The 71,761-nt window shown below is 43.5% G+C and overlaps 3 protein-coding genes across 3 annotated transcripts in view; 2 read left to right on the top strand and 1 right to left on the bottom strand.

The window, feature by feature from the left end:
* Window positions 1-28,431: 28,431 nt before the first annotated feature.
* On the top strand, window positions 28,432-37,570 carry LOC114111507 (trichohyalin-like). The gene is made up of 7 exons (XM_060408021.1): window positions 28,432-28,766; window positions 29,216-29,330; window positions 29,683-29,778; window positions 31,304-31,353; window positions 33,558-33,696; window positions 34,584-36,932; window positions 37,389-37,570. Exons 1-6 carry the CDS (start codon window positions 28,701-28,703, stop codon window positions 36,926-36,928), a joined length of 2,811 nt encoding a protein of 936 aa, XP_060264004.1. The 5' UTR covers window positions 28,432-28,700; the 3' UTR covers window positions 36,929-36,932; window positions 37,389-37,570.
* Window positions 37,571-39,874: 2,304 nt separating this feature from the next.
* On the bottom strand, window positions 39,875-50,695 carry ZNF630 (zinc finger protein 630). Its single transcript, XM_027963430.2, is given in 7 exon segments — window positions 39,875-40,048; window positions 47,766-48,113; window positions 48,613-49,012; window positions 49,014-49,488; window positions 49,491-50,006; window positions 50,190-50,285; window positions 50,536-50,695. Coding segments are annotated over 7 exon segments (2,169 nt in total).
* Window positions 50,696-65,248: 14,553 nt separating this feature from the next.
* LOC114111595 (protein SSX1-like) overlaps window positions 65,249-71,761 on the top strand; it is a 9,524-nt gene continuing 3,011 nt past the window's right edge. Inside the window, exons 1-5 of the mRNA XM_060407983.1 lie at window positions 65,249-65,278; window positions 69,028-69,149; window positions 69,599-69,713; window positions 70,066-70,161; window positions 71,664-71,713. Of these exons, the coding sequence (XP_060263966.1) occupies window positions 69,084-69,149; window positions 69,599-69,713; window positions 70,066-70,161; window positions 71,664-71,713 (327 nt within the window). The 5' untranslated portion in view covers window positions 65,249-65,278; window positions 69,028-69,083. The remainder of the gene's footprint in view (window positions 65,279-69,027; window positions 69,150-69,598; window positions 69,714-70,065; window positions 70,162-71,663; window positions 71,714-71,761) is intronic.

Here is a 71,761-nt window from a genome sequence, read left to right as displayed (position 1 = left end):
ATTATTGAGAGTGAAGCTGCCCCCCTCCTAAGTCAACAAACCTACAGCTTGGCCTCTGCTAAAGCGTGAACTCTGAGAAAACAAAGGTTATATATTAGTCAGAACTCTCCAGTGAAGCAGAACCAACAGGATGTATATATAAAAAGAGATGTTTTTTTTGTAAGGAGTTGGTTCACAGGGCTATCCTGGCAGTCCTCAAGCTGGAGCCCCAGGAGAGATCATGATGTAGTTTCAGTCCAAAGACTCGCTGGCTTGGGGTCTAGGAAGAGACAGTGTGTCAATCCCAAAGCAGGAAAAAAACAAAATACCAACTCAGGGCAGTCAGGCAGGAGGAACCAACTTCTTGTGACCCCATGGACTTTAGCCCACCAGGTTCCTCTGTCCATGGGATTCTCCAGGCAAGAATACTGGATTGGGTTGCCATGCCCTCCTCCAGGGGATCTTCCCAACCCAGGGATTGAACCTATGTCTCTCACATCCCTGCATTAGCAGATGAGTTCTTTACCACTAATGTCACCTGGGAAGCCCTCCCTTTATGGGAGGGTCATCTTCTTGTTCTACTCAGGTCTTCACTGCTTGGATGAGACCCACCCACACAGGGGAGGGGGGATCTGTTTTATTCAGCCTACCAATTCAAATATTAATCTCATCTCGAACCTCACAGACATGCCCATAATAATGTTTGACCTAAAGTCTTGGCACTCTTGACCCAGTCAGACTGACACATAAACTTAACTATCACAGGTTATATTGAACCCTAAAGGACAAGAGAGTCCCACATCAGAGGTTCTCTGATAAATCAGTGCAGCAATAGTACTACTTACTAGGGTTAGAGGACAAGCTGTGGCAGACTTCCCTTCCAGAGGTAGCCTCCTCTCCAGTACTTACATCTGGTCTCTGCCACTGGCCAGGACAGCCCCCACGCAGGGGTCCAACAGTCACAGAAGTGGGGCCTCGCCTGAAGACAGTTGCCCTTGTATCATATTAACTGTAGTTTGGGCTCCAGAACCCAAACACACTGGCTGGCTCTGTTGGACATAGGTGCTCAAACCTTCCTAATCCCAGGGAGCATCCATGCTTTAAAGGGCCCCCCTCCCACAAAAGAGGTGACTGGCTTGAGAGGACAATTAATTAAAAGAAAAATTACCCACTAATACGGATCTTTATAGTCAAAGCTATGGTTTTTCTAGTAGTCACCACTGGGGCTAATTCACCCAAACCCCAGAAATGCCTCTACCCCTTGCTCAATGGGGACAAGAGGGAAGACAGTCAGCACCCTCAAAACGAGAAAAGCAATTATCTTCCTTTACTGATGGAGTGAGCATGGGGTGTTAAGGGACCAAACAGATAGCCACAGCCTATCACCACAAAATCCATACAGGGCACAGACCAAAGCATCCAATGGGCTGAGCAGCATGTAATAGTCCTAGCAATAGAGTATGCCTTTGACAAACATTTCCCCAACGTTCATATTCTACTGACTCCTGGTCAGTATTCATGAGCTCACTTCTTGATCAGCACATTGGCAAAATCAGGTATTTGGGATAAAAAGCTATGGGACTAATTGCCACACTAGCTCCCACTCTGCCCATCTGGGTGCACCATACCTCGGCTTATACCAAACAAGACACAGAGGAGATACCTTAAGATGCCAAACCTGATGGACTAACTGAACCACCAGAGCAGCTAGGGCTCTGGAAGGAGGGGGAGTCTCCTGACCTTTTGAAAGGAGCCACCCCCACTTCTATCAGGGGGCACATGAGAGGTCAGGGCTTTGGGGCATCATGGGGTTATGAAAATGGATTGTTAGAGGAGTCAGATCAGCAGTGAGACAAACCATCAGGGACTGTAGCAGAAACCAGAAATCTAGACATTGGGCATGTCTCACTGGAGGGAAAATTCACAGAGAAGGAGGGCCACATCAGAGATGGCAAAGTGATTTCACTGGGCCTCCCCAAGCAGCAACAGGAACATATATGTTAACATATGCTTAATAGTGGTGGATACCCACACAGGCCTTCCATCGCTCTCCCTTTGGGGGCCCCAACCTCTGTTAACATTACTGAAGGGTTAACACAGCAGCCTGACAACTCTTGGGAGTGCTGCTAGTTACACAAATACATCAAGGTTCCCACTGCAAAGCAACAGTGAGTAGTACAAAATCATATTGTGTCAGTTTTCACCTACCCCACTGTCGGATATAATGGTATTTAAAAACAAGGGCTGCTGAGAGAACCTGGAGTAAAATGGTCCCATAAGTTCAAAGGTGCAGTCCTAAGATATGACTGCACTGTATCAAAATTCACAACAAATGAAGTGACCACCCAAGGAGACGTTGTGACCTCTCCTGGTGGGCATGTCCACACCGCACACAACCCAATTACTAGTTTTCATGGACCTGGGAGCTTTGCATGCTGCCTGCAACAAAGGAACATCCACTCGATGCTTTCACCCTTTTCCCTTCTTCCTCGTAGAAAATTAAGAGCCTAGCAACCACTTCCCCTTTGATCCCGACCGGGACCTGCCATGGACCAACTTTGGGACCATAATCAAATGGGAGCTTCTACTCCTCATCCTATGTAAGCTGAGCAAACTACTCACCACTATCTGGAGAGAAAAGCATCCTCATCTGCTGCCCAAATACTCCACTAAATCTCCATAGAACAACCTTGGACCAGCTCTCAACACCCAGGAGGTAGATTAGTTACCCCTGGACTGGGTAATACCATTTGGATGATATCCAAGGGACAACTGAGCTTCCCCTGCCTACAATGCAGGAGCTGCAGGAGAGGTGGGTTCGATCCCTGGGTGGGAAAGATCCCCTGGAGGAGGACATGGCAACCCACTCCAGTATTCTTGTGTGGAGAATCCCAAGGACAGAGGAGCCTGGTGGGCTACAGTCCATAGGGTCACAAAGAGTTAGGCATGACTGAAGCGAGGTAGCACAGCATTGCATGGCATGGCAAGGGACAACCAGAGGTCCTACTGCTGCCCACAGATAATCTCTGACCTTTACTCTTACTCTCTTGCTGTGCCCCTTCCATATTTGAGGTGTTCCTCCTTTACTAGTGTTGATTACACACCACTGATGGATCACCCTCCCTTGGCAAACTATACTCTAGTGCTGACAATGTCTGGAAACAACATGTCCCCTTACACAAAACAGGGAAACATACAACATGGGTCAGGACTGGAATCATGGGAAGCATGCTACTGGCCATTCAGGTCAGGCAGTCCTACTAACACGACCACAGACACCATCACTAAGGCTAGCATTCCTCCTCGCATCTCTGCTACTATCTGCAACACCCAATCTTGCTAAGCCAGGCTCTAAGATTTGACTTGTGACTCACAGTACAGGTGTCTGTGGGTCAACTCTTACTTCAAATATGTGGCCAATCATGGGCTGAGCCCATAACAAGTTGAGCTGACTCAGATGCTGAGTATGAGGTGGATAATATGCAGGTTTGCTTGGCTAGAAATTGTAAAGTGCTATTAACATCACCTTGAACTGATCTAAGCTGCGCAACTTGCCTTCACAGGAACACAAAATACAGGCAGCAGTGAGAGTCTTGGTGGGCCTGTAAGGGAATCCCTGGTAAAGGGCCTGCCCTATGACAAGCTTCCCCTTGTCCAACACTGGATACTGGGTTTGACTCAAAACTGCAGTAGATATATACTCAGCAGCAGAACCTCACAAGGACTTGCCCTTACCAACCACACTAGCCACAACTCTCCAATGCCACAATCTTTCCAAATATTGTCCTGATACTAACCACTTTAGGATTGCTAATTTGTGGGTGGAGGGGCAGGAGAAACAGAGTATGTGCAGGACACCACAGCAGTGAAAAGAAATACAGCCAGTCATGCCATATCCACACAACTTAAAGTATCCCAGGAGAAACTGAGAAGGGAGTTAAAATTCACCTTTTTTGTGCTTTCTCAGGCTTGGGGGCAAGCAGAGTTCAGGAGCCTATAGGAAGGAAGAAGGCTGACTAAAATGTGGTCAAGACAAAGCAGAGGGTAAGCAATAGGTAATTGTGAACACCTAGTGTCCTCCTCATTAAGTCAGACAAAATCTGTCCTTATGGAATAAGAGTTCCTGGGAAGTTGCTGCTCCTGCTGCTGCTTTAGCCACTTTAGTCATGTCCAACTCAGTGCAGCCCTATGGACTGAAGCCTGCCAGGCTCCTCTGTCCATGCGATTCTCTAGGCAAGAGTACCAGAGTACTGACCCAGGGATTGAACCTGAGTATCCTGCTTTGCAGGCAGATTCTTAACCACTGAGCCACCAGGGAAGCCCCATTAGGAAGTTGAGTTAGGTCCAGATAGTTTTCAAGGGGGTGCTGGCCTTCATCTTCCTGTTGTTCTTGAAGGACTGTGTGTTATCTGTTGATTGTTCTCTTAGGCTGACAGTTGTTGAAGAATCTTGGGCTTCCCAGGTGGCACTAGTGGCAAAGAACCCACCTGCCAATGCAGGAGACATGAGACATTAGAGACACAGTTTCAATCCCTGGGTCGGGAAGATCCCCTGGAGGAGGGCATGGCAACCCACTCTAGTGTTCTTGCCTGGAGACTCCCACGGACAGAGGAGCCTGGTGGGCTACAGTCCATAGGGTCACAAAGAGTCGGACACAACTGAAGTGACTTAGCATGCATGCATACTTAGGAATAAAATAAAATAATAGCTATTAAAGGTTTAATAAGGGGGTAAATCTAAGATTTGATGTTCAGAGACAATGAGTTGAGAAGATTCCTAGACATTGGGCCTGAAGGGTATTCAGAGAGTGAAGATGACAGTGAGAATCTGAAGAATTTTCTGGAATATCTGAATGTTTTTGGTGATGGCATAGACATCAAAGAGGTTTCAGGGAACACACACACAGCAATGGCTTCCAGTCACAAGTGCCCCACACCAGGATGGTGTCCAATGCCAGATAATTATGAAGATCCACTCACTGGAGCTCCTGTAGTTCTCAGGCAGTGATATTAGTGGTTTTGGTAAGATTATTCACAGTCATGGTTATTTCCTGTAGCAGAGCACAGAAGATGCAGGTGGCCAGATGAACTTCTAAGCAGCCCACACAACAGCAGCTCTAGGCATGCAGGTAGCCCATACTTGACTTGCTGCAGCAAGTGTTTTTAGATTTACTCTCAGTCTCTTGGCCTCTTGTTTTAAGTCTTCTTAAGAACGTGATGAGACAAGAGCACAGCCTCCTTCTGGGGCTTGGATTTTGCCTAAGCTTGTAGTTGTAACATGTTTCATAGACTTTTGGCTCATCTAGTGTCTGGAAAACTTAAATCAGAGGTAATAGAGTAGTTACGGTGAGAAAAAAAAAGGCAGTCTGGTTAAGCATGGATTGCCCTTTTTGAAAAGTATTGAGTTTGAAGGAGAATCCTTTCCAAGTGTAGAGAAAAACGCTGAGTGACCCTGCTTTTTTCCCTACACTAGAGAAAAGACTCTGAGTGAGAGCACAAAGGATGCCCTTAAATATGAGATGGCATAGGGGTTTAAGGGAAACTGGAAGTTTCTGAAGAAGAGGGCGAACCTAACCTGCATTCTAAAGTGAGGTTGTGAGACTGTACTATGAGTTGGGTGAAGGAAGGCTATGGATTCTGGGGTCCTTGCAGGGGTGGTGGAATTGTTAAAGGGGAGAATACCTTGGGTGAAGGGGGAAATGAAATAATACAAATGAAGACTCATTATGAAGAAACGAATTGCCAGTCTAGGTTCGATGCAGGATACAGGATGCTTGGGGCTGGTGCACTGGGATGACCCAGAGAGATGGTATGGGGAGGGAGGTGGGAGGGGGTTCAGGATTGGGAACACGTGTACACCCATGGAGGATTCAGGTTGATGTATGGCAAAACCAATACAGTATTGTAAAGTAAAATTTAAAAATTAAAAATAAATAAATAAATCACATTAAAAAAAAAAAAAGAAGGCTCATTATGGAAGTCTTTAGTTGTAAGGGAGGGGGAATTATGTGGATAGTAACGGTGATGCTGGAGTGGATAGAGAAAAAACATGATTTTGCAAGAACAGTAAAAATGGTGAGATTAGGAAGTACACAAGAGCATCCTACAGGGTCTTGTTTAGCATCTTTGGCAGAAGCTGACCACCTCATGGTGTCATCTCCTTGGTCTGAAGTTCTTATGAAAGCAGTATCCCTTGTGGCAATGTCTGCTTCCAGGGGTTCTCAAGGGACTCTCAATTTATTTTTTTTTTTACAAGTTTAAATCATATATTTAAAATACAATTTATAACATGCTTAATCTGCCAATTCAGGAGCCCATGGTGTGGGGTGGGGTAGGGTGGGCATTTGCCCACTAGACCAGCAGAGCAGGACGGCAGGGGTGTAGCCCTCTGTCCCATGCCCCTGTGTTCAGATACCCAAGAGGCTCATGTGCACCCATGAAATCACATGACCAAAAACAGGGCCCCAGAAGTTTCTAGAGTCTCTGCCTACCAGGGAGGCTGGGGCAGCCCTGCCACCCCACCCCCAAGCAGAGCATCCCCAGATGGGGCCAAGCAGTGTATGGCTAGGCTAGCCAGGGCTGGGCAGGGCAGTGGGCTCTGGAAGGGGCTGATGGTAGCAGATGGGGTGCTGCCTCCTGCCTGCAAGTGGGGAGCACCCTGACTGAGTGGGTGAAGAAGGGTTGGTCCCAGGCCCAGCCCCCCAGCTCCTTTGTTCACAGGCCAACATCAGAGTAATGGCTTATGGGAAGTGGTTAGCTGGAAGGGCTGAGGCTTGGCTCCTGGGGTCATGGAGGAGCTGGGAGAAGGGGATAGTACTGTAAAGGCAGATAAAGGAGCAGCAGCCTCAGGTTTCTGTCCCCACTCCCCTGAGGTTTTCCAAGCTAAAGCCTACAATTTACTTTAAAACTTATTTAAAAAATAAAAGGAAAAGTACTTAAGAAGAGTTATAGACAACTATGATAAAACAAAAACACCCCCCCACACACACACACATGTGCAAAATCCAAACCATTCTCACATCTCCCCTCCTACCTCCCCCCAACACAATAGTTTCCTGTTTTCTTTTTTCTTTTTAAAATTTTGCCTGTCACCTCTCCATCTGGGAAGCCAGGATATGACTGCTGGTGTGATGACAAGCTCCCAGCAGACAAAGTCCCATCTTTGGCCAGAGGGAGGTGAGAGCATCAGTCCCTACTACATTCTTGATTCACAGACACTCATCAGTCAGCCTTCCCTTGGTTCCCACTAGAGGAGGTGAGCAAGAACAGGTGGTCCCAACAGCTGAGCAACAAGCACTTCCAGTCTTCCCACCTGGCCTACCTCTGTACCTCCTCCAATGGAAAAGCATAGTCTCACCTGAGCCAGAAACCACTATTATAGGAGAGATGGATGCTAACCGTTTAAAATGCGGAAACTTGGTCAGGGCAGTGGAACCATAAAGACAGTAGCAATCTTTTCCTGTACCTATTCCTGGAGGTCATTTCCCCTCAGAACAGCCTGTGGGCACCATTTAACTTCCTGCGGGTTCTTACTGAGTGAAGCTTTATTTCAGCTCTTCTCACAAACAATTGCCTGCCTTCACACAGTTGTAAGCCTGTGCTATGGACTAGTTGGAGATCCAGCTGAGAGCCGACCTTTCCTCCTAAAAGGAAGATGTAGTGGGCCAAGGCTTGCTGGGCCCGATTGACATCCCCACAGAACAGGCTGAGAGCCAGGCAATGCAAAGGTGGAGTGAGCCTGCAAGACCTGGCTTGCCACCTTAGCCAGAGCAAGCTGCACTAATCACAAATGTCACAACAGCCACTCCAAAACTCATCTGCTGAGTGAGGAGGTTGTCTGACTGGCTGAGGGACATAAGGCAATGGAAAAGATCAGAAAGCCTGAGAGAAGACAGATTTATATACACACTGCTGCCCTGGGCAGGGCCCCCTACATCTCTTCCACCTCAAAGAACCAAAGCAAATCTCCAGGATCCAAGGACAGAGGGGAAACTGCCTTCATTCCATGCCCTTTCTCTGGTCGAGGATAGACTAAGACTATGGGGAACCAGTCTGTCATTACCCATCTTTACAATGCACAGCTTGTCTTTTCCCAAGTGTGTTCAGAATGGTTTGCTCATAAGGTAGTGATTTCACAAGGGAAATATACTGGATAGAGTTACCGAGCTGATGCCATCAACAGAGGCGGCACTCCACAGACCCTTAGGTGTTCTAAGCCTTGCTGGAGTGGGAAGATCCACCTACCTTCTGACCACACTTGGCAGGAGGCTCAGAGTCCTGGAGTCAGACTGTCTCCTGGCTTTCCCTGTGCTGACAAAAAACACTGAGCAAGTCTTGCAGCCCTTACTCCTAAAGCCCAGGAGAGCAGCCTCACTCCCCGCCCTCTTCTAGAAGTAGCAAGCCTGGCTGGTGGGGAACCACCCTGAGGGGTTTTGGAAGAGGAAGTCTGTTCACTTTATCTATCACCCAAAATACTAGACTAGGTGAGTGGTTGACACCCTCCCCAGGCTCTCTGAGCCCATAGAGCTAGTCCAGTCTCCAGGCAGGGCCCAGATGCCCTGGGACATAGCTGGGGGTAGGGAGGTATAGTTTTGGGGTCTGTCCTGGGGACTACAGAGCCCTGCCCTTTTTCTGGGCTTCAGTAGGAATACAGAAGCTAAGCTCACCAAAATCCTGTTGGTTAATGCTTCTAGTGAATTGCCCAGAAACATTTTTTTAACACTATGCTACTCCTTTATTGAAACAACATCACTGGAAAAGCCATTTTAATACAAATGGAAGATGAGTTGAAAAATGGATTTTTTAAATTAATTTTTTATTGAAGGATAATTGCTTTACAGAATTTTGTTGTTTTCTGTCAAACCTCAGCATGAATCAGCCATAGGTATACATAGATCCCCTCGCTTTTGAATCTCCCTCCCATCTCCCTCCCCATTCCATCCTCTAGGTTGATATGGTTGATATTTGAGTTTCCTGAGCCATACAGCAAATTCCTATTGGCTATTTTACATATGGTAATATAAGTTTCCATGTTCCTCTTTCCATACATCTCACCCTCTCCTCCCGTCTCCCCATGTCCATAAGTCTATTCTCTTTGTTTCTCCATTGTTGCTCTGTAAGTAAATTCTTCGGTACCATTTTTCTAGATTCCATATATATGTGTTAGAATACAGTATTTATCTGCCGGGGTCCAGCCCCGGTGGAACCAGGGTGATTCGAAGGGGAGACAGATAGGCGAGGGAAAAACTTATTTATTTAATTAGAAATATTAAGAGATTAAGAGGAAATAGTATAGTAGGAAATTTTAGTGGAGAAAGAAGGCTGAATAACTTGGCTTACAGGGAAGACCAATAAAATCTCAGAGACAAGAGATCTGCACCATCTACGTTAGGCCACCAGCGCCCGCTTGAATATCGAAGGGTGCCCCGCCTTGGGCTCCCTTTCGCACGGGTCTTAGAAGCCAGGACAAGTAAGTAGACGTGGAGAGCCGCCCCGCTCCAGATGGGAATTCAGCCTGAAATTAGAGTAAAGAGGAGAGAGAGGGAGAGGGAGAAAAAGAGAGAGAGAGACATGGGGGGAGCCAGATTCCCAAGAAACTAGGCCAAGAGACTAGTCCGAGAAACTGGTCCATCCTATATTGTTCAGAAGGCTTTTTATACTTTTGATAATACATGGAGATCAATGGGTAACACAAAGTTATGCAGCGTTAGCAGCCCAGATTCTTATCAAAACCAGGCTTTTCTCTCTGCATACCTAGTTGTATCCACAAATCTTAGGTGATTTACATCATCTTCCAGCCAAAAGGGCCAATTAACATTTTACAGCCTTTTTTCTGATAAATGTTTGTCAACTAGAAGACTTATTTGTGTTGTTCTTCTCAAAGTCTGGTGCCACTCTCAGAAAACACTAAATAAAGTTACATTCTTACATAGCAAAGATACAGCAATTTATAACAAGTAAAAGGAGTACAGTGATTTATAACAAAAGAAAAGTAATTAACTCAAAAGTCTAGTGTTGCTAACATCAAAACTACTATATATCTTCTTCCATATCCCGTTTACATTGATTAACATCCTCCCAGGTGCCTAAAAGATAAAGACTATGGAGGCCTGGCAGCAATCATTGAGTCAACAATGAAAACCCGTCACCAATATGATTTTTAGCTCTTTAGAAAAGGCTCTGTATCTTTAAGATGCTTTTTTAAGCTTAGCGCCTCTCGCAGTTGGGGGGCTGTAAGCAATTCACAAGCTGTAAGAGGTCCAGGGCAACCTGTTAGGCAAGCTAGAGAGCTATCAGAGGGGTTTAACTGAAACATCCCTTTCAAATGCAGAAGACTAAAGCCCTGATTTGACTTTTTCCAGAGAGTGTCAGAAAAGTGAAAAAGCAGAGTAAAAAGGCTGGCAGATTTTTGGTTTTGGGGGTACATGCCTGGGAAATACCAGAGGGACACCCTGAGATTTGACTTGCCTTGCCCATCAAATCTCTGCTACATGACCTTGTCACGGGTGGGATTCCTCACGCTGGCTTCTGGCATTTATCTTTCTCTTTCTGACTCACTTCACTTTGTACAATAGTTTCTAAGTTCATCCACCTCATAGAACTGACTCAAAAGCATTCCTTTTTATGGCTGAGTAGTATTCCATTGTGTATGTATACCACAACTTCTTTATCCATTCATCTGTTGATGGACATCTAAGTTGCTTCCATGTTCTAGCTATTGTAAATAGTGCTGCAATGAGCAACGGGATACATGTGTCTCTTTTGATTTTGGTTTCCTTAGAGTATATGCCTAGCCCAGAAACATTTTTAAGGAGTCTACCAAACTATTCATTGGTTAATGTTTCTAGCGAATTGCCCAGAAACATTTTTAAGTAGGCTATCAAACTATTCTTTCTCAATTAAAAATTCATTAAACTGCTAAAAAAAAAACCCAGTCACTTTTTTTTGGTAAATCAAATATTAGTATAAACAGGGACTTCCCTGGTGGTCCAGGGATTAAGACTCTGTCTTGCAATGCAGGGGACATGGGTTTGATCCATGGTCAGGAAGATCCCACATGCCACAGAGCAACTAAGCCCAAGCGCCACAAACTGAGTCAGTGCACCACAGCTACTGAAGCCCTTGGGCCTTAGAGCCTGTGCTTCACAACAGTAGAAACCACCACAGTGGGAAGCTCATGTACCACTACTAGAGAGTAGCCCCACTCACCCCAACTAGAGAAAGCTTCGAAGGCCCAGCACAGCCAATAAATAAATAATAATAAATAAAATTTATTTTTTAAAAATTTGTGTAAAGAAACAAAATTAGGAAGAAAAGAAAAAAAGGATATTTTCAAATGGAACTTGGTTTTTGAATGATGAAGACGTGCACTTGAGGGTGTGTGGATGGGAGTTCTCAGTTGTGTTTTGAAATCTCAAGTTAATGAGCATGATGAACTATTATTGCTGGCACTGACTTTACCCCAAGTAGCCAAGTGGTACTGTCTGACTCTCTACTCAAGTCCTTGGTGGATCCCCCAACCCTCCTCTAACTCCCCACCCTTTCCCTTCCCATTGAGTTGGGAAGCCCTTGTAGCTGCACCAGTCACAGTAGGAAGAGGGGGGAGGGAAGCCACAGCATATGGGGTTCATGGTCACAGTGGGTAGAGCAAAGGGGATCAGAGTGCAAGTAAGCCAGGTCGTTCCCTCTATTCAAATCCAGCTGTCTGCCACAGCAGTGTGACCCGCAGCCGATGGTCCACTCAGGAAGTGATGACAGCAATATCCATTCCTGCCTGCCTTTATCTGTGCTGTTTGAAGCTTTGTGACCCATCAGGACCCAAACGCTGTCTGATCACATTGCTGAGATACCTGCTGTCTTTGGGTTGGGAGATCCTGATTGGCCTGTCAAGTAGATTTCTCTTGATCCTCTTCAGGGCTGGTGCTGCCCAGGCTCTGCTACCTCCTGCTGCACTAGGGACTTGACTCTAGGGCTGGCCTGCTGGTGGAGTTGGGGCTGCTGATCACACCAGTTGGGCCTCTTGAGGATGCTAATCTGTAGAGGGGGCTCCTGGGAAGGCTGTCATCCTGAATCACAATAGGCACTCTGGAAGAAGATTTGGACTTCCCCACCATCTGCCATCTCCTTCCAGCTCTCAGCAATTTCCTCATCTTCCATCTTACTGGCCACTTTCCAAGACCTTCAGTTTAGAGTCTGCAGTTGGGATGCACTTCCATTTAGAGTAGATTTTAATATCTTTTCAGTTGAGAAACACCAATCCAGGATTTGACCCCCTGGGGTTTGGTGGTAGAGTTAATGATGTAGAGAGAATGATGAAAGAGCCCTGTTAATAAGACTCAAGGGGCTTCCTAAGTGGCACTAGTGGTAAAGAACCCACCTGCTAATGCAGGAGACATCAGAGACATGGGTTTGTTCCCTGGGTAAGGGAGATCCCCTGGAGAAGGGCATGGCACCCCACTCCAGTATTCTTGCCTGGAGAATCCCCATGGACAGAGGAGCCTGGCAGGCTACAGTCCATAGAGTTGCAAAGAGCTGGACACAACTGAAGTGACTTAGCACACACACACACACACACACACACACACAATAAGACTCAAGATTAGTCTTCTGGTTGCCTTGAGAGAATTAAGTCTCCAGTTTCTAGGTTATATAGTGGTATACATGGGAGAAATGGAGAAAAAGCAGCTTCAACTTGCTGAAGAGAAGTTTGGGAATAATGAACAAATTTCTTGCCAAATTTTAGAATGTCTGAATTGACCTAGTTAGAGTCTTCAAGAGCCCAACAGAATAGAGAATTCTAAGGGCTAGCCAATAATTTTATAAGAGAACAGTTGGTATCACCCATCAGAAATGACCAGAGAGCAATCAGGGATAAGGGTGAAACCCTTAGGCCATGGGAGATTGACTTCTTCCATCAGGTTAGCAAGTTTTTATTTTAATAGTCCATTAGCTCTATCATTCCAAATGAGTAAGAAGATGACAAAGACAGTGTAATTTTTGTGATAAATGAAGAACTCATTCTTGGATGACTTTATTCATGAAATGGGCCCTTCAGTCACTTGAAAGAGCCAGTCTGGAACACTTGTCCTAATAAAAGTTTAGCAACCACAGTGGCAGCAGCCCTTTTACAAGGGGAAGTTTTAAGCCAGAGAGAAAACATATATGATAGTAAGAACATATTTATTTTATAATCATGAGATTTAGGAGCTGAAGAAAAGGTCCTACATATCTACCTATTAAGAAAACTCAAAAGGTGAATGATGCAAACTTCCAAATGAAATTTGAAATCCCCAGTTAGCCTATAATATCACAGATTTTGAAGAGTAAAATTGTGACCAAGTTAATGTTTTTCAAATAATTGAAAGTATTATTTATAAAATTGTATTGTTGCTACCTGAAATTAGGTAAGGGGCTTCCCCAGGTGCCAGTGCAGGAGATCCAAGAGATGTGGGTTTGATCCCTGGGTCGGGAAGATCCCCTGGAGTAGGAGATGGCACCCCACTCCAGTCTTCTTGCCTGAAAAATCCCATGGACAGAGGACCTTGGAGGGCTGTAGTCCATGGGGTTGCAAAGAGTCAGACATGACTGAGTGACTGAACATGTACACACACACAACATAAGGTAAAGCAGCATGATGACACAAATAGAAATATATCAGACAGTGAGCACAATGACAAATCTCGAGGAAACTTAAATAATTTTTGAGATATTTATATTAATAATATTTTACCCAAACAACTTTAATCTAGGGAAGGCTAAGTATTTTTTGACAACACTTCCCACATAATTTATATAATCATTTATATAATATTAAATAAAGCTAATCATTTTTAGCCCCTCTTTTTACAAGATGAAAGAACAAATCCTTTGTGATTTTCCAGTGGCCCTCTGGGAAACCCCAAAGTCAATTTTATAAAGGATAAAAAAGTATATAAAAGATATATAAAAGTATATAAAAGATATCAAGTATATAAAACATAAAAGATATCAAGTATATAAAAGATATCAATTTGGATAGGGGCAAGATGTCAAAAGTTGTCAGGATATTTGAATGACTTGGTAACACTATCTGAAAGTCAGAAAAATATTACATAACATATATACATATATAAACATACAGACAGATACAAATAAGGATCTTATAGCTATCATTCTAAAATTTTAGTTGAGTCATATATAAACATAGAAATATAGAACTCCTTGGTTAATATAACACAGTTATGGTCCTTGTCTTTGCCCCCCTTTATATTTTTATCAGGATTATTCTGACAGAACAAGTGAGGTTATCTGTTTAATATGAGAGCTTAGAGTTCCCACCATCTACTTTGACCTGATGTGTAATACTTATGGAGTTGTGTGCGTGCTCAGTCCAACTCTTTGCAACCCCATGGACTGTAATCTGCAGGCTCCTCTGTCAATGGGACTTTTCCAAGCAAGAATACTGAAGTGGGTTGCCATTTTCTACTCCAGGGGATCTTCCCAACCCAGGGATCGAACCTGCGTCTCTTGTGTCTCCTGCATTGGCAGGCAGATTCTTTACCACTGTGCCACTTGGGAAGCCCCAATCTTATGGAGGCTGTGGGAGGGATAAATATGGGAAGACAGGCCAAAGAGATACCCAGAAGCCACCTGAATGTCTCCAAAAATATCTGAGTGGATAAAATAGCCAGTCTGTTTCCAGTTAGCTTTCTCAGCTTTAGGTGGTTGCCTTTGGAGTCAGGAGTAACTATAGTCTAGTGATTACAGGAAGCTGAGGGGCTGGAGGAGGAAGAGAAAGATCAGGCAGGGATGTTGAGGGAGACAGATCAAAGGACTTAAGGCAACTTCAGGGAAGAACAAAGGCAGTAAGAGGAGGAAGAAGGAATGGAAGTGATGAGAAGAGGCAGGCCTTGGATGTGCCAGTTTGGGAAGGCCTCAAGTTTTCCAAAGAAGTCTCTGAAGTACCAAATTGCCTTTGGTAAATTTTTGCCATTTATGAATTTATTAAACTAAGTAAGTGCAGTAATGGCAAAACATATAATTAGCAGAGAAGAAGAGTAGGGAAGACACATGACAGAATGAGATTTGTTGTTGTTATTGTTCAGTTGCTTAGTTGTGTCTGGCTTTCTGCAGCCCCACGGACTACAGCATGCCAGGCTTCTCTCAAGCCCATGTCCATTGAGTTAATGATGCCATCCAACCATCTCAACATCTGTTGGCCCCTTCTCCTCCTGCCCTCAATCTTTTCCAGCATCAGGCTCTTTTCCAATGAGTTGGCTCTTTGCATCAAGTGGCCAAAATATTGGAGCTTCAGCATCAGTCCTTCCAATGGAATAATCAGGGTTGATTTCCTTTATGATTAACTGGTTTGATATCCTTGCTGTCCAAAAGACTCTCAAGAGTCTTCTCTAACACCACAGTTCAAAAGCATCAGTTATGAGATTAACAAATAGTTAAACCAAGATTAGAGAGCTGAGGGAACCCTTTATGCAATCTCTGGGGAAGAAAGCCGAAGGAACACCCATGTGCAATTTCCGGAGTAAAGAGCCATGTGAACCTCCCCCCCGCGCAACACACACACACACACACACACACACACACACACGCTGTCTTTAGGGACTGGGGAGCTAATGAAAGATCCATACCAATCCCTGGGTTTGGGGAGCTGAAATAACTCCCATGCACAATCCCCAGTTTAGGGGAGCCAAGGAAATGCAGAAGAAGCCTTACAGAGGGGCAAAGAAACATCTCTTTACCAGAAAGAAAAGTAAATCCTTACTACCATGCTACAGCAAACAAATGTCCAGAACACTGGACTAAATCAGGAGGTGTGACTCACCATTGTAGATTCCTATTTTTCAAGCAGAAAAGGACACAAAGGGTCCAAGAAACCATCATGAATACCTGGGTGGAGATAGTTGAATCTCAGTTAATACAGCTCAATTACTTACTGGTCAAAGTAGCCCACTAGTTCTTTATCTATGTAACACTACCTGTATGAATGGGAATAGACTGAGGGAGGATGCATTGCTAGACTGGTATTGCTGTCAGCAATCTGGACCAGCACAGCAACTGCCCTTAACATCCCCTCCACAGGTAGAAAAATCAATTGGGTTAAAATCAAGGATGAATGGAGAAAAGGAGAAATGGTAACTGAAGGAAAAGGAATGAATAAATGGTTTATGCAATGAAGGAAATCCACTATTATACTGGTGCCTTGAGAGAGGCTCAGAGCAAAAGCCTTGTCTCTTAGCACAAGTATGCTGCTGCTGCTGCTGCTGCTGCTGCTGCTGCTGCTGCTGCTGCTGCTAAGTCGCTTCAGTCGTGTCCGACTCTGTGTGACCCCATAGACAGCAGCCCACCAGGCTCCCCGTCCCTGGGATTCTCCAGGCAAGAACACTGGAGTGGGTTGCCATTTCCTTCTCTAATGCATGAAAGTGAAAAGTGAAAGTGAAGTCGCTCAGTCGTGTCCGACTCTTAGCAGCCCCATGGACTGCAGCCTACCAGGCTCCTCCGTCCATGGGATTTTCCAGGCAAGAGTACTGGAGTGGGTTGCCATTGCCTTCTCTGAGCACAAGTATACCAGGTGCTTAAAATAGTGAAGCCATATGCTTGCCGAGACAATCCCTGCTTTTGGAACCTGACAAATTTGAATAGAAGCCGGCAACTTGAATGGCACTTTGGGTGACATTTTGTTGATGCCATATGATGATGAATTGGACCAATTGTTGATGATTGAATGGAACTCTATATTCCAGTATCTGTTTTATTCTTGTTTTTCAGGATACATATACTATAAAGTATACCATTTAAGAAGGAATTTCTGGGAACGACTCCCTACCAGGCCATCAGACTGTATGGTCTACAACTCTCAGCAGACCAATTTATATGTCATTATAAACCTTGATGATAGAATGCTTGAGCGAGTGAGTGAAGATTGTTCAGTAGTGTCTGACTCTGTGACCCCATGGGCTATACAGTCCATGGAATTCTCCAGGCCAGATTACTGGAGTGGGTAGCCTTTCCCTTCTCCAGGGGATCTTCCCAACCCAGGGATCAAACCCAGATCTCCCAAATTGCAGGCAGATTCTTTACCAGCTGAGCCACATAGAATGATTAGTCCCTCGTTGTAATAAACAAAATATAACAGCAGCATGCCTGACATGGCACAGTGTGTTATACACAGTTATATATTTCCCTTGTTTTTGTGGATGGAAAGCTATTAAACAGGATAAAAAAGTAATGTTTAAAATTCTCTAAGCCAGGCTTCAGCAATACGTGAACCATGAACTTCCAGATGTTCAAGCTGGTTTTAGAAAAGGCAGAGGAACCAGAGATCAAATTGCCAACATCATTCGATCCCCAATGGATCATCAAAAAAGCAAGAGAGTTCCAGAGAAACATCTGTTTCTGCTTTATTGACTATGCCAAAGCCTTTGACTGTGTGGATCACAATAAACTGTGGAAATTCTTAAAGAGATGGGAATACCAGACAAGCTTACCTGCCTCATGAGAAATCTGTATGCAGGTCAAGAAGCAACAGTCAGAACTGGACATGGAACAACAGACTGGTTCCAAACTGGGAAAGGAGTACGTCAAGGTGTATACTGTCACCCCGCTTATTTAACTTATATGCAGAGTACGTCATGCAAAATGTTGGGCTGGATGAGGCACAAGCTAGAATCAAGATTGCTGGGAGAAATACCAATAACCTCACACATGCAGATGACACCACCCTCATGGCAGAAAGTGAAGAGGAACTAAAGAGCCTCTTGATAAGGGTGAAAGAGGAGAGTGAAAAAGCTGGCTTAAAACCCAACATTCAAAAAACTAAGATCATGGCATCCAGTCCCATCACTTCACAGCAAACTGATGGGGGGGAGGATGGAAACAGTGACAGACTATATTTTCTTGGGGTCCAAAATCACTGTGGACCATGACTGTAGCCATGAAATTAAAAGACGCTTACTCCTTGGAAGAAAAGCTATGACAAACCTAGATAGCATTTTGAGAAGCAGAGACATCACTTTGCCGACAACGGTCCATCTAGTCAAAGCTATTGCTTTCCCAGTAGTCATACATGGATGTGAGATTTGGACCATAAAGAGAGCTGAATGCCAAACCATTGATGCTTTTAAACTTTGGTGCTGGAGAAGACTCTTAGAGTCCCTTGGACAGCAAGGAGATCAAACCAGTCAATCCTAAAGGAAATCAACTCTGAATATTCACTGGAAAGAATACTTTGGCCACCTGATGCAAAAAGTTGACTCTGCGGACAAGATCCTGATGCTGGGAAAGATTGAAGACAGGAGGAGAAGGGGATGACAGAGGATGAGATGGTTGGATGGCGTCACAGACTCAAACAGAGTGCACTCGGGGAGATGGTGAGGGACAGGGAAGCCTGGCTTGCTGCAGTCCATGGGGTCACAAAGAGTCAGACACTGTTGACTGAGGGACTCAACAACAGAACAGTAAGTAAAAGCACAGGCTTTGGACTCAATTCAACTCGGGGTGAACTCCAGCCCTGCTACCTACTGATAATGTAACCAAGTTGCTTAACTCTCTGCACCTCAGTCTTAGCATCTGCACAAAAGGAATGATAACAGTACTTAACTCAAGCGGATGAAAATTAAATGGGATGATGCACATAAATGGCTTTGTGTTTAGCACATGGGTTACTGCCCTGTTCTCCTTGCCCTAAGAAGGAGGAGGAACTTAGATCAGAGATGTAATGGAAAGCCCAAGGGGTATTGGTGACCTATTGGGGGGAGGGGTGTGTAGGAAAATCTTTCTAGAAAAAGTGACTTCTGAGCCCCCTGAGGGACAGAGCAAGCCCTAATTACACGGATTTTCTTTTTAATACTACTGCTGCAAATATTAGTATTGGGTAAAGCATGTTTCTGGTTATTGGACCTTCTAGAGAAAGCACATATTTAAAAGTTTTTTTTTTAAGTTTAAAATTCTTGAGTTATTAGAAAGGCCACATGATGCCCTCAGAAAGACCCCATATCTAAGGAAGTTGGAGACTGATGGGAAGAATTTGAGATGGCAGCCTGCCTCGGATATACCATTTCAAAATGAAAGTGTTAGTTGCTCAGTCGTGTCTGACTCTTTGCGACCCCGTGGTGGGTCCATGGGATTCTCTAGGCAAGAATACTGGAATGGGTTGCCATTCCCTTCTCCAGGGGAGCTTCCCGACCCAGGGATCAAACCCAGGTCTCCTGCATTGCAGGCAGATTCTTTACCATATGAGCTACCAGAGAAGCTAGATGTACCATCTATGAAAACCAAACACAGCCAAGGGTAGAAAGAGGTAAGCCGAATGGAAAGGTAACATCTGAGCATGCGTGCTAATGGACCTATGGAAGCTGCAGTGGCCAACATCTGAGCATGCGTGCTAATGGACCTACGTAACTGGGAGTGGCCAGTTTTGGCGGGTGATGGACAGGGAGGCCTGGCCTGCTGTGATTCTTGTGGTCGCAGAGTCGGACACGACTGAGCGACTGAACTGAACTGAACTGAACTGAATCCTGCTTCAAGCAGGAAACTTCAAGTTTCCATCCACTTTGAAAAGGCACCCCTGTCCCTGGAGAGGTGACTCCATTTCTGCCTCTCTTACCCCGCCCACTCTCCTGATCTCTGATTGGCCAGATCAAGTTTGCTAACTGTTCTGAAAGTTGATTGTCCTTGCTCGGTTGAACTGTGGGATTTCGTCCCGACGTCACATGGCGTTTCGTCTTGACGTCGCGTGAGATTTCGTCCCGACGTCACATGGGATTTCGTACCAACTTCGTGTGGGGTTTCGTCCCAACGTCGAGCGGCACTTCGGCGCCGCTTCACCTCTGAGGTAAGCTCTCTCTGAGGATCTCTCTAGACAGGTTAAGGGGACCAAGTAAAAAAACGGGGAGCTACTGTTGATAAGTCAAGCAACTGAATATTTTCTGTACCTCCTAACATCCTCAAAATCGTTATGACTGAGAGAGGACTTAAAGCCTTTTGGGGTGATTCCCCGTCAGGCAGACATAAAACTAAAATTATCTTCGGTCTGTGAGACTCCCTAATTGCTCTCCCTGAGGGAAGCAAAACTCCCCTGTGTCCGAGACACTCACAAATGAGCCAGAAGCCCCTATATTTCCTCAACCTGAGAGGTTGCCTAAGGGACTCTTTTATTGCCTCGTCTGGTATGGCAACCCACTCCAGTGTTCTTGCCTGGAGAATCCCAGGGACGGGGGAGCCTGGTGGGCTGCCGTCTATGGGGTCGCACAGAGTCGGACACGACTGAAGCGACTCAGCAGCAGCAGCAGCTGGTATAAAGAATCAATGTTCTTGGCCTCAGACTCTCCCTTCCCCGAGAGAAACTCCCAAAGCTCTCCCCTCCTGAGAGAAACTCCCAATGCCACATTCTCAGCCTGAGTGGTGGGTGATCCTGTAGTGTCAGAGATGCCAGCTCTCTTCACTTTGATAATTTTCAAAAAGGTACTAATAGTCTTTTTAAAATCAAGATATAGTTGATTTACAATACATTAATTTCATGCATACAACAAATTGATTCAATGTATTTATAGATTAAGTGAGTGAAGTCGCTCAGTCGTGTCCAACTCTTTGCGAGCCCATGGACTGTAGCCCACCAGGCTTCTCTGTCCATGGGATTCTCCAGGCTAGAATCCTGGAGTGGGTTGCCATTTCCTTCTTCAGCACATGAAAGTGAAAAGTGAAAGTGAAGTCGCTCAGTCGAGTACAACTCTTTGGGACCCCATGGTCTGTAGCCTACCAGGCACCTCTGTCCATGGGATTTCCCAAGTAAGTGTACTGGAGTGGGTTGCCATTTCCTTCTCCAGGGGATCTTCCCGACCCAGGGATCGAACCTGGGTCTCCCGTATTGCAGGCAGACACTGTAACCTCTGAGCCACCAGGGAAGCCCATTTATAGATTATACTTCCTTTAATGTTATTACAAAATAATGACTGTTTTTTGTATTGTACAGTATGTCCTTAGTGCTTATTTATTTTATACATAGCAGTTTGTATCTCTTAATCTCCTATCCCTATCTTTCCCCTCCTGTCTTCTCTCTCCTCACTGACAAGCACTAGTTTGTTCTGTTTATCTGTGAATCTGTTTCTTTTTTGTTATGCTCATTTCTTTGTTGGTTTCTTTAAGATTCTGCGTATAAGTGATAACATATGGTATGTGTCTTCTGTCTGATTTATTTCACTAGCATAATACACATCTTGCAAATGACAAAATTTTATTCTTTTTATGACTGAGTAGTATTCCCTTGTATGTCACTCACACACATGCATATATATATATATATATATATATATATATACACCACAGCTTTGTCCATTATCTGTTAATAGATACTTAAGTTGCTTTCTATATCTTGGCTAGTAAAAATAATGGTGCCGTGCATATTAGGCTATGTGTATCTTTTCAAATTAATGCTTTTGTTTTGTTTTGGATATATACCCAGGAATGGAATTTCTGAGTCTATTGTAATTCTATTTTTAGTTTTTTTATGTACCTTCACACTGTTTTCCACAGTCACTATACCAATTTACATTCCCACCAACAATATACAAAAGTACCCTTTTTCCACATCCTCCCCCAATGTTGATGATTTTCCCAGGTGGCTCAGATGGTAAAGCGTCTGCCTACAACGCCTACCATGTGGGAGACCCGGGTTCAATCCCTGGGTCGGGAAGATCTCCTGGAGAAGGAAATGGCAACCCACTCCAGTATCCTTGCCTGGAAAACCCCATGGATGGTGGAACCTGGGAGGCTACAGTCCATGGGGTCACAAAGAGTTGGGCACGACTGAGCGACTTCACTTCACTTCCCCCAGTGTTTATGGTTTGTGGTCTTTTTGATGATAGCCATTCTGGGAGGTGTGAGGCGATATCTCATAGTGTTGGGTTTTTTTTAATATTTATTTATTTGGCTGCACTGGGTCTTAGTTGTGGTACATGGGATCTTCAATCTTCATTGCTACACGCAGAATCTTTAGTTAAGGCATGCAAAATCTTTTTAGTTGCCATATGTGTACTCTTAGTTGTGGCATGTGAACTCTTAATTGAGGCATGTGAACTCTTAGTTGCAGCATGTGGGATCTAGTTCCCTGACTAGGAACTGAACCCAGGCCCCCTGCATTGGGCGCATGGAGTCTTAGCTGTTGGACCACCAGGGAAGTCCCTCTCATTGTGGTTTTGATTTGCATTTCTACGATGGTTAGCAATATTGGGCATCTTTTCATTGACTTGGCTGTTTGCATGTCTTCTTCAGAAAAATGCCTTTTCAGTTATTCTGCCCATTTTTAAATAAGGTTGTTTGCTTTTTAAATATTCTTACAAGCTATTTATATAATTTAGAAATTAACCCTTTATCAGTCATGTCATTTGCAAATATTTCTCTCTTTCAGTAGGTTGTCTTTTTGTTTCGTCAATGGTTTCCTTTGCTGTGCAAAAGCTTTCAAGTTTAATTAGGTACCATTTTTTGTTTTTGTTTAGTTTGCTGTAAGAGACAGGTCCAAAAAATATTGCTACAATATATGTCAAAGAGTGTTCTGTCTGTGTTTTCTTCTAGGAGTTTTATGGTCTTATTTTAGGTCTTTAATCCATTTTGAGTTTATTTTTTATATGGTATAAGAAAGTGCTCTAATTTCATTATTTGCAGGCAGCTGTCCAATGTTCCTAGGACCACTTATTGAAGAGAATTGTCTTTTCTGCCTTGTATATTTTTGCCTCCTTTGTCACTGATTAATTGACCATATGTGCATGGGTTTGTTTCTGGACTTTATAATCTGTTCCATCTATCTATGTGTCTGGTTTTGTGCCAGTACTATATTGTTTTGATTACTGTAGCTTTGTAGTATAGTCTGAAGACGACTTCAGCTACTAGTTTGTGAGTGTGATACCTCCAGCTCTGTTCTTGTTTCTCAAGATTATTTTGGCTATTTGGGGTCTTTTGGGTTTCCACACAAAATTTAAAATTATTTGTTCTAGTTCTGTGAAAAATGCCACCTCTAGATAATCTCTCATGATCCTTTGTATTTATGTGGTGTTGGTTGTAACTTCTTCATTTCTGATTTTATTGATTTAGGCCTAGTAATACACTTTATTTTTTAAATTTATTTATTTTAATTGGAGGTTAATTGCTTTACAATATTGTATTGGTTTTGCCATACATTAACATGAATCTGCCACGGATGTACACGTGTTCCCCATCCTGAACCCCCCTTCCACCTCCCTCCCCGTACCATCCCTCTGAGTCTTCCCAGTGCACCAGCCCCAAGCATCCTGTATCCTGCATCGAACCTAGACTGGCAATTCATTTCTTATATGATATTATACATGTTTCAATGCCTTTCTCCCAAAACATCCCACCTTCTCCCTCTCCCACAGAGTCCAAAAGACTTCTATACATCTGTGTCTCATTTGCTGTCTCGCATACAGGGTTATCATTACCATCTTTCTAAATTCCATATATATGCGTTAGTATACTGTATTGGTATTTTTCTTTCTGGCATACTTCACTCTGTAAAATAGGCTCCAGTTTCATCCACCTCATTAGAACTGATTCAAATGTATTCTTTTTAATGTCTGAGTAATACTCCATTATGTATATGTACCACTGCTTTCTTATCCATTCATCTGCTGATGGACATCTAGCTTGCTTCCATGTCCTGGCTATTAAACAGTGCTATGATGAACATTGGGGTACACGTGTCTCTTTCTATTCTGGTTTCCTCAGTGTGTATGCCCAGCAGTGGGATTGCTGGGTCATAAGGCAGTTCTATTTCTAGTTTTTTAAGGAATCTCCACACTGTCCTCCACAGTAGCTGTACTAGTTTGCATTCCCACCAACAGTGTAAGAGGGTTCCCTTTTCTCCACACCCTCTCCAGCATTTATTGCTTGTAGACTTTTGGATCGCAGCCATTCTGACTGGGGTGAAATGGTACCTCATTGTGGTTTTGATTTGCATTTCTCTGATAATGAGTGATGTTGAGCATCTTTTCATGTGTTTGTTAGCCATCTGTATGTCTTCTTTGTTGAAATGTCTATTTAGTTCTTTGGCCCATTTTTTGATTGGGTCGTTTATTTTCTGGAGTTGAGCTGCAGGAGTTCCTTGTATATTTTTGAGATTAGTTGTTTGTCAGTTGCTTCATTTGTTATTATTTTCTCCCATTCTGAAGGCTGTCTTTTCACCTTGCTTATAGTTCCCTTTGTTGTGCAGAAGCTTTTTAGTTTAATTAGGTCTCATTTGTTTATTTTGGGTTTTATTTCCAATATTCTTGGAGGTGGATCATAGAGGATCCTGCTGTGATTTATGTCGGAGAGTGTTTTGCCTATGTTCTCCTCTAGGAGTTTTATAGTTTCTGGTCTTACGTTTAGATCTTTAATCCATTTTGAGTTTATTTTTGTGTATGGTGTTAGGAGGTGTTCTAGTTTCATTCTTTTACAAGTGGTTGACCAGTTTTCCCAGCACCACTTGTTAAAGAGATTGTCTTTTCTCAATTGTATATTCTTGCCTCCTTTGTCAAAGATAAGGTGTCCATAGGTGCGTGGATTTACCTCTGGGCTTTCTATTTTGTTCCATTGTTCTATATTTCTTTGTGCCAGTACCATACTGTCTTGATGACTGTGGCTTTGTAGTAGAGCCTGAAGTCAGGCAGGTTGATTCCTCCCGTTCCATTCTTCTTTCTCAAGATTGCTTTGGCTATTCGAGGTTTTTTGTATTTCCATACAAATTGTGAAATTATTTGTTCTACTTCTCTGAAAAATACCATTGGAAGGCAATGGCAACCCACTCCAGTACTCTTGCCTGGAAAATCCCATGGACAGAGGAGCCTGGTAGGCTGCAGTCCATGGGGTCGCTAAGAGTCAGGCACAACTGAGCGACCTCACTTTCGCTTTTTACTTGCATGCATTGGAGAAGGAAATGGCAACCCACTCCAGTATTCTTGCCTGGAGAATCCCAGGGACAGAAGAGCCTAGTGGGCTGCTGTCTGTGGGGTAACACAGAGTCAGACATGACTGAAGCGACTTAGCAGCAGCAGTAGCAGCAGCAGCTTGATAGGGATTGCATTGAATCAATAGATTGCTTTGGGTAATATACTCATTTTCACTGTATTGATTCTTCTGATCCATGAACATGGTATATTTCTCCATCTATTAGTATCCTCTTTGATTTCTTTCACCAGTGTTTTATAGTTTTCTATATATAGGTCTTTAGTTTCTTTAGGTAGATATATTCCTAAGTATTTTATTCTTTTCATTGCAATGGTGAATGGGATTGTTTCCTTAATTTCTCTTTCTATTTTCTCATTATTAGTGTATAGGAATGCAAGGGATTTCTGTGTGTTGATTTTATATCCTGCAACTTTACTATATTCATTGATTAGCTCTAGTAATTTTCTGGTGGAGTCTTTAGGGTTTTCTTTGTAGAGGATCATGTCATCTGCAAACAGTGAGAGTTTTACTTCTTCTTTTCCAATTTGGATTCCTTTTATTTCTTTTTCTTCTCTGATTGCTGTGGCCTAAACTTCCAGAACTATGTTGAATAGTAGTGGTGAAAGTGGGCACCCTTGTCTGGTTCCTGAGTTTAGGGGAAATGCTTTCATTTTTTCACCATTGAGGATAATGTTTGCTGTGGGTTTGTCATATATAGCTTTTATTATGTTGAGGTATGTTCCTTCTATTCCTGTTTTCTGGAGAGTTTTTATCATAAATGGATGTTGAATTTTGTCAAAGGCTTTCTCTGCATCTATTGAGATAATCATATGGCTTTTATTTTTCAATTTGTTAATGTGGTGTATTACATTGATTGATTTGCGGATATTGAAGAATCCTTGCATCACTAGGATAAAGCTCACTTGGTCATGGTGTATGATATTTTTAATGTGTTGTTGGATTCTGATTGCTAGAATTTTGTTAAGGATTTTTGCACCTATTTTCATCAGTGATATTGGCCTGTAGTTTTCTTTTTTTGTGGCATCTTTGTCAGGTTTTGGTATTAGGGTGATGGTGGCCTCATAGAATGAGTTTGGAAGTTTACCTTCCTCTGCAATTTTCTGGAAGAGTTTGAGTAGGATAGGTGTTAGCTCGTCTCTAAATTTTTGGTAGAATTCAGCTGTGAAGCTGTCTGGACCTGGGCTTTTGTTTGCTGGAAGACTTCTGATTACAGTTTCAATTTCCATGCTTGTGATGTGTCTGTTAAGATTTTCTGTTTCTTCCTGGTTCAGTTTTGGAAAGTTGTATTTTTCTAAGAATTTGTCCATTTCTTCCACATTGTCCATTTTATTGGCATGTAATTGCTGATAGTAGTCTCTTATGAGCCTTTGTATTTCTGTGTTGTCTGTTGTGATCTCTCCATTTTCATTTCTAATCTCATTGCTTTGATTTTTCTCTCTTTGTTTCTTGATGAGTCTGGCTAATGGTTTGTCAATTTTATTTATCCTTTCAAAGAACCAGCTTTTGGCTTTATTGATGTTTGCTATGGTCTCTTTTGTTTCTTTTGCATTTATTTCTGCCCTAATTTTTAAGATTTCTTTCCTTCTACTAACCCTGGGGTTCTCCATTTCTTCCTTTTCTAGTTGCTTTAGGGGTAGAGTTAGGTTATTTATTTGACCTTTTTCTTGTTTCTTGAGGTATGCCTGTATTGCTATGAACTTTCCCCTTAGCACTGCTTTTACAGTGTCCCACAGGTTTGGGGTTGTTGTGTTTTCACTTTCATTCGTTTCTATGCATATTTTGATTTCTTTTTTGATTTCTTCTGTGATTTGTTGGTTATTCAGAAGCATGTTTAGCCTCCATATATTGGAATTTTTAATAGTTTTCTCCTGTAATTGAGATCTAATCTTACTGCATTGTGGTCAGAAAAGATGCTTGGAATGATTTCAATTTTTTTGAATTTACCAAGGCTAGATTTATGGCCCAGGATGTGATCTTTCCTGGAGAAGGTTCCATGTGTGCTTGAGAAAAGGTGAAATTCATTGTTTTGGGGTGAAATGTCTTATAGATATCAATTAGGTCTAACTGATTTATTGTATCATTTAAAGTTTCTGTTTCCTTGTCAATTTTCTGTTTAGTTGATCTACCCATAGGTGAGAGTGAGGTATTAAAGTCTCCCACTATTATTGTGTTATTGTTAATTTCCCCTTTCATACTTGTTAGCATTTGCCTTAAATATTGCAGTGTTCCTATGTTGGGGGCATATATATTTATAACTGCTATATCTTCTTCTTGGATTGATCCTTTGATCATTATGTAGTGTCCTTCTTTGTCTCTTTTCACAGCCTTTGTTTTAAAGTCTATTTTATCTGATATGAGTATTGCTACTCCTGCTTTCTTTTGGTCTCTATTTGCATGGAATATCTTTTTCCAGCCCTTCACTTTCAGTGAAGTGTTTCTATTGAAAGATCAGCTGTTATCCTTATGGGAATCACCTTGTGTGTTATTTGTTGTTTTTCCCTTGTTGCTTTTAATATTTGTTCTTTGTGTTTGATCTTTGTTAATTTGATTAATACGTGTCTTGGGGTGTTTTGCCTTGGGTTTATCCTGTTTGGGACTCCCTGGGTTTCTTGGCCCTTTGTGATTATTTCCTTCCCCATTTTAGGGAAGTTTTCAACTATTATCTCCTCAAGTATTTTCTCATGGTCTTTCTTTTTGTCTTCTTCTTCTGGGACTCCTATGACTCCAATGTTGGGATGTTTAATATTGTCCTGGAGGTCTCTGAGATTGTCCTCATTTCTTTTAATTCGTTTTTCTGATTCATTTGTTTCTACCATTCTATCTTCTACTTCACTAATCCTATCTTCTGCCTCCATTATTCTACTATTTGTTGCCTCCAGAGTGTTTTTGATCTCATTTATTGCATTATTCATTATATATTGACTCTTTTTTATTACTTCTAGGTCCTTGTTAAACCTTTCTTGCATCTTCTCAATCCTTGTCTCCAGGCTATTTATCTGTGATTCAATTTTGATTTCAAGATTTTGGATCATTTTCACTATCATTATTTGGAATTCTTTATCAGGTAGATTCCCTATCTCTTCTTCTTTTGTTTCATTTGGTGGGCATTTATCCTGTTCCTTTACCTGCTGGGTATTCCTCTGTCTCTTCATCTTGTTTATATTGCTGAGTTTGGGATGGCCTTTCTGTATTCTGGCAGTTTGTGGAGTTCTCTTTATTGTGGCGTTTCCTCGCTGTGAGTGGGGTTGTAATTCACTCATACTAGTGCTCTTCATTTCTTTTCAACAGAGCAAAATCCCACATCCCTCTGCCTGAAAACTGAAACCTTTCAATCACAGACACCATATGATCTCTGGGACTTTCCTCCCCTCCCCTCCTTTGCCTCAAAACAGCCCCCCTCAATAATACTATACATTCACTTCACTACTTCCCCAACAAGTGTCTGATATCTTTCCTTCAAAATAAGCCAAACCAGGCAAGCTACTAACAACAGTAACCAACCTCCCTCAAAGACTCAATGCTACTTTGATCATAACAGAAAACATGTCATCCCTAATCACTACTTCTCTCAGAGACCTCCAGCTTCCTGTTCTCATCTGATTTCCCCACCCTCATGTCCTTGCTCAGGGACAGATAAGCCAAGGATGGAGAAAAGTAGAACCTTAATACAGGGGACTAACTGAGTGTGGACTTCCTTCAACACTTTCTCGCCTGACAGAACCTTTGGCCTTGTGACTGGAGAGACCCAGGCTGTGTTCCTTCTAGATAAGCACCATGAACAGAGGCAGCTTCTACGAAACCCCCAGGGAAGATAGGAAGAAATTAGAGAAGAAATCCAAAGTGAGTTGATCTGGAGAGGGCAGAGGAATGGCCCAGGGGACAATGTATGGTGACTAGATATCTGGGCATTGGGGGTTGGGGGAGGGTCAGAGGCACTGGGGACAAGGAGCAGCATGTCAGGGGGAGATCCAGAGCTTCTGACCCTCGTTTTGTCCTTGCCTGGTATCCTTGGGTACAAGATCTGTGATCTTGCACTGGATTGGATGGTTCTCAATCTATTCTGGAAGGTGAGAGAAGAGCATGCCACCAGCATTAAGCACCTACTACATGCCAGACGAGAGCCTAGGCAATGTTACCCATTTTCTCTGTTAGCCATGACTAGAGAGGGATTATCAGCTCCACTTTATAGATCTAACATGGAGGCCCTGCAGCCAAGGGAGACTTCCTGGCTGAAAGTCAGACATGTTTGGCTGAGTCATTGCTGGGATTTATTTTTCTTTCTTTTTTAGAGTTTCAAGAATATTTCCAAATACTTCTCTAAGAAAGAGTGGGCACGTCTGGGATACTCGGAGAAAGTCACCTATGTGAATCTGAAGAGAAACTATGAAACCATGACTAGACTAGGTAATAGGAAGTTCTGGGTCCAGAAAAGGCTGGGAATAAATGACGATTCCTCGTTGCCAGCCATAGTTTATTCTTCTTAGGCTATGCCAAATGTCCCACATTTGTCCTTTTCTGTGTGAAGAAACCCCAGGGCAGGTTTCAAGCCTTCTGCTCTCTTAAGTCCTGTGCAGGGCTGTGGACTGAGAGTGGCCACAGAGATGCTCAGACCTGGATTCTATGCATTTCTCTCTCACTGGCTATGGTTCAGATTCCCCCTGCCCAGCTGAGGAGCTTTACTGTTGGTGCTGTGTCCTAGCATTTCCCCCTCCTTTCAGGTTGTCTGTTAAGAAACAAATATTTTGCATCATTCTAGGTCTCAAGTGTACCCTACCAGCTTTCATGTGTCCTAAAAATGGAGCCACAGAATCCAAGCGTTGTGATTCTAAAATTAAGAACCCCAGGGAAAAGGGTAAGTGACAGGAAATGAGTCTCCTGAAGCCCATTTATGCTGGGTTCCAGATGGAGAAAGATTCTCAGGACTTTGTTCCCTCAAAAGCATCATGGTTAAGTGAAAAAAAAATTGAATGCAGAAGGTTAAGCACAGTCAGAGGCCATTCATATGTAATCCTAAAACATGCCAAACTAGAATATATATATATATATAGATAGATAGATAGATAGATAGAAAATATTTGGTAAATGTATAAAAACATGAATGAGAATAAAACCCATCAAACTCTGGAGTGAAGAAGTAGAAAAGGAAGGAGGGTAGGGATCAGTGAGGGCCACACAGATGGCTTCAGCTGTGACTTGTTCATAGTGTTTTGTTATATTTTGAATAAAGAGTTCAGAGCGATCTGAAGTAGTTGTGAGATAATGTTGAAATCCAACTAGACCCAAGGGTAGATGCACATTTCAGATATAATTGTCCATAATTTTGTGCATGTTTGAAGCATTTCTTTTTTAAAGGAGTTAGTTCTTGCTAAGCACCATTAATGAATCACAGGACAATTAAGGAAAACTTAAAGTGTAAATCCAAAAAAAGAAATGAAGTGTAAATCCTCCCAAAACTTCCAAAATAATAGTGCATAGGTATTGGATAACTATCTTAAGAAAGTGATTAACATATTACGTAATGACATATGGCTGTTTGCTTGTGTTTTATCAAAACCAAATAGTTGTTTCACTCCTAATCGAACCTGCTTCTATGTGTTGAGTTTGGAAGAGAGTTTAAGAGAGTAATCTTCCACACATTAACCTTTCCTACTGGTCAATGATCAGAGGCATTGTAAGGTTTAAAAAAGTGACAGATTCTAGAAATCTTTGTGCATCTGAGCAGTGTATGTACTCACTTAAAAAGGGGATGGGATGTGTTCATTTGCTCTTTTGCTCTGAAAGCACAGTTGTGAGAAGACAGGGTGAGAATGCTCAAAATGTCTCCAGTAACCCTTTGTTTGACTCTCTAGTTTAACAGGCCAGATTCCGCAAGCTCCCAAAATTACTATAAGAGGGCTAAAAAGCCAGTACTTGAGTACCTACAAAGTTTTTGATATTAAAGAGGTATCTTTATACTGGAAACATTCCATAACCACTGGAGTAAATCATCCATGGTTCATTTCACACTTAACAGTTTCATTAAGGTATAACTGACATACTGTGAAATTCACCATTTTAAGTATAGAGTGATTTTTGGCTAAAGACCAATCAATTTACTTCTTTGGGGAAAAAAGTAAGAAATACATAATAGGATAGGATAAGGCAGTGATGGGGTTTAGTTTGCATTTTATAAACCATCAGAAGAAAAATTCTGAATTGATGCTGCAAATAAATACCAAAATCGTTGTTATTCAGAGGCTGGTCTCAGAGTAACTCTTTGATAATGAGTGGACTTGTCACCCTCTGCTGCAGAAATTCCTGATACTACAGGAGTCTCTGCAGTTTGAGAATATTTACCAACAACAAAAATAAATTTCTGACTTGTCACCTCCTTTTAGATGAACCTGCTGAAGGGACTTCCAACATGCAAGGGAGAAAACGCCAGAAGGTGAGTGCCGCCCAAATCCGAAGGACCAGAGACTGTTTATGTCTCTGGAGATGTGAATATTGGGATAACAGTGGGAAAGTAGCCTGGCCCACACTGCCTCCCTTTCCTGATCTCTTTATCACAATTCCTGAGGTAGTTCAGTTCACTCACTCAGTCGTGTCCGACTCTTTGCGACCCCATGAATCGCAGCACACCAGGCCTCCATGTCCATTGCCATCTCTGGGAGTTCACTCAAACTCACGTCCATTGAGTTGATGATGCCATCCAGCCATCTCATCCTCTGTCGTCCCCTTCTCCTCCTGCCCCCAATCCCTCCCAGTATCAGTATTTTCCAATGAGTCAGCTCTTCGCAGGAGGTGGCCAAAGTACTGGAGTTTCAGCTTTAGCATCATTCCTTCCAAAGAACATCCAGGGCTGATCTCTTTAGAATGGACTGGTTGGATCTCCTCGCATTCCAAGGGACTCCCAAGAGTTTTCTCCAACACCACAGTTCAAAAGCATCAATTCTTTGGTGCTCAGCTTTCTTCACAGTCCAACTCTCACATCCATACACGACCACAGGAAAAACCATACCCTTGACTAGACGGACCCTTCTTGGCAAAGTAATTTCTCTGCTTTTCAATATGCTATCTAGGTTGGCCATAACTTCCCTTCCAAATAGTAAGCGTCTTTTAATTTTGTGGCTGCAGTCCTGATGTAGTACCAAGAGCTAAATAATAATTAACAACAATTGTGATAGCTGTTACTTCCTTGATTTCTTAGTGATGACAGATACTATTTTAGGCAGTTCACATGGATTAGTGTATTTAGCCCTTAAAACCTCTCTGATGTTCCTGCTATTATTATCCCCAAATAATAATGAGGTTAGTATTAGTATTATTAAATACTACTACTCATAATAATGCAGATACTGTGGTACAGAGATGTTAAATAATCTGCTTGAGACCACAGTGGCTGTTCTTTTCTCCAGAGGATCTTACTGACCCAGGGATCAAACCTGGGTCTCCTGCATTGCAGGCAGATTCTTTACCATCTGAGCCACCAGGGAAGCCCAACAGTGGCAGTGGTAGTAGTCTAATCCAAAGCCCCAAACCATTTCCAAATTTGTAGGCTGTTTCACGTTTCTGAAGCTCAGGCGTTTCCCCTAAATTTTGCAGATGCTGCTGACACTTCTGTTAAGACACCCACTCTCACAACAGGGCCCCTTTCGTGTTGCTTGAGAATCACTTGAACTGTCAGCCCCTCTCTTCTGTGAGCTCCTTAGGGACCTTGTCTGCCGCTGAGGCATCCCTGAAGCCCCAGTTCCAGCCCAGAAAGACTGTTAGAGGTTTATTGAATGAGTTCTTCTGCAATTGCAGATTAAACTGTAGTTTAGAGGGTAAAGGGATCTGGTGGTTCGGCTACCAGTACCAGTGTGGACACGGTTGAAGAGAGAATTCAAAGAGGGATCATAAAAGTGTTTGTTTTTATTATTATCACATTTAAACTGCATTTATAGCCTTAGAAAGTTCTTTTACTTAGCTTGTTTTACAGTTCACAGTTTTATAAACAAGAGCTGAATGAAGGTTAGCTTTAAGATCGGTGGTCAGTGACACACCTTGACACAAGTAGAATTGGTACAGGAGCCACCTCACCTAATTCCACATGAAATGTTCTTGCCGAGGTAGGACAGGATGTCACATCTGGCACCACTTTCTTGGCTGGCCGCGTGAATTTATGTGAACCATTCTCTCTTCTCCTTTCCCTGTATTCATCTCTCCCACACCATTTGCCAGCAGTGTTTTGTCCCCTCTGCACATCATTCCATTTGCTCTCCCCGCAGCTGTCAACTAGCTTATCTTCAATCCCTTAGATTTTATAGAAGCCCCTCCTCATTTTCACAGACCTCATGGATTGTTAGAATACTCTACTTTCCAAATCTTCCGTGTACCACACTCCTGCTCACTTGGAGATTTCTCTTGGTGAGGGTGTCAGTCTGGAAAAAGCATGAAAACAAGCATTCTAATCGTGGAAACACCCTTCATTTAGACCATTCCATTTCCTTCTAACTTCCTAGATTCTTTGTAATTGAGGTACAGGTAATATAATGATCCCCCAGACTTGTTGAGAACGTTAATTAAGGTACTGCACAAGAAAACACTTTGTAAGCTCTAAAAGCACTTGAGAAATGGATACTGATTGTATGTGACTTTCACGTTAAGAAGGTGATGTCCAAGAAGCCTGTAAAGGGAAAAAAACGTTCAAAGATAGTACCAGGAACATCAGGCCCAGAGCAGGCTCAGAGACAGCTGCGCTCCCAGACAAAAGCAAGTATCTCTGCTCAGGAGAGTAAGAAAACATCAGGTAAGAGAAACAACTTTTCTTACTTGTTTGGGAACAAGTCCTCTGTCTTCCCTGGCCATGTTCAAGTGAATGGGTTAGTCATGGGAGATGGATCCTGGACAGGCCTAGGGCCAGGCTGGGCTGAGAGCTTGCTCAGCCCCAGCTGAAACATTTGAGTTGACTTCCAGGGTCCTCACTGCTGGGGCCTGGGTTGATCCCTGATCAAGGAACTAAGATCCCACAAACCAGTTGGCGTGGCCACAGTTTTTTAAAAAGCTAACTTACAGAATCACAGATCTGAGTTGTCATCGATATGAAAGCCATGTAATTGGGGGCAAGCCTTTCAAATTCTCTGAGCTCCAGATTCCTAGTCCATAAAATGGAAATAAAGAATCCAAGTTCACAGTCTGTTCAAAGGTGTTCGATTCAACGGACTTCCCTGGCAGTCCAGTGGTTAAGACTGCACCTACTCTGCATGGAGCATGGGTTCAATCCCTGGTGGGGGAACTCAGGTCATTCCATCTGTGATAACTTGGGAACACGTCTTACTCAGAGTTTTATCCCCACCCTCAGCTCAATGCCTGACAGACAGTATGCCCTTAATATATCTGCTGAGTGAAAGAAGGTCAGAATAAATGTGGTAAGTAATCTAAACTTACTTACTGGGAATCTAAACCTGACGATGAAAGGAGCCAGGGCTGAAACTCTAACTGCTGTTGCGTGTGTATTTTTTGGTGTGTATTGGTGTGGGTTTAACCTCTCAGCCTCTTTGAGCCAGAAAGTGTGCAAAACAGACTATGTAGATGTCCTGTGGCCACATGGGAAGGGAGGAGGCATCTCCTTATCTGACAAAACAGGACCCAACACTCCCTAACCCACCCAGCCCCCATTTACCATGTCTTCTGCAGGATCAAAGAGGATGGTTAATGTTTGGGCCCAGAGACTGCGAAAAAGACAACCGGTGGCCTATGAAGAGATGAGTGATTCCGAGGAAGAATCCGAGAGGAAGACAGTTGATGTTTGGGCCAAGAGACTGCAAAAAAGACAACCGGTGGCCTATGAAGAGATGAGTGATTCCGAGGAAGAATCCGAGAGAAAGACGATTGATGTTTGGGCCCAGAGATTGCAAAAAAGACAACCGGTGGCCTATGAAGAGATCAGTGATTCCGAGGGAGAATCCGAGAGGAAGACGGTTGATGTTTGGGCCCAGAGACTGCGAAAAAGACAACCGGTGGCCTATGAAGAGATCAGTGATTCCGAGGGAGAATCCGAGAGGAAGACGGTTGATGTTTGGGCCAAGAGACTGCGAAAAAGACAACCGGTGGCCTATGAAGAGATGAGTGATTCCGAGGAAGAATCCGAGAGAAAGACGATTGATGTTTGGGCCCAGAGATTGCAAAAAAGACAACCGGTGGCCTATGAAGAGATCAGTGATTCCGAGGGAGAATCCGAGAGGAAGACGGTTGATGTTTGGGCCCAGAGACTGCGAAAAAGACAACCGGTGGCCTATGAAGAGATCAGTGATTCCGAGGGAGAATCCGAGAGAAAGGCGGTTAATGTTTGGGCCCAGAGACTGCGAAAAAGACAACCAGTGGCCTATGAAGAGATCAGTGATTCCAAGGAAGAATCCAAGAGGAAGACGGTTGATGTTTGGGCCCAGAGACTGCGAAAAAGACAACCGGTGGCCTATGAAGAGATGAGTGATTCCGAGGAAGAATCCGAGAGAAAGACGATTGATGTTTGGGCCCAGAGATTGCAAAAAAGACAACCAGTGGCCTATGAAGAGATCAGTGATTCCGAGGGAGAATCCGAGAGGAAGACGGTTGATGTTTGGGCCCAGAGACTGCGAAAAAGACAACCGGTGGCCTATGAAGAGATCAGTGATTCCGAGGGAGAATCCGAGAGAAAGGCGGTTAATGTTTGGGCCAAGAGACTGCGAAAAAGACAACCAGTGGCCTATGAAGAGATCAGTGATTCCAAGGAAGAATCCGAGAGGAAGACGGTTGATGTTTGGGCCCAGAGACTGCGAAAAAGACAACCAATGGCCTATGAAGAGATCAGTGATTCCAAGGAAGAATCCGAGAGGAAGACGGTTGATGTCTGGGCCAAGAGACTGCGAAAAAGACAACCGGTGGCCCATGAAGAGATCAGTGATTCCGAGGAAGAATCCGAGAGAAAGAAGGTTGATGTTTGGGCCAACAGACTGCGAAAAAGACAACGGGTGGCCTATAAAGAGATCAGTGATTCTGAGGAAGAATCTGAGAGGAAGACGGTTGATGTTTGGGCCAACAGATTGCGAAAAAGACAACCAGTGGCCTATGAAGAGATCAGTGATTCTGAGGAAGAATCCGAGAGAAAGGCAGTTGATGTTTGGGCCAAGAGACTGCGAAAAAGACAACTGGTGGCCTATGAAGAGATCAGTGATTCCGAGGAAGAATCCGAGAGAAAGGCGGTTGATGTTTGGGCAAAGAGACTGCGAAAAACACAACCGGTGGCCCATGAAGAGATCAGTGATTCCAAGGAAGAATCCGAGAGAAAGAAGGTTGATGTTTGGGCCAACAGACTGCGAAAAAGACAACGGGTGGCCCATAAAGAGATCAGTGATTCCGAGGAAGAATCCGAGAGAAAGGCGGTTAATGTTTGGGCCAAGAGACTGCGAAAAAGACAACCGGTGGCCCATGAAGAGATCAGTGATTCCGAGGAAGAATCCGAGAGGAAGACGGTTGATGTTTGGGCCAAGAGACTGCGAAAAAGACAACCGGTGGACTATGAAGAGATCAGTGATTCCGAGGAAGAATCCAAGAGAAAGGCGGTTGATGTTTGGGTGGACAGACTGCAAAAAGGAAAACCTGTGGCCTATGAAGAGATCAGTGATTCCGAGGAAGAATCCAAGAGAATGACAGTTGATGTTTGGGCCAACAGACTGCGCATAAGACAACCAGTCGCCTATGAAGAGATCAGTGATTCCGAGGAAGAATCCGAGAGAAAGGCGGTTGATGTTTGGGTGGACAGACTGCAAAAAGGAAAACCTGTGGCCTATGAAGAGATCAGTGATTCCGAGGAAGAATCCAAGAGAATGACAGTTGATGTTTGGGCCAACAGACTGCGCATAAGACAACCAGTCGCCTATGAAGAGATCAGTGATTCCGAGGAAGAATCTGAGAGAAAGGCGGTTGATGTTTGGGTGGACAGACTGCAAAAAGGAAAACCTGTGACCTATGAAGAGATCAGTGATCCCGAGGAAGAAGACTAACTCTGTAAGTGACCTTTCTTTCCATCCCCACATCCCCGCAAAAGGCACTGTTCTCTTATGTTAGTTGTATCCCATCTTGTCACTTGTTCCGTTCTCCCAGTCCCTTGGGGGTGCAGCTCTGAGGCTAAATGAGGATTCCCAGGGTAATTCTACTTCCTGCTCTATATAGCCAGAGATCTTCCCTCCCCAGGATGCTGTGGGCTCCCAAACCCCAGGTCAGCTTCTAGCCTGTAGGCCACACCTTCCTCTAGCCAAAAACCTCACTGGACAGTTGACAGAGTCACTGCAGCCTGAACACAAGGTTGGTCTTAAGGACCAATGAGAGGTGCACATAGACCACAAGGCAGAAGGGAATCGGAGTGCACAGGGGCCATGCAGTTCAAAATGAGGAGCTGAATAGTAATTTATCAGTCAGTGGGAGCTCGTTGTCACTTATTTTCCTTCTCTTTCCTTGCCTCAGCCTCAGGGATGTGACAAGTGCCCAAGATAAGAAGCAGAACTTGGTGGCTGTTCATGAACGTGGGCACGGCTATGAATCCCTAGCACCTGAAAGAAAGAGTTCACAACAGTTAAACATGATTTTTCTTACTATGTGCCAAGCATTATTAGTTATTAAAGTTGTGTTAATGAGCAAGACATATACCTGACGTGTGGTTCTGTCTATGTATCCATGCCTCTAGGGCTTCCCAGGTGGTGCTAGTGGTAAAGAACCTGCCTGCCAGTGCAGGAGGCATGAGACGCAGGTTTGATCCCTGGGTCAGGGCAATCCCCTGGAGGAGGGCATTGGCAACCCACTCCAGTATTCTTGCCTAGAAAATCTTATGGACAGAGGAGTCTGGCAGGCTATAATTCATAGGATCACACAAAGTTGGACACAACTGAAGTGACTTAGCATGCACACACATCCATGCTGCTGCCTTAAAAATAAACAAATATTGTCAGATATTCTGTGCAAAACAGCACTAACCTCCCCCTCTCCAGATGTAACTACTGAGGGCAGTTCTGTGTGTTTTATTGCAAACGTTTTACTCTGTATTTACACACATATTCAGGGTACCGATATGAGCATCTCTCACCTGCTTTTCCCCATGAGCAGCATGTCCTGAGCAAGTCTGTCTCACTCTGTTTCCTGTTCAGCAGGTGCTCCAAACCTCCATTATTCATTCACTCAGCATCGGTCACTGACAATAAACATTTACACGTTTTTCCCAGTTGTTTGCTCTTCCCACTCTTGTGCACACAGCCCTGTGCACCTGTATCAGTGTTTCTTTAGCACATGTTCCTAGAAATGGAATTGTTGTGTCAAAGTGTTCATTCATCCAACACCTAATGGGTCTCTACTGTGTACTGAGTGCCATTCTAGGTCCTGGAGAGACTTCAGGGACGAGATGAACAACAGTCCCTGCCCACGTGGAGGTGCCAGTCTAGTGGGGGTTGTTGCTAGTTTTTATTTTGATGGATGCTGTACCTGCCCTGTACTGGAGCAGGATTTTGCAGGTGGTTGGACACCTTAGCTGTTGCTCTCTCTAAGATCTTCAGGGTCATGGGGCTGGGACAGTCCATTTGAAAGTGTGTGGGAGAAGACAGAGATGAAACTGTCAACTGGGGAACACGGAAGAATAGGGAAGAAAAGGTCCAAGGTAGGGCCCATGGTGAACAGGAATGGAAGAGTTCACTTAGCCCTGATTCAAGGGAGCAAAAGATGGAAAAGTCCACTGGACAGAGGCAGGAAATTGCCCATCTCAGGTCCAAGGGCTTGGGAGCTGGGATGGGGGTCAAGTGTTAAGAATGGGACAGTCCTCTCCCAGATGGACCACCGCAGCCCACAGAGCTGGAACAGTCAGTTCTGGGGAAGGGAAGAGAAGAGTCTATTTTAGAGCAAATCATTGTGTGTGTTGGGGGACGTTAAAGCTGCTAAGGGAAATCCAAGGTGACTTGCATGGGACATGAAACACCAGCCCCAGATGGCGGCAGTGTTGCACCATTTTGACCATCCACTGCCCATTGCCTTGGCCTCCTGGCTCTCATCCAGCCTTGGAAGGTCTCCACTCCTGCTGAAGCTACCATCTCCCCTACCCCTGCCTTCATCCCACCTCTGGACCAGTCCCCCTCACCCCAACAGATTCGGATCAAAGATGGGAGAAACCATTAATCAGCAGAGGATGGGCTCCTGGACTCTGACTGGTCCCTGTAACTCCAGGTTGGAGCCATGGTTGCTGGGCCAGATTTGGGTCTACCCTTTCCTACAAACACTCTATGACAGCTTCAGGGTCACAGGATTGCTGTCCACACGGCAGCCCTGGGGCTAGGCCTGGGTCTGGTCTCCTAAAGACCTTGGGGGTGGGGGACCCTGCATAAAAGGAGCTTGTCCTAGGAGACTGAGGAGCTCTAGACCCGAGAGGTGGCACAGACCATGACAGACAGATGGGAAAGGAGGCATGGCTGGGGGTATGGACAGATGTGGACACCCGCATAAACCCTCTCTGACCAGCATGTTCTGAGACACACTCTTCCTCACAGGGATGACCCTCCCTGCAGTGGCTGCATGGCGAGGGCCTCCCGGTTTACCTGAGTCCCCACCTACTCCTCCAAGAATAACAATGTCTTGTCATTCAAGGTCATACCTTTGTGTGAGACAAGTCCCAGGCCCAGGAGTCTGCATCCCAGGCCAGGAACAATGTCTGCAAGAAGGAAAGAGGTGTGGTCCCTTGGGGTCTCCCCCTGTCAGCCCACCTTCCATACTAATCACAGGAAGTACAATTAACCTTCATCTTACCGCTGGCAAAGTGCCTGGGGTGGTACTAAGCACCTTGTATGGATTTTCCCACTTATCTCCACAATCAACCTCTGTGCACAGATAGACACTATCATCATTATGATACTGTAAATGTTACATATAGCTAGAGAGAGGTAATGAGAGACAGAGACACCAACAGACCTCCCGCGTCATGCAGCTGGCACATGTTCCTCCAGCTGGCACATGCAGGGAGAGCTGAGCTTGGAACTCACTGTGACTTCAGAGACACTAAGGAAGATAGGTACATATTTGGGGGGTGGAGAGACTTGAATGAGCGCTGAGTTCTGCCTCAAATCTAGGGTAGAGGATGTGGACGAGGAACCCTAGAGACAGAGCATGCCCAGAGGGAGAGGCAGACCTGGTGCTAGTGGGGGCAGGTAGGACAGAGATACACAGGGCGGGTGGAAGAGGGTCTGGCAGGGAGGCAAGGGAGACCCAGGGCCAAGTGTGGGTTATCACAGCCTCGGGGGGTCAGCACACACACTGTCAGCACACCCTTCCTGATGCTGCAGGGAGACGTGGGTGCTGCCCAGGTCAGTGAGGTCACTCTACCTGTGCCTCAGGCAAACTTGCTAGCTTTTATTTTGACAAATGCTGTACCCCAGCCCCCAGTCCTGGAGCAGGATTCTGCAGGTGGTTGGATACCTTGGCCTTTGCTGTAAGAAGAAATAAATTCTATTTTACCCCAGTTTCATTCTTCATTACTCAAATTTAATAATCTGCTAATGAACGTCATGTACCTTATTGTCCATGCAAATACAGAAGAGGACATCCACAAGAGATACAGAAAGATTTGGTTTTCCTTTCTCCTGAAGAAGATTGGATGAACCAGCTGAATTTCCCAGCAGAGGAGACAGGTGCAGGGAAGGGTGGCTTGAAAGCACTCTGGAGTCATGACGAGCATTTCCCCTTAGGTTCCCTGAGTAGATACAGCTCCTTCCCTCCTTCCTTTTCCTCCTTCTCTTCCTCCTCCCCACTCCTCCTCCATCTGACAAATCACATTTTTGAGATGCAGGGAGACTATGGTTTTGCCTGATGCCAGAAGTCAGCCAGTATGTGGCCCCAAGTGCACCCCGAATCAAGCCTGGGGTCCAGTGTGGATGCATGTGCTCTCCTGATGAGCGTCCATAATGACTTTCTTCCTTTCTTGTTTTAACTTCGGGGCTTTCTTGTTTCTCTTTCAGTAAGTTTTAAGATTCCTTATAAAGCAAAATTCTGGGAATTCCCTGGCAGTCCAGTGGTTAGGACTCTGTGCTTTCACTGCCAAGGTCCTGAGTTCAATCCCTGTTCAGGGAACTAAGATCCCACAAGTCACAGAGTGGGCAAAAACAATGAACCCTATTCCTAGTAAAGAATCGGGAAAATGCAAGGACGTGTGTACATCGATCACAAGAAAACAGTTCTGAGCTTTATTCACCAAGACCCAAAGTAAAGAACACATTTTACAAGTGACTCTAAAGCACAGGCTTCACAGAACAATACTGACCCTTATATGTGTGATATTCACCAATATTGTCTATTCTGTTTGTGATGTGCTATGTTGTTTCATTCTAATTCGTTTAAAATGTGCAATTCTTTTCAGAATCCTTAAAATATTCTATTGGCCGTGAATCGCAACCTGCAGTTTGGAAAGTCCTTCTGCAGGATCCCAGTGTGTGTCCAACAGGTGACTTGCTGCTTTGAGTTCTGCAGGGAAGGTTCAAGGAAACCTCATGATGCCCCTCTGAGCCAGGGTCCCCTGGAAGGTGTAACCTAGAGGCTTCCTGCTCCCAGGCTTGGCCCAGGCTTGACCTGGGTAGGGGTGGGCCATCCAGATGTCTGGGGAAAACACGCTTGTGTCTCTTTTTCACTCTCACGCTACTACCACACTCACAACACTTCTGGGATGTGTGGGTTTTTCCCTCACACCAAAGAAATTCTCGGTGTCATCGGCTGGGTGTCCTACAATCCCATACAATCTTGACACTAACAGGAGTTTGTGCAGACAAGTTAAGAGCTCAGTCCCGCAAGACTGTCCCTTCCACCTCAGATGCCAGTTCATAGTCCCAGGTTGTCACCTGTACTTCTGACCAGCCAGCTATAAACCAGAGGTTCCCATGACCCCCTTCTCCAATTCAGTCATTTGCTAGAATAGGTCACAGAACTCAGGGAAGCACTTACCTACATTTACTGGTTGATTATATAATAAAGGACAAGATAAAGGATACAGATGAACAGCCAGAAGTAGAGAAACCTGGGGTAAGTTCTGGAAGGATTCAGGGCACAACAGCTTGTGTTTCTGCAGCATTTGGGGTGCCCACTCTCTCAGCATGGATGTGTTCACCCACACGGAAGCTCCCGGAACTCCACGCTAATGGGATTTTATGGAGGCTTCCTCATGTAAGCATGATCAAATATTAACTCATTTTCCAGCTCTCTCCCTTCTCTGGAGGATGGGGGTTGGGGCTGAAAACTCCAAGCTTCTAATCATAGCTTGGTCTTTCTGGTGACAAGGACCCTACTCAGAGTTGCCTCATTAGAACAAAAGATGCTGTTAGTGCTCTTATCACATAGGAAATTACCCTGGTTTTGGAGCTCTGTCCCAGGAACCAAGGTCAGAGGCCAATATAAATTTTTTCTATTTCACCACAAATGGAGAGAGATGCCAGCTCAGGCTCTCTCTTTTTGGTGGAGAGAGATGCCAGCTCAGGGTAGATTGGGTTATAAACAAATGAGAATCAGAGTTTATTTCTCACTGATGCTGCGCGCCCACCGCAGGTAGACTGGGGCTCCTCTGCACATTATCAACACACTCATGCTAGATCTCGAGGACACAGAGTAGCCCCGTGGGTGGCCCAGCAGAGAGAAAAGAGAACCGGCTCATCAAATGGCCAATGGCCAACTCTGACCCTCAAAGGGGTGAAAGTGTGCAGTCCTAAGGAAGCATAGGATATTTGTGAGCATTCTAAAGTCAACTACAAGGAGGGTATGGCATCATAAAAGAGAGTATGGTGCGGGAGAACTGCCTAACCCAGTGGTTCTCAATGGGAGAGGGCAGGTGTGGATCTTGTCCCCCTAGGGGACACTCAACAATGTCTGGAAACATTTTTGGCTGTCATGACTTGACAGGGGGATAGGCTACTGGCATCTAGTGGATAGAGATCAAGGATGCTGCTAAACAACTTATAATGCAGAGAACAGTGCACCCCCCCAAGGAAAAGAATCCAACCCCTCCCAAATGTCAAAGGTGCCAAGGCTGAAACCCTTAGCTAAAGGAATGTTGTTTAAATGGAGAGATTTCAGGCATTAGACAGAGGCAATCTCTCAGCGAGGGTAGGCAAATAGTACAATCTTTCTCACTCAACTTATCGCGAGGCTCCTACTAAGCCTTGACTGTCTACAAAACTCTATAAGAAAGGCTGACAGGGTGAGAGATGGGTTCCTGTCATCCTCTTAAGGGAGAAAGTTGATGATGAATGAGTCTTCTTGTTCCCACTGCTCTGAGGGCCACCTCAGCTTAATGTCAAGGGTATTTGTGTGTGGTTCTGTTTCTCAGCTTTCTTTTCTGTCCCACGATCCATCTGCTAATCCCTGTGCCAGCACCATCCCATGTCAGGGACAATAGCTCCACAATAGGACTGACTGTTCAGAAGGCAAGTCCTTCCTCTTTGTACTTCTTTAGGTCCTTTGAACTCCCGGTACATTTTAGAATCTACTGGTCAAGTTCCACGACTGGAAAAAAGGGGCCCCTGTTGGGATTCTGACTGGAATTTCAGTTAATTCATAGATCAGTTTGGGGTTAATGACATCTTTATGTAGTGGAGTCTTCCTATCCGAGAACCTGGGCTCTGTCTCCCTTTCTAAGGTCTTTCTTAAGTCTTCTATAAAGTTTTCTAATTTATTGTATCCACATTTTGTCCATTTTTGTTGGCTTTATTTTCTATTATAGTCTCTCTCAAAAGAGCCTACATGGTTGGTAGGGGCCTGAGACTCAGGGGAGTGGCCAGACCCTGCTCTCCAGCTCACATCTGAAGGAACTGCGAAAGGGGACAGATTACTCTTCCATTAGAGACAGAGGGCTTGGGGTGCACTGCTAGGGGCAGACACCGTTTGCATTGAAAATCAGCCAACCAACTACACTGTAGAAGAAATTATATGGGAACCATGGTAAACATTTTTACTTTCGATGAAACAGTAGACTTTAGAAATCAGGAAGGTACTGGATGGGGGACAAAGGCAGAGAGGAGACTGGGAGGCACTGAGAAAACTATACTGTCTTCATAATATTGCTTTGGATTGAGTCCAGTTCACTTGATTCTCTTGGTTTAGTGAATTGATTTATTCTCCTTTAGGGAGACACATGTTCTTGTAGGAACAGTTTTTGAACCCTTGGCATAGGATAATGTTGCTTTGAACAATGTTTTATGTGTTTTACAGTTTTATCTGCATGTGGTATTCACAAAATGCATGGATTGAGGTATCACCCATTCAGACTCTCCACAAGTGGGTAGGACACCTGACGATCCTGTTCACCTTGGGGTGGTTGGCCATGGAGCACACAGACTGGAAGTGATCCCTCTCTACAAATGTGTTTCTCTCTTTCATTATTACTGTGGAGGCTGAAGGTGCCTCAGGCTCTAATTTGCTTCCTTCTCAGAATTCCCCACACCTAAACTCAGGCCCTTTCCAGGTAGCAAGTAGGGAGTTCACCATCATTAGAAGTCAGTAGAGTGCTGTCTACCCATGTAAGGGTGTTGATGACCCAACTAGCCCTGTAGTTCTGGGGGGAGTTCTTGCTCTTTCTATGTATTTACCCTCCACCTGGGGTTTCTCTGGATATACTCTTACTTTCTTAGTTGCTTCCACCTGCTCCTTTGGGTTTCTGGTTCTCTTCACCCTTGTAAACCTTATCTGCACTGCTTTCCCTTTTTAGAAATCGTTCACAATTCCTGGTTCCTGGATGGCACCCTTTCTTCTTTTCCAGGAATTAATGAAACCTTTCCATCATATCAGTGGTGCAGTGGGGAGATAGACAAGTTTGTTCAGACAGCCATCTTCAGTCTTTAAGGGTGTTTTTTAAAGTTCCTAGGGAAAAAATTTGTTTTCCTTTTATTATATTGTGTTCAGAGAATGTCCCTTGGATTCTACATTTTGCCAGGGGTGATGGCAGTGGTGGTAGAATGTATCAAGATTGCATCTGTGGCTTGTTATGAGTATTATGGGCTTCCCAAGTGGCACTCACGGTAAACAGCCTGCCTGCCATGCAAGAGACATAAAAGACTCGGGTTGGATCCCTGAGCCAGGAAGATCCCCTGGAGGAGGGCATGCAACCCACTCCAGTATTCTTGCCTGGAGAATCCCATGGACAGAGGAGCCTGGTGGGCTACCGTGCATGGGGTCACAAAGAGTCGGACACGACTGAAGCGACTTAGCATGCATGGATGCATGGGTATTATAAGAAAGTTGGGCAGATTTTTCACTTTCTTTAACAAGCAATTCTTAGAGTTTCATCTGCAGAGAAGGCAATGGCACCCCACTCCAGCACTCTTGCCTGGAAAATCCCATGGATGGAGGAGCCTCGTAGGCTGCAGTCCATGGGGTCGCTAAGAGTCGGACACGACTGAGCAACTTCACTTTCACTTTTCACTTTCATGCATTGGAGAAGGAAATGGCAACCCACTCCAGTGTTCTTGCCTGGAGAATCCCAGGGATGGGGGAGCCTGGTGGGCTTCCATCTATGGGGTCACACAGAGTCAGACACGACTGAAGTGACTTAGCAGCAGCAGCAGCAGCAGCAGAGTTTCACCTGAGAGGCAAAAGTGATTGATACCAGTCAATCTGTGAGGTGTTGGAGTGGAGTCAGTTCAGTTCAGTTGCTCAGTCATGTCCGACTCGTTGTGACCCCATGGACTGCAGCACACCAGGCCTCCCTGCCCATCACCAACTCCCAGAACTTGCTCAAACTCATATCCATCGAGTCAGTGATGCCATCCAACCATCTCATCCTCTGGCGTCCTCTTCTCTTCCTGCCTCCAATCTTTCCCAGCATCAGGGTCTTCTCCAAGGACTCAGCTCTTCGAATCAGGTGGCCTAAGTATTGGAGTTTCAGCTTCAGCATCAGTCCTTCCAATGAACATTTAGGACTGATTTCCTTTAGGTTTGATCTCCTTGTAGTCCAAGGGACTGTCAAGACTCTTCTCCCACACCACAGTTCAAAAGCATCAATTCTTCAGAGCTCAGCTTTCTTTATAGTCCAACTCTCACATCCGTACATGACCACTGGAAAAACCATAGCCTTGACTAGATGGACCTTTGTTGGCAAAGTAATGTCTCTGCTTTCTAATATGTTGTCTAGGTTGGCCATAGCTTTCCTTCCAAGGAGTAAGCGTCTTTTAATTTCATGCCTGCAGTCACCATCTGCAGTGATTTTGGAGACCCCCAAAAAACAAATTCAGCCACTGTTTCCACTGTTTCCCCATTTATTTGCCATGAAGTGATGGGACCAGATGCCATGATCTTCGTTTTCTGAATGTTGAGCTTTAACCCAACATTTTCACTCTCCTCTTTCACTTTCATCAAAAGGCTCTTTAGTTCTTCACTTTCTCCCAGAAGGGTGATGTCATCTGCATATCTGAGGTTCTTGATATTTCTCCTGGCAATCTTGATTCCAGCTTGTGCTTCGTCCAGCCCAGCGTTTCTCATGATGTACTCTGCATAGAAGTTAAATAAGCAGGGTGACAATATATAGCCTTGACGTACTCCTTTTCCTATTTGGAACCAGTCTGTTGTTCCATGTCCAGTTCTAACTGTTGCTTCCTGACCTGCATACAGATTCCTCAAGAGGAAGTTTAGGTGGCCTGCTATTCCCATCTGTTAAGAATTTCCCACATTTTATTGTGATCCACACAGTCAAAGGCTTTAGCATAGTAAAAAAAAAAAAAAAAAAAGGCAGAATTAGATGTTTTTCTGGAATTCTCTTGCTTCAATGATCCAGTGGATGTTGGCAATTTGATCTCTGGTTCCTCTGCCTTTTCTAAATCCAGCTTCAACATCTGGAAGTTCACGGTTCATGTATTGCTGAAGCTTGGCTTAGAGAATTTTGAGCATTACTTTGGTAGTGTGTGAGATGAGTGCAATTGTGCAGTAGGTGGAGCATTCCTTGGCATCGCCTTTCTTTGGGATTGGAATGAACACTGACCTTTTCCAGTCTTGTGGTCACTGCTGAGTTTTCCAAATTTGCTGGCATATCGAGTGCAGCACTTTCATAGCATCATCTTTTAGGATTTGAAATAGCTCAACTGGAATTCCAGCACCTCCACTAGGTTTGTTCGTAGTGATGCATCCTAAGGCCCATTTGACTTCACATTCCAGGATGTCTGGCTCTAGGTGAGTGATCACACCATCATGATTTTCTGGGTCATGAAGATCTTTTTTGTACAGTTCTTTTGTGTATTCTTGCCACCTCTTCTTAATATCTTCTGCTTCTTTTAGGTCCATACCATTTCTGTCCTTTATCGAGCCCATCTTTGCATGACATGTTCCCTTGGTATCTCTAATTTTCTTGAAGAGATCTCTAGTCTTTCCCATTTTATTGTTTTCCTCTGTTTCTTTGCACTGATAGCTGAGGAAGGCTTTCTTATCTCTCCTTGCTATTCTTTGGAACTCTGCATTCAAATGGGTATATCTTTCCTTTTCTCCTTTGCTTTTTGCTTCTCTTCTTTTCACAGCTATTTGTAAGGCCTCCTCAGACTGCCATTTTGCTTTTTTGCATTTCTTTTTCTTGGGGATGGTTTGCTCCCTGTCTCTTGTACATGTCATGAACCTCCATCCATAGTTTATCAGGCACTCTGTCTATCAGATCTAGTCCCTTGAATCTAGTTCTCACTTCCACTGTAAAATTTTTAGGGATTTGATTTAGGTCATACCTGAATGGTCTAGTGGTTTTACCCACTTTCTTCAATTTAAGTCTGAATTTGCGAATAAGGAGTTCATGATCTGAGCCACAGTCAGCTCCCAGTCTTGTTTTTGCTGACTGTATAGACCTTCTCCATCTTTGGCTGCAAAATATATATCAGTATATAAGGTTTCTATCTTACATGGATTCTGATGTCCAGTGAGGTATATCTGCTAGCAGAAGACCTTCCCATAGTCACTGTATTTGGAGTGTTACTCCCCTGTGTTCGTTCTCTGGTATGTGATCCTCTGTGATTTCTGGGAAAAAGTTATCCCGTACTCAGCAGATTCGGAAGGTTTCTCCCTAGTATGGATTCTCTGATGTACAACTAGTGGAGACTTCTCAAAGAAGGCCTTTCCACATTCATTAGATTCATATGGCTTCTCTCTAGTATAAGCTCTCTGATGTAAAACAAGATGTGACTTCAGGGAAAAGGTCCTTCCACAGTAAGTACACTCCTAGATAGTATATTCAAAAGCAGAGACATTACTTTGCCAACTAAGGTCTGTCTAGTCAAGGCTATGGTTTTCCAGTAGTCATATATGGATGTGAGAGTTGGACTGTGAAGAAAGCTGAGTGCTGAAGAATTGATGCTTTTGAACTGTGGTGTTGAAGAAGACTCTTGAGAGCCCCTTGGACTGCAAGGAGATCCAACCCGTCCATTCTGAAGGAGATCAGCCCTGGGATTTCTTTGGAAGGAATGATGCTCAAGCTGAAACTCCAGTACTTTGGCCACTTCATGCGAAGAGTTGGCTCATTGGAAAGGACTTTGATGCTGGGAGGGATTGGAGGCAGGAGGAGAAGGGGATGACAGAGGATGAGATGGCTGGATGGCATCACTGACTCGATGAACGTGAATCTGAGTGAACTCCAGGAGTTGGTGATGGACAGGGAGGCCTGGCGTGCTGCGATTCATGTGGTCGCAAAGAGTCAGACACGACTGAGCGACTGAACTGAACTGAACCGACACTCATAGGGTTTCTCCCCTGTATGAATTCTCTGATGAATAATGAAAGGTGATTTCTGGGAAAACGTTTTGCCACATTCACTACACTCCTACACTTTCTCTCCTGTATGAATTCTCTGGTGTATAATAAGAGGTGACTTCTGAGAGAAGGCTTTTCCACATTTTGTACATGCATAAGGTTTCTCTCCAGTATGAAGCCTTTGGTGTCCAGAGAGGTGTGACTTCTGGGAAAAAGCCTTCCCACAGTCAGTACATATATAAGGTTTCTCTCCTGTATGAATTCTTCAGTGTCCTATGAGGTGGGACTTCTGGCCAAAAGTTTTCCCATATTCACTACACTTACAGGGTTTCTCTCCAGTATGCATTCTCTGATGGATGACAAGCTGTTTTCCGAGGGAAAGTCTTCCCACATTCAGTACTTTCATAAGGGTTCTCCTCAGTATGAGTTATCTAGTGTATAAAAAGGTGATATTTCTCACAGAAAGCTTTACCACACTCACTGAATCCAAAGGGCTTCTCTCTGGTATGAAGTCGCTGATGTATAATGAGATGTGTCTTCTGGGAGAAGGCCTTTTGACACTCCAAACATTCATAAGGTTTCTCTCCAGTGTGGACTCTCTGATGAACAATGAAGAGTGACTTTTGGGAGAAGGCCTTCCCACGTTCAGAACATTCATAGGATTTCTCCCCAGTGTGAATCCTCTGATGCACAATGAGGTGTGATTTCTCACTGAAGGCTTTTCCACAATCTCCACATACATACAGTTTCTCTCTAGTATGAACTCTTTGATGTATATCAAGCTGTGACTTCTTAATAAAGCCCTTCCCACACACACTACACTGTGTTTCTTCCCAACGTGAACTTTCTTATACTGAATATGGGCTTGCTTATGATTTATAACTTTTACACATTGACTATGTGCATGGGATTTCGTTCCAATGTGAATTTTCTCAGGCACAGAACAGGAAGAACTATAGCTAAGTGGTTTCCCACATCCAAATCACTCAATGGGGTTCTTTCTTATATAGCTCCTATTACAAGTCAGTGAGTCTAAATTAGATTTCAAGCTCTTTTCACATGAATCAAAGTGATGGAGTGTTTTACTTGAAGGATCAAGGTCTATGCATCCACTGAATATTTTTCCAAATACATTACATTTAGGGCCTGTCTTCTTGGTCATGGTTTCATGGCTGAAGACTGTGATCTGCCTCAAAACCCTGCCTTGGTTTCCTTGATATCTATCTAGCTGACCATCAATATACCAGACTTTAAAGACAGAGTACGATGAATTATCCTTTGGAGCTCTTTCCAGTATCTCCATTTGAAATGAAAGTTCCCTAGAAATGATCTGCTGACAAGAATCAGAGCTTTGCTCTCTACCTGAAAGAAGAAGAGAAAGGTAAAATAGACACCAAAAAGAAAACAAGAATGAACAGAACGTTCTAAGAAGGAGGCTGATGGATATTAAAAAGGACAACTAACAAATTTTAAGGAAGACAGGAAGCCACTCATGTCAAGGAAGAAGAAAATGTTCTATAAGCCATTTCCCCAATTCTCACTTACCTGAATAGGTCCTCCTTGACAACTCACTCTCTGTAATCCACGGGTCCTTTCCATGTTCCAACTTGGAGATTATGTCTAGTTTTAAATCTGAACACCCTGTTAAGGAAAACTTACAATCGCCTTGGTCGTGGCAGCTCAGAAACTCGTGAGGAGAAAAAAGGGAACTCCTTTAGCAAAGTTAGATCTTTAACTCTCAAAAATCAATTCCAGATATAGCAAAAATATAAACATAAAAAACTGAAATATAAAACATCCTGTTTGTAGAAAGTCATAAAGGTCATGGTCTTAACATTTCTGAAAGATGAAGAGGACTTGACTCATTGTTATACAGAGAATTTTCCCTTACCCGCAGAGACCAGGTGGCTATAGATCTCCAGCATCACATCCCTGTGTAGGGTCTTCTGAGCAGGGGCCAGCTGCTGCCACTCCTCCTGGGTGAAGTCCACAGCCACATCCTCAAATGTCACTGGTTCCTGTAACATCATATTCTTGTACAATCTGCTCATTCTGATCATTTTTACCACAGCAATACCTGTAGGATGCCTATTTTGTACTTTGTGTGGCATATTTAATGAGAAAAAGAATATGAAACCCTGCCATTAGCAAGAATAGTTAGCAGGACTGAGTAGAGAGCCTAAGCTGCTGCTGCTGCTGCTAAGTCACTTCAGTCATGTCCAACTCTGTGCGATGCCATAGATGGCAGCCCACCAGGCTCCTCTGTCCCTGGGATTCTCCAGGCAAGAACACTGGAGTGGGTTGCCATTTCCTTCTCCAATGCATGCATGCATGCTGAGTCGCTTCAGTCATGTCCAACTCTGTGCGACCCTATGGACAGCAGCCCATCAGGCTCCTCTGTCCACGGGATTCTCTAGGCAAGAGTACTGGAGTGGGTTGCCATTTCCTTCTCCAAGAAAGCCTAAAAATAGATGCAAATAAAAGTGGAAAATCTGATACATAAGAAAGGTGGCACTTCATATAAGTATAGAAAAGATAAATTACTCAAAACTGGGTAGTTATCAGAAAGAAATGTAAAGTTGAATTCTCTATTTAATTCTGTACCCATAAAAAAATTTACATCTAACAAAAATTTAAACAGAGAAAAAAGGAAGCCATAAAATAAACACAGGAGAGATGGATTTGCTTTAAAAAAAAATCATAATTTTAGAGTGGAGAAGACTTTTCTAACAAAGCATGCTACCAAACACAGGTGCCACAAAGGAAAACTGATAAATTTGACTACTTTCCATACTGCATGGCAAAATATATCATAACTGAAAGAACAAGCAATGAACTGGAGAGAAGATATAGGCACAGCACACAGGATGGACAAAAAGTTAATGTCCTCAATAGAGTGAGAGATTTCCTACAAAGCAAGAATAAAAAGGCAAACAACTTAAAAAAATAGTCAAAGGACATGACTACCAATTCACAAAAAAGAGAATGCAAATGGATTCTAAGCATGTAAAATGATGCTTGGCTTTATTTGCATAAAGAGAAATGCAAATTAAAATAAGACATCACATTTCCTTTATATTTTATTGAAGATTGAAGTTTGATAAGTCACTGAGTTGGTGACAATGTCAAGCACACTCAAATTGTGGGTATATGCTAGTACAATATATTTTAAGGCAATTAATTTGGCAATATTCATCATAATTCTACATGTACATATCCTCTGACCAGCGATTCCATTTCTAGAAATAATTCTATATAAATACTCATATACGTGAGCAAAATAGCACATATGAAGATATTGCACTATAGTACTGTTTATAGTAGCAAAAGTATGTAAACAGCCTCATGGGGGATTGGATGAATCAGTTATGCTTCAATCCCCACGAGGAAATACCATATGGAGTCATAAAAAGCAGTAAGGAAACTCTACATAGAGTCACATGCAACAGTCTCTAAAATATATTGTTAAGTGAAAAACACATTCATCCACTCAACAAGCAGTTATTGAGCACCTGCTGAATACCAGGCAATGTCTAAGGACTGGGGATACAATAGGAAAGAAACCTGGTTAAAATACCTTCCCTTGAGGATCTTGCATTCTAGTGAGAACCGACAAAAAGGTTGAGAGATAAATCCCCACCTAGCCAGAAAAAAGTTTTAATGTGTACTTCAAAGTTCATATTACTTATACACAAAAAGCTGTTAGAAAGCAATAAGCAAAAGACAAAGAAGGAAATGGAAGAGTTACAGAGAAACACAAAATGGCGAATACATATGTGAATAGATGCTGATGTTCATTTAATCATTAAAGAAACGCAGATGAAAAGAAGATATAATGCTCAACCATGAAAACAAGCATGAAAAACGCTGATGCTATCTGGTAGTGGAGAAAATATTGGGAAGTGGTCCTCCTTGTAAATGATTTGTAGCTACATGTAGAAGCTGATTATACAGAATAGAATTTAAGAAATACTCTTTACAATTTAAATACGCTCCTTCTCTAACCTAGCATACTTATGTCTAAGAATTTGGCCTATACAAATATACAAAGAAATTTTTATAAGGTTGTTCCCTTATTTATGACTTCACTGCTTTAGAGTTCTGTCTAGACCATGCACTAGCTGTGCCTCAGTCTATTCATCTGAAAAATGGGGACAATAATAGTACCTAGCACAAAGCATTTCTGGGTATAGTACCTAGCACAAAGCATTTCTGGGTATATTAGATGAGTTAATCCCATTAGAATTTATTATAATGGTGCCTGGCACACAGTAGCTGTGAATATTCTTATTATAATTCTTACTATTATATATCAAAGAATTTTGAAATTAGGAGTTCATGATCTAAGCCAAAGTCGGCTCCTGGTCTTGTCATTGCGGACTGTATAGAGCTTCTCCATCTTTAAAAAAAAAATCAATCTGATTTTGGTACTGGCCATCTGGTGATGTCCATGTGTAGAATCTTCTCTTGTGTTGTTGTAAGAGGGTATTTGCTCTGACCAGCGCATTCGCTTGGCAAAACTCTGTTAGCTTTTCCCCTGCTTCCTTTTGTACTCCAAGGCCAAGTTTGCCTGTTACTCCAGGTATCTCTTGACTTCCTACTTTTGCATTCAAGTCCCCTATGATGAAAAGACATCTTTTTTTGGCGTTAGTTCTAGAAGGTCTTATTAGGTCTTCATAGAACCATTCAACTTCAGCTTCTTCAGCATCAGTGGTTGGAGCATAGACTTGGATTACTGTGATATTGAATAGTTTGCCTTGGAAATGAACAGAGATCATTCTGTCATTTTTGAGATTGCACACGGTACTGCATTTCAGACTCTTTTGTTGACTATGAGAGTTACTCCATTTCATCTTCCCTGGTGGCTCAGACGGTAAAGCATCTGCCTACAATGCGGGAGACCTGGCTTCAATCCCTGGGTCAGGAAGATCTCCTGGAGAAGGAAATGGCAATCCACTCCAGTATTCTTGCCTGGAAAATCCCATGGATGGAGAAGGCTACAGTCCATGGGGTCGCGAAGAGTCGGACATGACTCAGCGACTTCACTTTCACTTTTTTCCATTTCTTCTAAGGAAATCTTGCACATGGTAGTAGATATTATGGTCATCTGAACTAAATTCGCCCATTCCAGTCCATTTTAGTTCACGAATTCCTAAAATGTCGATGTTCACTCTTGCCATCTCCTGTTTGACCACTTCCAATTTATTTTGATCCATGGACATAACATTCCAGGTTCCTATGCAATATTGTTCTTTCCAGCATGGAAATTTACTTCCATCACCAGTCACATCCACTACTGGGTACTGTTTTTGTTTTGGCTCCGTCTCTTCATTCTTTCTGGAGTTATTTCTCCACTGGTCTCCAGTAGCATATTGGCCACCTACTGACCTGGGGAGTTCATCTTTCAGTGTCCTATCTTTTTGCCTTTTCATACTATTCATGGGGTTCTCAAGGCAAGAATACTGAAGTGGCTTGCCATTCCCTTCTCCAGTGGACCACGTTTTGTCAGAACTCTCCACCATCCATCCTGACCCGTCCATCCTGGGTAGCCCTACATGGCATGGCTCATTGCTTCTTTGGGTTAAACAAGGCTGCAATTCATGTGACCAGTTTGGTTAGTTTTCTGTGATTGTGGTTTTCAGTCTGTCTGCCCTCTGATGGATAAGGATAAGAGGCTCGTGAAAGCTTCCTGACGGGAGAGACTGACTGGAGGAATCTGGGTCTTGTTCTGATGGGCAGGGCCATGCTCAGTAAATCTTAAATCCAGTTTTCTGTTGATGGGTGGAGCTGTGTTCCCTCCATGTTGTTTGGATTGAGGCCAAACTATGGCAATGGTAACCTCCTTCAAAAGGACTTATGTACCCACTGTTTTATTCAGCTCCCCTGACCCCACAGCAGGCCACTGTTGATCCTCGCCTTTGCTGGAGACTCTTGGACACTCACAGGCAAGTCTGGCTCAGTTTCTTGTGGGGAAACTGCTCCTCGTGTGCACAAGGTTTTCTTTGTGCCCTCCAAGAGTCTGTTTACCCAGCCCTGTGGAAGTTCTGTAATCAAATCACACTGGCCTCTAGAGTCAAATTCCCTGGGGGTTCTAAGTCCCTTTGCCAGATCCCCAGGTTGGGAAATCTGTTCCAGGTCCCAGAACGTCCTTAACAGTGCAATAATCTCTTTGGTATTCAAAGCCACATAAGGAAAAGAGAAACCAAAAATTAAGGAGATAGTTGCAAAACACATATCACAAGTAAAAGAGTGGTATCCAAATATATGAAACCAACTCCTACAAACCAATAAGGAAAAAGCAAGTGATGCAAAATAAAAATGAGCAAAAGATCTGACTAGGCACCTCACAAAATAGGATCTCCAAGTGATCAATGCATATATGAAAAGGTAGTCATCAGGGAAAATAAATCAAAACCTCAGTGTCTGAGTCTTCCACTGGAATGCTGAAACCACAAGGGCGGGGATTTTTGTTTATTCATGGATGTATTACTGGTCTAAAAGAGCCACCCATAATGGATCCCAAAGAATCACAACATGACATCCCTACACATTCCCATTCCTGTCCCCATAGAACCTCATCACTCATCTTATAGACCTCCTATTGCTCACCTCACAGATCCCCCATCACCTTCCCAACAGACCCTCCATCACTCATCTCAGGTCCCTCTCACTCACCCTATAGACCTCCTTTGCTCACCCCTTGAAATCCCATCATTCGCACTGCTACTGCTGCTGCTGCTGAGTCGTTTCAGTCCTGTCTGACTCTGTGCGACCCCATGGACTGCAGCCAACCAGGCTCCTCCATCCATGGGATTTTTCTCGCAAGAGTACTGGAGTGGGGTGCCATTGCCTTCTCTGATCTTTCACCCTACAGACAGCAATTTTCACCTAACAAATCTCCCATCACTTATCCCCATTAAACTCCCTATTACATATCCCACACATCATTATGCCTGATCCTCCAGACTCCCCTATCACTGTTGTTCACATCATTCAGTCCAAAGGACCCCTCATTAGTCCTTCCACACACCCCTTCGCTGTCCACACAGATGCCTATCACTCAGCTGGGCCCCTCACCTTGGCTCTGCAATCAGGACCCAACATCTTCTCAAGCCAGGCTTGGCTCCCCGCTTGCACAAATGGGCTCAACATCCCTGGAAACTCCCTTCCCCTTCTAGCCTTCCTTGGTGGGTCTGGATGGCGCATCATCTTATCTTCCGTCCACTCAGAACCAGCTGCAGAGCCCAGCTCTGCCAGTAACAAAAATGGTGGAATCAAGGCCTGAGAGATGCTCTGCAGAAGCCTCCTTTCTAGAGCCTCTGGAGAAAGTGAAGAGTGCTTTGACACAATGTTTGTATTCATTTAGGTGCTTAGAGTACACTCGCAGCACACCACTCCTTGCCTAGTGTCATCGCCCTTCTGCGTCCTATTGCTCCTTCCGCAGGTCAGGGTCCACCCGCTCCTGTCACTCACAGTCTGCCATTGGCTCTTTCGAACACAGAGAGGCCCGCCCACTCCTGTCACTCACAGCCTGGACTTAACTGCCCACGTCACTTAAAGTGGGCAGAAGCAGCATTTTGCAGTCCGTATCAAAGTCAAAAGAGTTTAATAGAATCAGAGGTTCAAGGTAAACGCTAAGGGGCATTGATTTTAGAAAATGTAACAAAGGGCTAGATTGAGGTTGGCCAACAGCGGGATTGTATAGTTGAGAAAGGCATAGGTTCTATATTGAGGAGCGCTTAAGGAAGCAAGCAAGCCACCAAGGGGTGACTCAGATGGTAAAGAATCTGCCTGCAGTGCAGGAGACCTGGATTCAATCCCTGGGTGGGAAGACTTCCTGGTGAAGGGAATGGCCACTCACTCCAGTATTCTTGCCTGGAGAATCGTATGGACATAGGACCTTAGTGGGCTACAGTCCATGGAGTCACAAAGAGTCAGACATAACTGAGTGACTAACACTGGTGGTATAGTATTTAAGAATGTCCTAGGATTCAAGACCTCTAACAGGGTGTATGGGTGGAGAAAACAACAAAAACCTTGCTTTCAAAGTCAAATCAGAAGGGCCCTGATAGTGGAATGTTGGCCCAGTTCCAAAGTCCTTCCAGAGAGGCTTTGGAACTGGAAATGTTAACTGAAACCCAAATTTGAGATGTATCAGAGAAACATTAATAGTGGTATAATTAACAATGACCCACAGCCTATACCAAAGGGGCAATGATGGTGAAAGAGTCAAGCAAGAACTGACTTTAAGCTTACATGTAATGAGCACTTATGACAGAAGCATTAAATGAGGGCTGGGGTTAATGCACATAGGAGAAGAGGCACTAACAATGGAAGAGTTAGCAGATGCTTGATTTTCCGTACACGTCAAAGGAGCACAGATGGGGAGGATTTAACTGAGGCCTGTAGTCATTGTACAGACCCCAGGGAGCAACAATAGGGAAAGAGTTAACAGGCTTGAGAAAAGATTCATGCATAAATTGCCCTGATAGTGAAAAAGTAAACAGACCTCCAAGAACAGACCTCTATATATTACCTCCTTGGGTAATATGTAGACACAAGGGGACTGTTAACTACCCTCAACATCCTAGATCCTACATCTAGATCAGAACCCATTAATGGTGGAATAGATAATAGATTCCTGAGTTCAAGGTAAAATCAGAGATTCATTCAGGTTGAAAAAAATTAACAGAGGCCCAGGTTGGAGGACATATAAAGGGATTGTGATGGTGGAATAGCTGGTGGAATAGCTGACGGTGACTGGGATTTGAGGTCACACCAACAGTCATGGATGACGGAAGAGTTAGCAAGGACCTGGTTTGAGTGTTGACCAGGTGGGCATCAATGGTGGAACATTTCAAAGAGCCTATATTATTTTCCTATTGCTGCTGTAACAAATTACTACAAACTTATGTTGGCTTAACACCATAGCTTTGACTACATGGCTTAAACCAACACAAGTTTATTACTTTACAGTTCTGTAGGTCAGAAGTCCAAAATGGGTTTTACTGAGCTGAAATCAAGGTGTCAGCAGGGCTATACTCCCTCTGGAGGCTCTAGGGAGAATCCATTTTCTGGCTTTTTCCAGCTTCCTTACCTCAAGACCCCTTCTCCCATCTTCAAAGCCAGCAGTATAGCATCTTCAAATTTTCCTTTGACTGTGACCTTCTGTTTCTATCATCTCACCTCTTTTTCTGACTCTGCCACTCCTCCCTCTCTGTTATCAGGAGCCTTGTGACCCATCTGGATAATCCACAATAATCTTCCCATCTCAAGATTCTTAATCACATCTGCATGCGTGCTCAGTCACTTCAGTCATGTCCAACCCTATGGACCATAGCCTGCCAGGCTTCTCTGTCCATAGGATTCTCCAGGCAAGAATACTGGAGTGGGTTGCCATTTCCTCCTCCGGGGGATCTTTACGACTGAGGGATCAAACCCACATCTCCTATGTCTCCTGCATTTGCAGGCAGATTCTTTACCACTAGCTCCACCCGTGTAAGAAAGCAAAGCCAAGGATTAGGACATGCACATCTTTGGGAGACCATTATTCTGTCTACCATAATGCCTAATTTTGAGGTCAAACCAAAGGGTCGATGGTGGTGGAAAATTTGATTGAGACACAGGGGGAGACAACTGGTAGTAGATCAGGTTTGAATTCAAACTAGATGGGCATCACTGAAGGGCTCAGGCTGTTATGTCAGAATTGTTTCAAAGGCTTAGGTTCAAGACCAGACAAAGAAAATGGTGGAAACCTCAGTAGAGACTCTAGACCAAGATCACAGGAGTATTGAGTGTGGATAGGTTAACACAGACCCAGGTTTAAGGCCTAGAATATAGGTACACTGGTGGTAGAATCCCCTGAAGAAGGAAATGGCAGCTCCTTCCAGTATTCTTGCCTGGAGAATCCCATGGACAGAGGAGCCTAGCGGGCTAACGTTCATGGGGTCGCAAGGAGTCGGACATGACTGAAGCAACATATGCACAGTGGTAGAATACTTAACAGAGCCCTGGGTTTGAGATTAAACCTGAGGGTCACTGATGATTAAAGATTTAACAGGTAGTCAGATAGAAAATAGGGCCATTGGTGGTAAAATCTACAACTGCTATCTGGGTTTAATATACAGATCAGAGAGGGGAACTAATGGTGTTAAGAGACTTGGATTTGATTCACAGATGAGAAGAGGCATTGATGAAGGAAGAAATAAAAAGATAACTTGGGTTTGGGTTTCATGCCAGACTGAACTGATGATGGAATAGTTACTTAACAGAAACATAAGTTAGATGCTCCAAAAGTGGCTCATTGATGGCAGAAGTATTAACAGAAGCTTGTGTAGAGAGAAAATTTAACAGAGACCCAGGTGCAAGTCAGACCTGAGTGGCAGTAAAACTGGAAGAGTTAACAGAGGACCAGGCTCAAGGTTCAGATCTGAGGGACATAGACGGTAGAAGTGTAACCCAAGACCCAGATTCAATGTGGACAACAGAGGACACAAAACCTTATGTGTGGTCCTAATTAAAGCTACAACGATATCTTGACTTCAGTGGTGTTATGCAGTGGTAGTTGTGGACTGAATTGAATCCCTCTCCCCTGCCAATTCATATGTTGAAGGCCTAAACCCTGGGTGACTGTATTGGAGATAGGGCCTTTCCAGGAGGTAGTCATGTATGGATGTGAGAGTTGGACCATAAAGAAGGCTGAACGCCAAAGAATTGATGCTTTCGAACTGTGGTGTTAGAGAAAGAGAGTCCCTTGGACTGCAAGGAGATCAAACCAGTCCATCCTAAAGGAAATCAACCCTGAATATTCATTGGAAGGACTGATGCTGAAGCTGAATCTCCAATGCTTTGGCCACCTGATGCAAAGAGCCGACTCATTGGAAAAGACCTTGATGCTGGGAAAGATAGAAGGCAGAAGGAGAAGGGGACGACAGAGGACGAGATGGTTGGATGGCATCACCGACTCAATGGGCATGAGTTTGGGCAAGCTCTGGGAGATGGTGAAGGACAGGGAAGCCTGGCGTGCGGCAGTCCTGGGGGTCACAGAGTCAGACACGACTTAGCAACTGAACAACAACAAGGCTAAATGAGGCTCTAAGAGTAGAGCCCTGATCTGATAGAACTGGTGTCCCTAGAAAAGAGCCAGGGTCACCAGAGATCTCTGTGAGACACCATGTGAGGACAAAGAGAGGAACCATCTGCAAGCCAGGAGGAGAGCTCTCAGCAGAAGCCAAATCCTGCCAGAACCTTGACCGTGGACTTTCTGGCCCCCAGAATTGTGAGAAAATAAATTTCTGTTGTTTGAGCCACCCATTCTATGGTATTTTGTTATGGCAGCCCAAGCATACTAATACAAAGCTTTGTGCATCTTTAAGAGTTCTCTCAAATATGTGAGAAACCAGGCATGACAGAACCCCTGGAAATTAAGAACTTTTATGAAATTAAGATCAAAGCCCTTTTAAAGTATTTTTTGACACAGTAAATAACATCCTTCATTGCATATTGCTGAACCCTAGACCCAGATTTTCTGATCCAGTGGGTCAAAGGTGAGGTCCAATAATCTACAATTATTTTAACTTTTTATTTGGAAATAATTTCAAACTTACAGAAAAAGTTGTAAGAACAGTAATTATATTTACTTCTGAAATATTTGTAAATAAATGCCCCTCAATAAGGCTTCATCGGTGGTGCTAGTGGTAAAGAACCTGCCTGCCAATGCAGGAGACATAAGAGATGCGACCCATCCATTAGATCCCTGGATCAGGAAGATCCCCTGGAGGAAGGCATGGCAACCCACTCCAGTATTCTTGCCTGGAGAATCCCATGGACAGAGGAGCCTGGCAGGCTACAGTCCATAGAGTCACAAAGAGTCAGACACCACTGAAGCATGCACGCCCCTAAATACTAGTGTATTTTCCCTTAAAAGCCAGACATTATTTTCTGTATAACCACACTGTAAAACTCAAGGCCAGGAAATTAACACCAATTTGGAAATATTATCTAATCTGTAAATCTTTTTCAAAATGTGCCAATAGTCCCAATAATGCCCTCACTGGCAAAAAAAAAATTCTGTTCCCAGGTGCAGTCCAGGATCGTTTGTTGCATTTAACTTGTTACATCTTTCAGTCTTTTTTAAACCTAGCCTTTCTTCATCTTTTATGACATTGATATTTTTGTCAAACTTGGGCAGGTTGTTTTGTAGACTGTCCCTTGGATTCATGCTGATATCTCTGACTCCAATCCGAGCCCACAGTGTTTATTGTAGATTATCTTTTTCCCACATTTGAAATGCCTTTCTCTGACAATGAGAAACATGACTCTTGTTATCTACGATCTATTTGTTTGCTCAAATCTTTATGTAAAGTATTTTCAGAATTCCTAAGATACCACTATGTAAAAACACATTTACATAAACTACGTTTGTGTACATTTCTTTTTGCTTTGAGCCTTATTGTATCTGGTCAAAATAAATATTGTTTCTCAAATCGACTCAGGTTAGTTATTTTCTTCCCCATGCCCTTCAGTGTGGTATTATTATTCATTTGTAGGTGGCGCTAGTGGTAAAGAACCCACTTGCCAATGCAGGAGACAAAATAGATGTGGTTCGGTCCCTGGGTCGTATGATCCCCTGGAGAAGAGCGTGGCGACCCACTCCAGTATTCTTGCCTGGAGAATCCCCATGGACAGAGGAGCTTGATGGGCTACTGTCCATAGGGTCACACAGAGTTGGACTCGACTGAAGCAACTTAACACAGCACAATACACCGTTAGGTTCCATTATTTCTGTTTATATCCCATTTGGGGTTCCCCTGTCATCCTAGGAGTTTGTTTGTTTTTCTTTTTGCCCCGCAGAGTGTAGGATCTTAATCTCCTGACCAGGGATCGAACCCACACCTCCTACATTGGGAGCATGGAGTCTTAACCACCAGACTGTCAGGGAAGTCCCCTAGTTTATTTCAATGTATTTAGTTTGCAACCACTTTCTTACTTTCCTTATTTTCCCCCTAGAGTCTGTGAAACATGAGTATGATTCTAAGAGTCAAAGCTTCACAAAAAGCTATACTCAAAGAAATACTGCTTCCTGCTCATTCTTAGTTCCCATCCCCACTCCCTTTGGATTACAAATCTCATTCATTATCTCATGTGCAAGCTCAGAGTGAAAGTGCTGGACCCAGGAGAGGGGTTCTCTGTGATGCTATGCTCCAGCTCCCTTCTGCAGTGAATGTCTCAAAAGTCTTGATTGCAAATATCCCTGACTACTGGATTCCCTGGATGTGCTGAAGGATGGGAGGGTTCACCTGAGCTCTTGGTTGTGAGCTTATTCAGTCTAAGGATTGAGCAGTTTCATTATTTTATTTAATTTCAGTTTAATAGAATCCTGGATGCTAGTGTGGCCAATATTTCATTATTATTTCTAGAGTACTTGCTAAAATAGTAGGAAATAAAAGGCTACAGAAATTTTTTTCTGAGAAACATGAATTATAATTATCCTCTAAATAAAATCTAGTTAATTATACAAGAGGAACTTAAAAATTTTTGTTTTGCAAAAGCAGAAAAGTTACTGTTATCAAAAAAGAGAAAATCTTCATTACAAAACCCTGCAACATGAGGTGCAGAGGGCTGAGCAGATACTGAGATTTCCTCATCCCTCGCTGCCTCCCAGGTGGTTGATGTCACATCTCTGGGGGTGGTATGCAGTGAATTGTTTCATTCAAGGCTGGAAGTAAATGATACACTGGTGACCTTAGCACAGTGTCTGGATCCTGCTGGGGTCCCAAGATATGACAACAACAGGTGCTTAAATACAATGTCACTGGCCCTGTTTGTGATTGTATTAGGGTTTAGACATGGGCTCCAGATGCTGTTAGACAAGAGGTAGAAAGGAACTAGATATCAAATTATCAACATCCGTTGGATCGTAGAGGAAACAAGGGAATTCCATAAAAAGTTGAAATACTTCATTGACTGCGCTAAAGCCTTTGACTATGTGGATCACAACAAACTGTGGAAAATTCTTAAATTTTTGGAATACCAAGCCACCTTACCTACTTCTTGAGAAACCTGTATGCAGCTCAATAAGCAACAGTTAGAACCAGACGTGAAAACAACAGACTACTTCAAAATTGGGAGAGGCATATGTCAAGGCTGTATATAGTCACCTTGCTTATTTAACTTATATGCAGAGTACGTCATGCAAAATGTTGGGCTGGATGAAGCTCAAGCTGGAGTAAAAATTGCTGGGAGAAATATCAATAACCTCAGATATGCAGATGACACCACCCTCATGGCAGAAAGTGAAGAGGAACTAAAGAGCCTCTTAATGAGGGTGAAAGAGGAGAGTGAAAAAGCTGGCTTAAAACTCAACATTCAAAAAACTAAGATCATGGCATCCAGTCCCATCACTTCACAGCAAACTGATGGGCGGGGGGGGGGAGGATGGAAACAGTGACAGACGATATTTTCTTGGGGTCCAAAATCACTGCGGACCATGACTGTAGCCATGAAATTAAAAGACGCTTACTCCTTGGAAGAAAAGCTATGACAAACCTAGATAGCATTTTAAGAAGCAGAGACATCACTTTGCCGACAACGGTCCATCTAGTCAAAGCTATTGCTTTCCCAGTAGTCATACATGGATGTGAGATTTGGACCATAAAGAGAGCTGAATGCCAAACCATTGATGCTTTTAAACTTTGGTGCTGGAGAAGACTCTTAGAGTCCCTTGGACAGCAAGGAGATCAAACCAGTCAATCCTAAAGGAAATCAACTCTGAATATTCACTGGAAAGAATACTTTGGCCACCTGATGCGAAGAGTTGACTCTGCGGACAAGATCCTGATGCTGGGAAAGATTGAAGACAGGAGGAGAAGGGGATGACAGAGGATGAGATGGTTGGATGGCGTCACAGACTCAAACAGAGCGCACTCGGGGAGATGGTGAGGGACAGGGAAGCCTGGCTTGCTGCAGTCCATGGGGTCACAAAGAGTCAGACACTGTTGACTGAGGGACTCAACAACAGAACAGTAAGTAAAAGCACAGGCTTTGGACTCAATTCAACTCGGGGTGAACTCCAGCCCTGCTACCTACTGATAATGTAACCAAGTTGCTTAACTCTCTGCACCTCAGTCTTAGCATCTGCACAAAAGGAATGATAACAGTACTTAACTCAAGCGGATGAAAATTAAATGGGATGATGCACATAAATGGCTTTGTGTTTAGCACATGGGTTACTGCCCTGTTCTCCTTGCCCTAAGAAGGAGGAGGAACTTAGATCAGAGATGTAATGGAAAGCCCAAGGGGTATTGGTGACCTATTGGGGGGAGGGGTGTGTAGGAAAGACTTTCTAGAAAAAGTGACTTCTGAGCCCCCTGAGGGACAGAGCAAGCCCTAATTACACGGATATTCTTTTTAATACTACTGTTGCAAATATTAGTATTGGGTAAAGCATGTTTCTGGTTATTGGACCTTCCAGAGAAAGCACATATTTAAAAGATTTTTTAAGTTTAAAATTCTTGAGTTATTAGAAAGGCCATATGATGCCCTCAGAAAGACCCCATATCTAAGGAAGTTGGAGACTGATGGGAAGGATTTGAGATGGCAGCCTGCCTCGGATATACCATTTCAAAATGAAAGTGTTAGTTGCTCAGTCGTGTCTGACTCTTTGTGATCCCATGGTCGGTCCATGGGATTCTCCAGGCAAGAATACTGGAATGGGTTGCCATTCCCTTCTCCAGGGGAGCTTCCCGACCCAGGGATCAAACCCAGGTCTCCTGCATTGCAGGAAGATTCTTCACCATATGAGCTACCAGAGAAGCTAGATGTACCATCTATGAAAACCAAACACACAGCCTAGGGTAGAAAGAGGTAAGCTGAATGGAAAGGTATCATCTGAGCATGCGTGCTAATGGACCTATGGAAGCTGCAGTGGTCAACATCTGAGCATGCGTGCTAATGGACCTACGTAACTGGGAGTGGCCAGTTTTGGCGGGAGGCAATCCTGCTTCAAGCAGGAAACTTCTAAGTTTCCACCCACTTTGAAAAGGCACTCCTGTCCCTGGAGAGTGGACTGTTGCTGCTGCTGCTAAGTCGCTTCAGTCGTGTCCGACTCTGTCCGACCTCATAGATGGCAGCCCACCAGGCTCCACCATCCCTGGGATTCTCCAGGCAAGAACACTGGAGTGGGTGGCCATTTCCTTCTCGAATGCACGAAAGTGAAAAGTGAAAGTGAAGTCACTGAGTCGTGTCCAACTCTCAGCGACCCCATGGACTGCAGCCTACCAGGCTCCTCCGTCCATGGGAGTTTCCAGGCAAGCGTACTGGAGCGGGGTGCCATTGCCTTCTCCAGAGTGGACTGTTAGGTGACCCCATTTTTGCCTCTCTTACCCCGCCTACTCTCCTGATCTCTGATTGGCCAGATCAAGTTTGATAACTGTTCTGACAGTTGATTGTCCTTGGTCGGTTGAACTGTGGGATTTCGTCCCAATGTCGCGTGAGATTTCGTCCCGACGTCACATGGCATTTCGTCTTGACGTCGCGTGAGATTTCGTCCCGACGTCACATGGGATTTCGTACCAACTTCGTGTGGGGTTTCGTCCCAACGTCGAGCGGCACTTCGGCGCCGCTTCACCTCTGAGGTAAGCTCTCTCTGAGGATCTCTCTAGACAGGTTAAGGGGACCAAGTAAAAAAACGGGGAGCTACTGTTGATAAGTCAAGCAACTGAATATTTTCTGTACCTCCTAACATCCTCAAAATCGTTACGACTGAGAGAGGACTTAAAGCCTTTTGGGGTGATTCCCCGTCAGGCAGACATAAAACTAAAATTATCTTCGGTCTGTGAGACTCCCTAATTGCTCTCTCTGAGGGAAGCAAAACTCCCCTCAGTCCGAGACACCCACAAATGAGCCAGAAGCCCCTATATTTTCCCAACCAGAGAGGTTGCCTAAGGGACTCTTTTATTCCCTCCTCTGGTATGGCAACCCACTCCAGTGTTCTTGCCTGGAGAATCCCAGGGACGGGGGAGCCTGGTGGGCTGCCATCTATGGGGTCGCACAGAGTCGGACACGACTGAAGCGACTCAGCAGCAGCAGCAGCAGCAGCTGGTATAAAGAATCAATGTTCTTGGCCTCAGACTCTCCCTTCCCCGAGAGAAACTCCCAAAGCTCTCCCCTCCTGAGAGAAACTCCCAATGCCACATTCTCAGCCTGAATGATGGGTGATCCTGTAGTGTCAGAGATGCCAGCTCTCTTCACTTTAATAATTTTCAAAAAGGTACTAATAGCCTTTTTAAAATCAAGATATAGTTGATTTACAATACATTAATTTCACACATACAACAAATTGATTCAATGTATATATAGATTAAGTGAAGGTGGGAGGGGGGTTCATGTTTGGGAACGCATGTACACCCGTGTTGGATTCATGTCAGTGTATGGCAAAACCAGTACAGTATTGTAAAGTAAAATAAAGTAAAAATAAAAATTAAAAAAATGTATATATAGATTAAGTGAGTGAAGTTGCTCAGTCGTGTCGTACTCTTTGTGACCCCATGGACTGTAGCCCACCAGGCTTCTCTGTCCATGGGATTCTCCAGGCAAGAATCCTGGAATGGGTTGCCATTTTCTTCTCCAGGGGATCTTCCCGACCCAGGGATCGAACCTGGGTCTCCCGTATTGCAGGCAGACACTGTAACCTCTGAGCCACCAGAGAAGCCCATTTATAGATTATACTTCCTTTAATGTTATTACAAAATAATGACTGTTTTTTGTATTGTACAGTATGTCCTTAGTGCTTATTTATTTTATACATAGCAGTTTGTATCTCTTAATCTCCTATCCCTATCTTTCCCCTCCTGTCTTCTCTCTCCTCACTGATAAACACTAGTTTGTTCTGTTTATCTGTGAATCTGTTTCTTTTTTATGTTCATTTCTTTGTTGGTTTAAGATTCTGCGTATAAGTGATAACATATGGTATGTCTCTTCTGTCTGATTTCACTAGCGTAATACACTCATGTTGCAAATGACAAAATTTTATTCTTCTTATGACTGAGTAGTATTCCCTTGTGTGTCACTCACACACATGCACATATATATATATATATATATATATATATATATATATATATATACCACAGCTTCGTCCATTATCTGTTAATAGATACTTAAGTTGCTTTCTATATCTTGGCTAGTAAAAATAATGGTGCCGTGCATATTAGGCTGTGTGTATCTTTTCAAATTAATCCTTTTGTTTTATTTTGGATATATACCCAGGAATGGAATTTCTGAGTCTATTGTAATTCTATTTTTAGTTTTTTTATGTACCTTCACACTGTTTTCCACAGTCACTATACCAATTTACATTCCCACCAACAATATACAAAAGTACCCTTTTTCCACATCCTCCCCCAATGTTGATGATTTTCCCAGGTGGCTCAGATGGTAAAGCGTCTGCCTACAATGCCTACCGTGTGGGAGGCCCGGGTTCAATCCTTGGGTCGGGAAGATCTCCTGGAGAAGGAAATGGCAACCCACTCCAGTATCCTTGCCTGGAAAACCCCATGGATGGTGGAACCTGGGAGGCTACAGTCCATGGGGTCACAAAGAGTTGGGCACGACTGAGCGACTTCACTTCACTTCCCCCAGTGTTTATGGTTTGTGGTCTTTTTGATGATAGCCATTCTGGGAGGTGTGAGGCGATATCTCATAGTGTTGGGGTTTTTTTAATATTTATTTATTTGGCTGCACTGGGTCTTAGTTGTGGTACATGGGATCTTCAGTCTTCATTGCTACACGCAGAATCTTTAGTTAAGGCATGCAAAATCTTTTTAGTTGCCATATGTGTACTCTTAGTTGTGGCATGTGAACTCTTAATTGAGGCATGTGAACTCTTAGTTGCAGCATGTGGGATCTAGTTCCCTGACTAGGAACTGAACCCAGGCCCCCTGCATTGGGCGCATGGAGTCTTAGCTGTTGGACCACCAGGGAAGTCCCTCTCATTGTGGTTTTGATTTGCATTTCTACGATGGTTAGCAATATTGGGCATCTTTTCATTGACTTGGCTGTTTGCATGTCTTCTTCAGAAAAATGCCTTTTCAGTTATTCTGCCCATTTTTAAATAAGGTTGTTTGCTTTTTAAATATTCTTACAAGCTATTTATATAATTTAGAAATTAACCCTTTATCAGTCATGTCATTTGCAAATATTTCTCTCTTTCAGTAGGTTGTCTTTTTGTTTCGTCAGTGGTTTCCTTTGCTGTGCAAAAGCTTTCAAGTTTAATTAGGTACCATTTTTTGTTTTTGTTTAGTTTGCTGTAAGAGACAGGTCCAAAAAATATTGCTACAATATATGTCAAAGAGTGTTCTGTCTGTGTTTTCTTCTAGGAGTATTATGGTCTTATTTTAGGTCTTTAATCCATTTTGAGTTTATTTTTTATATGGTGTAAGAAAATGCTCTAATTTCGTTATTTGCATGCAGCTGTCCAATGTTCCTAGGACCACTTATTGAAGAGAATTGTCTTTTCTGCCTTATATATTTTTGCCTCCTTTGTCACTGATTAATTGACCATATGTGCATGGGTTTGTTTCTGGACTTTATAATCTGTTCCATCTATCTATGTGTCTGGTTTTATGCCAGTACTATATTGTTTTGATTACTGTAGCTTTGTTGTATAGTCTGAAGACAGCTTCAGCTACTAGTTTGTGAGTGTGATACCTCTAGCTCTGTTCTTGGTTTCTCAAGATTATTTTGGCTATTTGGGGTCTTTTGGGTTTCCACACAAAATTTAAAATTACTTGTTCTAGTTCTGTGAAAAATGCCATATCTAGGTAATCTCTTACAATCCTTTGTTTTTATGTGGTCTTGGTTGTAATGTCTTCTTCATTTCTGATTTTATTGATTTAGGCCTAGTAATACACTTTAAATTCATTCATATTAGTGATCTTCATTTCTTTTCAACAGAGCAAAATCCCACATCCCTCTGCCTGAAAACTGAAACCTTTCAATCACAGATACCATATGATCTCTGGGACTTTCCTCCCCTCCCCTCCTTTGCCTCAAAACAGCCCCCCTCAATAATACTATACATTCACTTCACTACTTCCCCAACAAGTGTCTGATATCTTTCCTTCAAAATGAGCCAAACCAGGCAAGCTACTAACAACAGTAACCAACCTCCCTCAAAGACTCAATGCTACTTTGATCACGACAGAAAACATGTCATCCCTAATCACTACTTCTCTCAGAGACCTCCAGCTTCCTGTTCTCATCTGATTTCCCCACCCTCATGTCCTTGCTCAGGGATAGATAAGCCAAGGATGGAGAAAAGTAGAACCTTAATACAGGTGACTAACTGAGTGTGGACTTCCTTCAACACTTTCTCGCCTGACAGAACCTTTGGCCTTGTGACTGGAGAGACCCAGGCTGTGTTCCTTCTAGATAAGCACCATGAACAGTGGCAGCTTCTACGAAACCCCCAGGGAAGATAGGAAGAAATTAGAGAAGAAATCCAAAGTGAGTTGATCTGGAGAGGGCAGAGGAATGGCCCAGGGGACAATGTATGGTGACTAGATATCTGGGCATTGGGGGTTGGGGGAGGGTCAGAGGCACTGGGGACAAGGAGCAGCATGTCAGGGGGAGATCCAGAGCTTCTGACCCTCGTTTTGTCCTTGCCTGGTATCCTTGGGTACAAGATCTGTGATCTTGCACTGGATTGGATGGTTCTCAATCTATTCTGGAAGGTGAGAGAAGAGCATGCCACCAGCATTAAGCACCTACTGCATGCCAGACGAGAGCCTAGGCAATGTTACCCATTTTCTCTGTTAGCCATGACTAGAGAGGGATTATCAGCTCCACTTTATAGATCTAACATGGAGGCCCTGCAGCCAAGGGAGACTTCCTGGCTGAAAGTCAGACATGTTTGGCTGAGTCATTGCTGGGATTTATTTTTCTTTCTTTTTTAGAGTTTCAAGAATATTTCCAAATACTTCTCTAAGAAAGAGTGGGCACGTCTGGGATACTCGGAGAAAGTCACCTATGTGAATCTGAAGAGAAACTATGAAACCATGACTAGACTAGGTAATAGGAAGTTCTGGGTCCAGAAAAGGCTGGGAATAAACGACGATTCCTCGTTGCCAGCCATAGTTTATTCTTCTTAGACTATGCCAAATGTCCCACATTTGTCCTTTTCTGTGTGAAGAAACCCCAGGGCAGGTTTCAAGCCTTCTGCTCTCTTAAGTCCTGTGCAGGGCTGTGGACTGAGAGTGGCCACAGAGATGCTCAGACCTGGATTCTATGCATTTCTCTCTCACTGGCTATGGTTCAGATTCCCCCTGCCCAGCTGAGGAGCTTTACTGTTGGTGCTGTGTCCTAGCATTTCCCCCTCCTCTCAGGTTGTCTGTTAAGAAACAAATATTTTGCATCATTCTAGGTCTCAAGTGTACCCCACCAGCTTTCATGTGTCCTAAAAATGGAGCCACAGAATCCAAGCGTTGTGATTCTAAAATTAAGAACCCCAGGGAAAAGGGTAAGTGACAGGAAATGAGTCTCCTGAAGCCCATTTATGCTGGGTTCCAGATGGAGAAAGATTCTCAGGACTTTGTTCCCTCAAAAGCATCATGGTTAAGTGAAAAAAAAATTGAATGCAGAAGGTTAAGCACAGTCAGAGGCCATTCATATGTAATCCTAAAACATGCCAAACAAGAATATATATATTTTTATGGTTAGAAAATATTTGGTAAATGTATAAAAACGTGAATGAGAATAAAACCCATCAAACTCTGGAGTGAAGAAGTGGAAAAGGAAGGAGGGTAGGGATCAGTGAGGGCCACACAGATGGCTTCAGCTGTGACTTGTTCATAGTGTTTTGTTATATTTTGAATAAAGAGCTCAGAGCGATCTGAAGTAGTTGTGAGATAATGTTGAAATCCAGCTAGACCCAAGGGTAGATGCACATTTCAGATATAATTGTCCATAATTTTGTGCATGTTTGAAACATTTCTTTTTTAAAGGAGTTAGTTCTTGCTAAGCACCATTAATGAATCACAGGACAATTAAGGGAAACTTAAAGTGTAAATCCAAAAAAAGAAATGAAGTGTAAATCCACCCAAAACTTCCAAAATAATAGTGCATAGGTATTGGATAACTATCTTAAGAAAGTGATTAACATATTACGTAATGACATATGGCTGTTTGCTTGTGTTTTATCAAAACCAAATAGTTGTTTCACTCCTAATCGAACCTGCTTCTATGTGTTGAGTTTGGAAGAGAGTTTAAGAGAGTAATCTTCCACACATTAACCTTTCCTACTGGTCAATGAGCAGAGGCATTGTAAGGTTTAAAAAAGTGGCAGATTCTAGAAATCTTTGTGCATCTGAGCAGTGTATGTACTCACTTAAAAAGGGGATGGGATGTGTTCATTTGCTCTTTTGTTCTGAGAGCACAGTTGTGAGAAGACAGGGTGAAAATGTTCAAAATGTCTCCAGTAGCCCTTTGTTTGACTCTCTAGTTTAACAGAGCCGTTTCCACAAGCTCCCAAAATTACTATAAGAGGGCTAAAAAGCCAGTGCTTGAGTACCTACAGAGCTTTTGATATTAAAGAGGTATCCTTATACTGGAAACATTCCATAACCACTGGAGTAAATCATCCATGGTTCATTTCACACTTAACAGTTTCATTAAGGTGACATACTGTGAAAGTCACCATTTTAAGTATAGAGTGATTTTTGGCTAAAGACCAATCAATTTACTTCTTTGGGAAAAAATAAGAAATACATAATAGGATAGGATAAGGCAGTGATGGGGTTTAGTTTGCATCTTATAAACCATCAGAAGAAAAATTCTGAATTGATGCCGCAAATAAATAACCGAAATTGTTGTTATTCAGAGGCTGGTCTCAGAGTAACTCTTTGATAATGAGTGGACTTGTCACCCTCTGCTGCAGAAATTCCTGATACTACAGGAGTCTCTGCAGTTTGAGAATATTTACCAACAACAAAAATAAATTTCTGACTTGTCACCTCCTTTTAGATGAACCTGCTGAAGGGACTTCCAAAATGCAAGGGAGAAAACGCCAGAAGGTGAGTGCCGCCCAAATCCGAAGGACCAGAGACTGTTTATGTCTCTGG

Source organism: Ovis aries, chromosome X, assembly GCF_016772045.2.
Source record: "Ovis aries strain OAR_USU_Benz2616 breed Rambouillet chromosome X, ARS-UI_Ramb_v3.0, whole genome shotgun sequence".
NCBI lineage: Eukaryota > Metazoa > Chordata > Mammalia > Artiodactyla > Bovidae > Ovis > Ovis aries.
Note: the sequence above shows the minus strand (reverse complement) of the source record. Positions and strands in the feature narration are given on the sequence as shown.

What these genes read in the sequence shown, in the direction of transcription:
- LOC114111507 (XM_060408021.1), top strand. Translation starts at nt 28,701, where the DNA reads ATGAACAGAGGCAGCTTCTACGAAACCCCCAGGGAAGATAGGAAGAAA. An exon ending in TAAGAACCCCAGGGAAAAGG is followed by an intron (nt 29,779 to 31,303) that starts GTAAGTGACAGG and finishes ACCTCCTTTTAG; the next exon opens with ATGAACCTGCTGAAGGGACT. An exon ending in GGAGAGTAAGAAAACATCAG is followed by an intron (nt 33,697 to 34,583) that starts GTAAGAGAAACA and finishes TGTCTTCTGCAG; the next exon opens with GATCAAAGAGGATGGTTAAT.